Source organism: Phycodurus eques, chromosome 12 (genome assembly GCF_024500275.1).
Source record: "Phycodurus eques isolate BA_2022a chromosome 12, UOR_Pequ_1.1, whole genome shotgun sequence".
In the NCBI taxonomy this organism is placed as follows: domain Eukaryota; kingdom Metazoa; phylum Chordata; class Actinopteri; order Syngnathiformes; family Syngnathidae; genus Phycodurus; species Phycodurus eques.
The window spans coordinates 22,004,927-22,077,015 of NC_084536.1; the positions used below are offsets into that span (position 1 = coordinate 22,004,927).

A 72,089-nucleotide genomic window follows, 5' to 3' on the forward strand; every position below is an offset into this window, starting at 1 on the left:
CATAGAGAGAGGGTTAAAAGAAGCCAAGTCCGGCCATGTGCTCCTACTATGACGCTGGGCCGTGTGTTTGTGAATGGTAGTAAGATTGCGAAAGTGGCGGGCGCGAGTAGAGCGAGAGCGGCTCCAGGTTTGAGCATGTGCTCGTCAATGAAGGGCAGGGCGGCTCCCTCCCACTGGAGGCCACTGCTGGAGCCCGACTCCCTCATTAGCATAAATCAACCACTTCCTCTCCGGCAACGCTACACTACGCTCCATATAAATGCACTTATGTACAATACAGCAAAGGGGGCGGGGGCAGTGGGATGTCGTTTCATCTTCGTGTAAAAAGTGTTTTGTAATTCAGAACCGACAAATATGCCTTTCTAAAATATATGATTCCAACACTAAGAACCTGTAAAGTTATTTAATTACATTGAAAATGTTTGTTGTCTGCTGAAAACGTGCAGCTTTTTATTTCTTAAAATTATTTATTTATTTATTTGACTGAATTGTTGAGTGGCACGGTGAATGACTGCGACCCTAGTGAGGATAGGCGGAACGGAAGATGAATGAATGAATTGTTGAGCGAAGTTATAGCGTAAAACTCTTTTTCAACATTTTGGGCATGGCTAAAACCAAGACAAGTACGCACTTTCTGGCATGAGTCGGTCCTCCCACACTATATAAGTACTGAGCGCCTTCATTCCTTCGATGGCTAATCGGCACAATTGCGAGTTACTACTACAGCTTGCAGCTAGCCATCAAGCTCTGCCTAAAACACAAAAACAAAATACATATTCCCTTAGGTGTTTTGTGTTATTTGGACAACAGTGTCTCTGTTATGTAGATCCACACGCAGCACACAGAACGAGGCGACGGCAAATCGGACGGCTCGGCCGCCGGGCTGCTATCCCGCTTGTAGGTGGTAACCGCTCGTGGGCTCGCGGACCGGCGTTGGCGCTGTCCAAAACGCCACAGCCTCGCTCTGTGCTCCGCACAACAGAGACAATTTAGGGAAAGTTAACTGTTTATTTTGTTCACTAACCCGCAAGCTAATGAGCCGGCGAGCTAACAATAGCTAGCGAGTACACTAAAAAAAACAAAAAAAAAAACTTATTTGTTCCTCAGGATAAACATTTTCCAATCGAAAGCCACAAAACATTTATTTTGATTTAAATTAAAACAAACCACTGCAATACTTTATATAGCAATTTAAGTTTGGGTTACTGGCTTGCATTTTTATTTATTGTTGTATAGTATTTCAAAAATATTTCATGTTGATGTTCACACAGAACTGGAATGACTAATAAAACAACACACTTCTTAAGCAGTCACAGTGACATCTTTTTCAGGCCGTTTTGGCTGTTTTGAATGAATGTAGGTCAAATTTACCAGAGGATAGACATTAAAATAGAACATTCTTCGCTTTCCTTAAATCAAACTAAAATGGTAACGCTATCCAAATAAAAATTACACATTTGTTCCTTGCAATAAAACAATTGCGAATGCCATTTTTTGATCCCACATTTGTATCTTCACCTAAGCTAAAGCAGTCCTTTGATGAGTTGTACTATCGACTTTCCATTTTTAAGTGTTATTTTTATTTATTACATTTCCCCATTCAAAGCATGCAGCAGCATTTGACTGTTCTGCAAGGGAGCCTTGTAAGTGAAATGATGTGTGTTGGATAATGGTATGTATGTACAAAGAAAGTGTGCGTCTTTCATGTCCAACTTCATAAGTAAAGACAACAGCAAATGGGTAGAAATACGCTCTAGTACAATATGATACAACAACAGGAAAGAAAACTGTATAGCTGTATTGCCAAATTGATTTATTTAAGGCTATTTTATTTAGATTGTGGTGTGCTTTTCTTAAATGTGTTGTTCTAAAAAATGTATTGCTCCGAAGAAAAAAGTATTTTTCATCAGATATCAGACAATAATTGATACCTAAATAATTACGAACATTAAAATCATTTTTTTCCTCACTGTTGTCTAGTTTAAAGTACAGCATTATCTGTTTGCAATGAATTTGCTCCCCCACCGCTTGCCCGCTTCGCACACACCCACTCGCTCCACATGCAAAGCTGTTCTGAACAATAATGAGTGATTTGATTGGCTGACTATCCTCAAGTTTGCTCTTGTTAAATTGCAAGTTGGTTAAAATATTTCATTTTGGTCCATATAGAAGGCCTCTGGATTGAGGACTTCACCCTAAAAACTAGGATGAAATAAATAAATTAGGTGATAAAGTTATGTACCGGTAGTTTATTGTGAAGTTTAGTATAAATAAATTTTTATTGGGCATCTTTTTGCTTGAAATGACACAAGAAAGTGGAATCTCCAGCACAACGTTAGAATTCGAGTTGCGTTGGAGATGTTCGGCGTGCAATTCTAAAAACAAATAGAACCTCAGAGAAAAGCTGAAACATACGAATCCACAAGTGCTCGTAATATAGTGTTTGTACAAGATCTTCATCTAACAAAATAAGAAAAATCAATTAAATTCAACTTTTGGGTCGGGTCTGAATGTTTTTTTTTTTTTTTGTGTGTGCAATAATTCTACAGAGGGCTAATAATAACTTTTTTTCGGTTGTTTTAAAATGAATTAAATACGTTTAACTGGTAATATAGTATTATGGAAGTCCCTTTCATGATTGGTGTTCTCCTAATAGCTATAAACGTTTTATAGTTGAATTCGGAATTTAATGTTGTATTTTAATCTATTATGATTAAATGACTGAATAAATTATCCATAGCAAGTGTTGCACAATTTAGGGCCTAACATTTTAGTAAGAAGAGCCTGAAAGTAAAATCAGCAACAAATATCAGTGATGTCTCATGTGGTGTTTTTGTCCATTTTAATGGAAATAAAAAAGTTATATTCAAAGCCAGCTTTTTTTTTGTCAAAACATAAATGAGTAAGAATGATTACAATGTTGTTTTTCAATGACCCATAATATTAAATACAACATTAGCTACATAAGTTAATGTAAATGCCACAAGAGTTCTGAATAGTGTGAAAATGATTATAAAAAATTAAAAGGTAAGTAAAACGGATTGTTATCAGTTGCCTCAGTTTGTAAAGTTTGAATACTGATTTTTTGGTGCTGTACTATCACCAATTCCTCAGCGTAGTAATATGCCCTTAATTCGAATTTAGTATTAGTATGTTTCTAAATACGTTGACATTAAAACCAAACAAGAAAAGTAAACATATCTCAAACTATTGACTTAACATGGTTAACTGTAAACTTCGAAGAATTGAAAATACTTCACAGGCTTAGAAAACACTAAATTTAAAGTATCATATGCAATGTTATTGATTCTATTGCTGGTTCAAGGTGGACTGATAATGAATGAAGATGAAAATAAACGAATTTTTAATCCATTCTGTGTTGTGCGTAGATGGTTTACTTATTTATTTTCATTTGTGCGATTCGTCCAATTAAATTTGGTACTACCTGCTTCCCTTAGGTCACATCGCGCCGTTATGGCCGCCCATACCGGAGGTCATAATGAATTGCTGAGATTTTCAAACGAAGATGTCCGCCAATGCCCATACACTTAAACATTAAGGAAATTATTGTATTGTAGTTTATGACTGCATATAGTTAGCCTATGACCGAAATATGCCACTTGCGTTAGTTTATCTAAGATCACGCTGTTACATGGAACGTTTTCTAAAGTATTATTTTGAAGCTGCATCTTTTTCACGGTTTCCGGTTTAAATCAGTTGCAGCATGGAACGTTAACCTTCTCCACTCTCACCTTAATGGCTTCTTCGTCATCAATACGTCTGTATTTTCGTGTTGACGAGTTAAAGGTGAGTTTTGTGTTCCGAGTGGCTTACTGTAGACGCAATTCGTCCGAAGAGACGCACGTAGAAAAAGCTGGTTGCCGCGGTAATGACAGCTTTACGAAGAGACTACAATATATCCCCAGTCTCTGCATGGTGACTTATATTTTTTCTAAAACTTAAAACTATCTCATTTGCTTAGTCTGTAGTATTATTGTAATGTTGTATCATGACTGACTCTTAAACAAGTATAGGGCAATACGATAGTATTTCGTCTTTATATGAATTCGTTCCTAAAATAAAACAATAACAATGTTTTCTTAATGTTGACTTGTACAAACAGTTTTGCTGTTCTTACATGCATGGTTAAGCAAATGTCTAACCAAATTATGACTACTTTCAAATCATATTATTGCCAATTTATCATAATTGTTTTCAGACGATCTTCAGCATTATTTTCAGACCATCTTCGGCAAAGTGTGGGCTAAAACACATACAGAACTTTGAAAACGTAATTACATTAATTTGGATGACTTTAAACAGAGCCATTAAAAAGTGTATCCTTCCAAGTGTGTCCTAATTATGACAATATTTGTAAATATTTGAATATGATATACATATTACGAGAATAAAGTCCTAGAATATTAAGAAAAAAAAATTAATTTTGAAAAATAGTCGTAATTTAATGAAAATGAAGTCATATAATCGTAAATGTATGGGGACTGTTGAGGATTTTGTCATTAACTTTTATTCTTGTAATAAACTTTTATTCTTGTAATATATTTTGTACAGGTTACAATTTTATTTTTGTAATATTACCGTACAGTAGAATGAATACAACTAAATCTTCGAATAAATTTTTTTTTCAAAATGTGCCTTTTTCGCCTTCATATAGCATTCTGATTGTATTCTTGCTATAACGACCTCTAACTATATTTTCATGTAATTGGTCTTTTCGGTGTAGCCCTAAAACTCCTTTATAGTTTATACTACTATGTTACATTATAATAAAACATAAAAAAAAAAAAAAAAACAGTTACCTATAAATTGTTGCATTTGTCTTTTTTCACCTGGCAGATTCATGGCTGCCTGTGTGCTGTGTTGCTTGAGGCCGAGGCTACGCTACCTTTCAGGTTTGAGAAAGGGTTTTGCTCATCATGTTATTGGCAAAATTGACATTGAGCTGGATGAGCAGGACAGAAGAGCGGATGCGCCGGAACATCTGGATACCTCTCTCCATGAAGGCTACAGGCTCCATTACAGCCCATCGTCATATCATCACCCTGTGGGAAAATCTTTCCTCTCCCACAGTCAAAATGATGTCGATGACGAAGAACTGTGTGTAACTCCTCTCGCTCCTTCCTTCTGGCAGCAGAGCAATCGGTACAGCGTGAGCTCCTCACGTCATCTTTCCAGCTCCAAAAACACTTTGCTCGACTTAGCCTTCAACAGAGGCCCTGAACCCAAAACACAGGTGCCTGTGCACCAAAGACTACCCGTGTCACCTGATGTAAAAGTTGATACTCGTGCCTTTCTCAAGTGCCGGCATGATTATTCATCTGTATCCTTTGATCTCACCCAACGACCTCCCCCCATTAAATGGGAACGGGTGGTGCAGTTACTCCAGAAAGTGGCTGTCCTTAAAGGCACCATGAAACCATCTGACATTTGTTGTTTCTTTGCGGAGCTCAGCCATATTGACTCTGACAAGGTGTCATTAGTGAAGACCGACCAACGCTTCATCATGCTACTTCGGTACTCTGTGGAGAACCTTGGGCTCTTTTCTCTATGTGAGCTCCTGGATGTGCTAAGGTCATTTGTTTGGCTGGAAATGCCAAAAAGCCACACGGTCCTTGGCCTGTACGAAGCCGAGCTGAGTCGCCGGGCCGGTGAGATGACTTTAGATCAGTTGCTGTTTGTGGCCGACTTATGGCGCTGCATTGGGAGGAAGGTGCCTCAGTTCCTAAAGCGTCTTTATAACTTAGTCAATTTGTATCTGGGACAAGTAAGGCTTCCAGAGCTGGTCCAACTGCTGTACATCATGGGAGAAGGAAGGCGGTGCCCCAAAGTCCTGATCCAGCCCATAGAGCAGCTACTCATGCGACACTTAGAACAGTTACACCCAGAAGAGATTGGCGCTGTCTGCTTGGGGCTCTTCAAATCTCAAACGTCCCTTTCAGAGGCCGCAGTGAATCGCTTTGTCGATAAGGCACACTCTGTTGTTGGGGACATGAGGGACTTTGCCATGGTAAATGTACTCAAATACCTGCGTTTCAGCTACTTGTCTCACAGGGTGTGGATGGAGGCCATGACGCACGAGGTGCCACAGCGAGCTCACCGTATGGGTGTTAAGGGGCTGATGCATGTGGCGCTGGCTTGCTCGGCTTTGCATTACCGGAATGACCGCATCCTCATCGCGATCGCTGAGAAAATTCCATCACTGGTGCCACACTGCCGTAGTAAAGACTCCTGCAAGCTGTTGTGGGCCTTTGGCACCTTAGGGTTCCTCCCTTCTCAGAGCCCAAGCTTCTACCAGAGTCTTACCGAGGCTCTGAGACAGAGGAAGGCTGAATTCCTACGATACCCAGAACATCTGCTCACTGGTCTTCTCGGCCTGGCCTTTGTCTCGCAGTTCCCAGAGGACCTGATTGGGTTAGCCTTGAGCCCGGACTTTGTCAGCTTAGCGCTCAAGTCAACACAGTTGGAGCTGAAGAAAGACTTGTTCACCTTGGATGGAGCCGTTGCTCTGGAGTTGCCGCAGTGGACTGGTCCTCGACTGAGCTGCGAACTGAGAGAAGAGGTGAAAGAAATGTTGTGGAAGTTTCTCCAATCGGACGTGTGCCAGAAGCTTGAGGTGAAGGAGGCAGAGGCTGCACTGCAAGAATTGCTGGGAGGAGAAGAATTTGTCTGTAAACGAATGATCCTGCCCCACATGCGATCCATCGACCTTGAAGTGCACCTAGACTATACCGGTCAGCCTGTACCTGTCAACCCAGAATTTCAAACAGCGGTTCAGAACAGTTCCTCCAAAAGTGCTTCAAAGCAGCCTTGGGGGAGAATGAACATAGGAGTGGGTGTGACTGATGATCTCATAGCACAGCTTACAAATGCCAAGAACCATGCCGCTCCAATGAGCCCACCTCCTGAAGTTCAAACTCCTTCTGTAGTGGAGCCTGATGAAGGAGAAATATTGTTTAATACCGGGCTAAACCTGACGAGTGCCATCACCGAAATGGTCACGTCTCCCAGCAGCCGCAGATCGGCCCCTCGAGACGCCGATGCCATTGTTAAGCTCGCCATCCAAGTGTCCAGCAGGAACCACTACTGCCACCAGTCACAGCAGCTCCTGGGCCTTCATGCCATGAAGAGGAGGCAACTGAGGTTGGCGGGTTACAAGGTTGTAGAGCTTTGCTATCATGAGTGGATTTCCATGTTGAGGAAAAGCAGGGCTGAGAAGATGGCTTACCTTCACTGCAAGCTGTACAACAGCCTGGAAGGTTGACTTCACACAGCTGCTGGACTCGAAATGGATGCTTTACAAACTTGTAAAGTGTGTTTTCTAATGAGTATGTGCTAAGCACAGCAAAAAGATGCATTCAATTTTTTTTTTTTTTTTTTTTTGGGTAAATCCATCCACTATGTCAAAATAAACTGTGAGATGTCACAAAGTTTGTATAACAAAATTACCTTGTCCTGGTCTTTGTAGTTTCTCTGTACAAGGTCATGATGAGTGAAATGTACTGGTACTTCGTGAGGTAATTCAATTCAAAAAGTGAAACTCATTTTAGAAATGCACACACAGAGTGAAAGTTCATTATTTCTTTCAATATAAGTGTATAAATATGATGGTTATAGCTTACAGCAGTCGGTGATGTTGTTGTGGTACATTGGCCTGACCTGAGTGCAGGCAGCGTGGGTTCAGTTCGGTGTGAATGTGAGTGGGAGTGGTTCTCCGTGTGTAAATGTGTGTTCCCTGCGACTGACTGGCAGCCAGTTCAGTTTGTAGTCCGTCTTTCGCCCCAAGTCAGTTGAGGTAGGCTCCAGCGCGCCGCACCATGAACAGGATAAGCGCTATTGCGAATGGATGGATGGATAGCTTACTGAAAAGAAAACCCCAGATCCACCATCTAGAAACTAGAATATTATGTAACAATCACAAAACAATGAAAATTTATTTTTGATGTAGAAATTAGGCAGTAATTTGCCCTCTGAAAAGTGTTTATGTAATGTAGCAGTACTAAAATAGGTGGACTTTTCTACCATATTTTAATTTATAGAGCTGTACCTGTATTTGTTACAGCTATGTTATTTACAATATATCTAATTAAAAACTGCCAGTCCTCCATGTTAACATGGATATTTGAAATCAACAGCCGTCAATGGCAGTAAATGAGTACATTTGAATCACAAGATTCAATGTACACCACCAGACTTCTTTAAGAAATAGAGTTTGAATAGTCTTCCCGCGTTTGCATAGGTTTTCTCCAGGTACACCGGCTTCCTCCCACATTTAAAAACGTGCATGTTAGGTCAATTGAAGACTGTAAATTGTCCTTAGGTGTGGAATTGAGTGAGTGTGCATATTTTTCTCTCTCGATATGTGGCCTGTGACTGGCTGGCAACCAGTTCAGGCTGTACTCTGCCTCCTGGCAGATGTCTTTGGAATAGGCTTCAGCACACCGAGAGCCTAAGGAGGATAAGCGCCGGTACAGAAGATGACTCGATGGAGTAAAATAGCCACATAAATGATGAAAAGCAGAAAAAAGAAAAATCGTTTACATCACTTCTTGGTTTCAAGACACGTGGTAATGAAATGGGAGTGCCGCTTCAGCGTTTATTGCCACTAGAGGGCGCTCTCCAACAAGGTACGACATGCACAACCCAGTGAGCTCCAATGAGCTCTGGTATCAAAACTTGATTGACAATACAGCATGTTGACGTTTGCAGTGGTTTTTGGCATTCTTATTTAGCAACATGTGATGTGGACAATATGTTAAAAATACAGCTCTTTGTATGATGGGTTTTTCTCCACCACTGCAAAGTACAACCACAATAAATGTGTAACATATTGTTAAATATTAATACCGCTACAGTTTCGATATACAGTTAAGACGAAAATGAATCATTCCCTTTCCTAATTTTCAACAGAAGTATTGTTTTATTGGGTCAATCTCAGTGTTGGGCAAATTACGAAAAAAAAAAAAAAAGCAATTAATTATACAGTAGAACCTCGATAGAACGGACTAATGGGGAGTGGGGGTTCGTCCGATATAGCCGTTTGTCCATTAAATTGAAGCACTTTATGATGATTTTTTTTTTTTTTTGAGGCCATGCGCACCCATATTACGCTACAGTATAAAATTATTGTTTTGTAGGTTTTTTCATGGCCTAAAACACCCAGTACACTACAAAGTTTTTGTAAATAAATATGAAAAAATCTTTTAAAATTTTTGAACGTTTCATATTTTATCCAAACTTACCATGACACTGTGCTTGGTCATGGTGACATGTTGACATACAGTACTCATCATCGGTGAGTCGCTTTTTGACCCACAAGGAATTAGTGTGCTTCCTAGTTCCAAATCTGTTACCAAAGGCGAATGGCTTGACAATTTGTTTTTATTGTGCCACAAATATGATGTTCTAGACTCCAGAGACTTATGTATTCCTCAGAGTTAACACAGCCTTCATGCCACTGTCTCTCTCTGTCCTCCGCTCTACACACAATAGACAATAGATATAACCATCATGACATAGCTGACATGTCAATGTGCCACTTTTCAACATGGCCGCAATGTACGGACAGAAGGCACGTCTTTTGGAATAGGATCTAGTCATATTGTATATCTGTGACCCGGAAATACATCAGTCCCATTCTCAATCTGCATTGCGTCACAGCGCCAGCAAACAACAGCGGCCAATTCTGGAACTAACAGACTTTGTCAACGGCAGTTTAAGTGACATGTGGTCCTTGGGGGCTGCCTTGTGCCCTCGGGCACCATGGTGGTGACCCCCTGTGCTAGATGTTCACCGGATCCTTTATATAGGGCTGCGTTTCATCATAGTTATTAGATAAGATCAGACATGAAAGAAAAAAAAATACAACAATGACAATGGGAAATATTTTCATTGTCTCTTAACAAAACTTCCATCCACCCATACATCAATTTCCTATAGCACTTGTCCTCATTAGGGTGAGCTGTAGCCTATCCCAGCTGACTGAGGCGAGAGATGGGGTACACCCCGGACTGGTTGCCAGTCAATTGCGAGGTACACATTGACAGACCACCTGATCCCTAATTTGAACCCAGAACCTCTCGACTGTAAGGCATATGTGCTAACCACTACCTCACCGTCTTAATTTATTTACTTTCTGCAGTATTTTTGCTGCTTTCTTGTATCATTCTCAGCCAGAAGATACCCATTCACCACATTAAAAAAAGAAACAATTTCTATAGCATTGGATCATGCTGGTGTACCTAATGCCGAAGCTAATACCTAATGCCAAAAAAGACCTAAAAAGTGCATTTTAATTAGTCAAAAGCAGAGTCAATGGCCTTGAGACACTACTGCAAGAGTGAATTCACATTTGGACCTTTCATGTCCCAAACTCTGGCAGCAAATTTCACACCTCTCTGTGAGCATCCCTTTGAAGTTCACAGACTCCCTTTCTCATTTAGCACCTTTTATTAAATATATATTTGTATATAATCGTAGCTGTCTCCCCGTACCTTCCTTAGTGGAGTGGCTGAGCTAGGTTTGTAGACAGTCTATTGCGACGTTTCGTTGATCACTTGCCGTTCTTTTGACATGCTTAATTAAGCAGCTATCAACACAAGTAGGTAAATTGAGGATAATCATCAGGCTCAGACACTACATTGCAGGCAGTTAGTTGAGGAGCTGTGAATGCTGTTTCAGTAATCCTCGTCTTATTTGCATTTCAATTCTTCTGCTTTTTATCCGGCTGGAGGCTAATCCAGCGGCTGGCTGAATATGTGGCCTCAGCGTGCATCGGCATCTCTTGGCTCATCCCGAGGGAGAAATACTACATTGTGTCTCGTTCTAATGCTTTCATTTACTTCATTGTACGAAACGGACTAATCCTAATGTCTCGTAGAATGCTGATGCAACAGCTAAAATGCAACAGCAGCAGCGGGAATGCGTGAATTGTTTTGTTAGTGCATCTCGTTAGATGTTATTTGCGTGTATATCCTCTTGGCTCGGCTGACCTCTCGGATGCCATGCAGTAATGTGTCTAGCTCTAAGGCATTTAACATTCCTCACACACACATTGTCTACTTATATTGATGGAAGGTGTTTGCGTTCAGCTCTATAGCTACACTTAATAGAGTTCTGAACAGCAATACACTGGAAGCTTAAGAGGTTGAACACGATCTGTTTTGAGATGTAAAAAGAAGCGATGTATATTTTAAAGTTGCAAAACATAAGTGTGTTACGAACTTTGTTCGACATTTACCAACATGGAGGTGTTCGGATTACTATATTCATTGAGGCACATGCCATTTTCGCACCAATTAAAACAGTTCCAAGGCTTCTTAATAAAATGTCAAAATACTCCCCGCATCAAGAATTGCAGCACAGTAACCCTCTCTAAACAGCACTGTTCAGATCAGATGGTTTTTGGGGGAATACAAATGAGTCACTGTTCATCCAGCCTTCTCTACTGCGGGGTGTGCCAACAAGAGTGGCTTTGCGTTACAATGCTGCCTCCTGAGCTTGACTCCCAGACAAAGTACAGTGGTAGTGCCATACGTGATTGAACCAGAGTCAGGAAGGTAATCATCCATGGGGTGAGGTGGGCCTCGTCTCACGCTCTGCAAAAAATATACCCGTATATATTTTTTCAGTCTATCTGTGTGGCCTGGTACCAAATGGCATATGACCCAATACTGGTCCGGGACCACTGGTATATACAAATAACCAGTCAATTATCCATCATATATCCTAATGGGAAGTTTCTTTCTTTGCATTTTTCAAAAGTTTCATGTAAAGACAAGAGCACAGTTTAAAAAAAAATCTGTATTCAAACAGCGCTGGAAAAACACTGAAAGTGCTGTAATATGCATGCTGGGCCAGTAGTTCATAATTTCAATACTGTATAAGTGACTATTATTTGGGCTTGAATAAAGGGCATTTTTTTTTTTTTGTCTTATTGTTTTTTCAACTCTTACTCAAGTCACCAGACAATGGTTACTTGCCCAATAAAGGTCTATCCATAGGCACCAGTTGCAGACTCTCATCAGTAATACGATATACAACCCCAATTCCAATGACGTTGGGGCGTTGCGTTAAACATAAATAAAAACAGAATACAGTGATTTGCAAATCATGTTCGACCTATATTTAATTGAATACACTACAAAGACAAGATATTTAATATTCAAACTGATAAACTTCATTGTTTTTAGCAAATAATCATTCACTTAGAATTTTATGGCTGCAACACGTTCCAAAAAAGCTGGGACAGTTTGCAAAAAAGACAGAAAGTTGAGGAACTATGCAACGCAAAAGCCATTTATCAACAAGACCCAGAAACGCTGCCGGCTTCTCTGGGTCCGAGCTCATCTAAGATGGACTGATGCAAACTGGAACAGTTTTCTGTGGTCCGACGAGTCCACATTTCAAATTGTTTTTGAAAATTGTGGACGTCGTGTCCTCCGGGCCAAAGAGGAAAAGAACCATCCGGACTGTTATGGACGCAAAGTTCAAAAGCCAGCATCTGTGATGGTATGGGGCTGTGTTAGTGCCAACGGCATGGGTAACTTACACATCTGTGAAGGCACAATTAATGCTGAAAGGTACATACAGGTTTTGGAGAAATATATGCTGCCATCCAAGCAACGTCTTTTTCATGGACGCCTCTACTTATTTCAGCAAGACCATGCCAAACCACATTCTGCATGTGTTACAACAGCGTGGCTTCGTAGTAAAAGAGTGCAGGTACTAGACTGGCCTGCCTGCAGTCCAGACCTGTCTCCCATTGAAACTGTGTGGCGCATTATGAAGCTTAAAGTACGAGAACGGAGACCCCGGACTGTGGTTAAATGAAAGTTGATTTACTCTGAGATTTATTATGGCCTAATAAAAACTGCTGCAATTATTATTTTGTATGAGAGATGTGGTCATCCTTCTTTGCCACTGGGTAGGTATGACACAGAGAGGCTAGAATGCTTTTTAATTTCATTGTGGCTCCTCTTGTAAATGAACGGCACAGATGTTGCAGTGCTTTTTATGAGACGGAAATGTTCTCAAACAATTCGCAGCAGTGCACAATGTTTTACAATGTCAAGTCAATGTGAATGTACTGTAAAAAGCATCAATTATTTACAAACAGAACTTGGAACACTGGAAAGATTTTAAATTCTTGCAGCTCCCTCTTCCATCAGACATCTTCCTCAGCACATCTCCCGACAACACAACCCCCCTCCAGGACAAAATTCATGAACAAACACACTGACCGTAATATTTCCCTGTGTTTGCCGGTGTGGCATTTGTATGGTTGGGATGACTTTACACTGCACAGCTCCACACCGTTTTTTCACGTGTTTGAGATAATGTCATGAATAATTGCACAGCACATCACTTTACGTTTGTCGACAGGGTTACCAGGGTCTTCTTACAGACTAAAATATGAATTAGCATGAAGGAGATGAGGAGTTAAAAGCAAATGATGTGGGCAGCTTTAATGTATGCTCAGAGGTTATCAGCGCATCACTGTCTTAAGTTTATGACACCAAATACGAGCCAATGAATTTTCTTTTCATTGCCACAGATATACAGTCACTGGTCATAGCATTAAGTACCTGCACAATCAAAAGAGATCCAATACAAGTGCTGTATACAAAATTCAACATTTACACCATTGGAGAGATACTCATTTAACAATAAATATTATTGTGGTGGTGTTTTTTTTTTTTTATTAGTGTTGTGTCAGCAAAGAAAGAGGTGAGTACAGGTTTTATTGCTTTTATGTTTGAGGAATACAGTGTTTAAATTATTTTTACACTTGTATGATGGTGAAGAATGTTAAAATGTCAACACAGCCAGTGCATTAAATAAATTTTTCATGATGGGTAAATTTGCTCAGATTAATATCCATGTTAATTATCATTATACGTTTTCAAAATAACTGATTAAACATGTTACGTTAGAAAGACTACATACATTATAATTAAGTATTTTAATAATTAATTATATACATTATTTTAATAATGCAAACTATACCCTCAATATTTTAAAATACTAAAATGGACAAACCCACTGTAAACTACAACCACAATAATGCAAATATATTGTTAAATTAACAGTCTTACAATACAAAATCTGAACCGACAATTTTTTGATACAAACATGCTTTCGTCTATCATCAAGAAAACATGAATTGCAAGTGTAGAAATAGAAATGCGAATTTCACTTCACAACAACGGTGTCACTCTGTGGAGCGCATAATGGCTCCAAAGACAGCTGGAAACTTTAGGTGAAGCTTTTCAACCTGCCTGAGGCACCGAAAGATGAGAATGGTACCTCATAGATCCACAGAGAAATGACTGGCACAAATGTTGAAAGGGAACCTGATGGATAAAATAACATACAATATCAGTATCTGAGTATCGGTCAGCCAAGCTGACAATAAAAAAAGTAGACCCTATACAGTATCAAGTAGGTTTTACATCCATTGCCTGTGTGCTTAACATCCTATGCGTTGACATACTGTTCGTGATATACAGAGGTGGCGGAACAACTTGTGGAATTGGAGAGGCACAGTGCTCAGGGGGGGCACTTCCAACAAAGAGGGCAACTAATCAAAAATGAAATACACATCACTTTGCTACATGTAATTTACTACTGATAAAAAAAACATGCAATAGACAGCAGTGCAATAAATATGGGGTGTGAAAACATAAGTGATAAAAGCAGCAAAGGGGCAGAAACAAGGCAAACAAAAGTGGGAGTGGGGCGTGCCCTCAGTCCCCCCACCTCCTGGTTTTGCCGCCTCTGCTGAATAGCCTGAATAAAAGGTAACCGTGCTTGAAACACACCCTCAGTATGATATTGTACAATTCTACAAGATATTGTCAAATCAATACTTTTCAGATAGTGTCAATCAATACTAATTTAGTAAAAGCAGAATTTTTGATACAGCGTACTGGATCTCATCCAACTGTGGAGATGTATCTAATAGCATGTCAAGTTTATCAGTTTGAACATTAAATATCTTGTCTTTGTAGTGTATTCAATTAAATATAGGTTGAACATGATTTGCAAATTATTGTATTCTGATTTTATTTATGTTTAACCCAACGTCCCAACTTCATTGGAATTGGGGTTGTATGAATAATAGGACATAACACCAAGAACCAGATACAGTCAGTAGAGTGTAGCCCTGCGCTGAGGTGGAAAGATTGCGGTCTGCTTGACATGAGGGATTCTTGGCAAAGAAAAGTTATAAAGAATTGTTCACACTATAATATATATAAGGTTGGACTGTGAGGCATGTGGTTCGAGCGTCTGCATCACAGTAGTAAGGTTTTGGGTTAATTTTGTTTGTTATTCCCCTGGTTGCATACGTTTTCTCCAGGCATAAAAAAACCCCCAAAAAAACATGCATCTTCGATTAATAGAACACTCTGAGTGTGAATAGTTGTTCATCTATTTTGAACTGGATAAACTGTAAAGCATTAATGAATGTTACATGCACATGTAAGTATGTACTGTATTCATCTGACAAATTAAGATGAAGAACCTGCCAAGTCTCAAGTGGGATTATGAGATAAGAAAATATTATTCAAAACATTATCTTAAAAACCACAAACTTAAAATGCCTGGAACAGATGCTATAATGTTTGTTGCATATGTTGAGTCTATAGGGGACTATACCAGTTGTAGTTTGGGGGAGAAAGGCCATACTGTGAAATTGTTACAAGTGCAAAAAAAATTATACTATGTGGGCTCACCTTTATGCAGATCCTCCTCAAAATGTCATAATGAATTCTAGAGTCACAAAGTTGCATTATGTCGTGGATGAGACTAACATTTGCATTCAGAGGCAGGAGAGTTGACAGTTCTATTAAATTCCTCTAGCCACATTTTTATTCCAATGTGCACCCAAATTGATTGCTGTGCCTGTGCCACCTATCCACAAACTTTCACTGAAGTCAGTGGTATATATTTTTGGGAATAATCATGCTCAGTACGGCGCTTGGTGGAGGTATTCAAATCGCAGTGAGGATGCTTGTCATTCAGCAGAGGAACACTGGGGCTATTTTAAGGCACCCACCAATGTTACCTCTAGAAAGAAGAAGAAGAAAAACAAAAAAGCACTCCAAAGCTATATTTTGTCTCGCACAAGCACGTTCTTCTGCAATTTTTGGAAAACTAAAATCAGCGACACTGCAATAATGAAGGACATTGGTCTTTTTGTTTTTCTCACCAATTTAGACGCTGCAGCATGGCTGTCATCTTCGCTGATTTAATGGACTTGACTGCAAACCCACAGCGGGTGACCTCATTCCAGAGAAACTAAATCATTCTGAGACCTTCTGATCAAAAACTGTGACTTAACTCTTATCAACCTATTCTGACGCTGATTAGAACCAGTTCCTCCTTTTAATCCGCACAACTTAATTATACAGGAGATGTCCGACTCCCAAGGACGCGCTTATGCCATAAGCACTGAATCCAAGTGTGAATATTTGATGTTGCATGTTTTTGAAAGACATAGAAATGCAGAGAAAGTTATAAAGATATCTATTTTAGAAGTACAGTACGAAGGGTGGAGGACGTATTTGGTCCATATACATTGGCTTTCTATTTACAATGACAACAAAGAACCCTGAAAAGCGAACAACACATAAATGCAGTAGAACCGCAAACTCTAGATATCCCGAATGTTGTCAACTTGGGAAAATGTGTAAATTTGGACCAACATTTTAAGGACACTATGTATCGACACGGAGAAATATGAAGGGCCCCTTGAGGTTCCCCTCCCACAGGTTGTGAGCCTACGGAAAGTTAGGAACCACGTTGTTTTTTCTGGTTTTGCCCAACCGAACCACAGCTCCAGACCTGGCTCCAGAGAAGGCCCCCAGGGTGAGGGAAAACAAGGTCCAAATAATGTATTCTTCATAGGTGTTTCAAAAGCTGTGCTTTGTTTTGTGTCTCATTGGGGACTTATTTTTTATCAGGGGTGACCCTACCCGGGGCATAAAGCCCCCAACAACCTAGTTCCTGCAATCAATGGAACACACAAACTCCACTATGGTAAAGTGACTGCTCAAGGAGGAGGTCTCGCACGTCAATCACCACAATACAGTAGAAATGACAAGCAGCATTGTTTGCAATGGCAATGTAATTACAAGATAAGATAACACCTCTAGCTTCTTTTTTGTTCTTCGTCTACTACTACTACTACACCTTTGTCGTTTCCAGTAGTTTAGATGCCCTGTGGCACTGCAGACTTGCGATTGATTGTCAGTGTGGCTATTGCTGTGTGTGTGATGTGCTGTGTTGGTCATATCTCTTACACCACAGACTATCGGTGTGCTGTGTTGGTCTTATCTAGTACACTACACACTATCAAAGGGGTAAGCACACGTGCAGATTTTTTTCATTGTCATGTGTAAGGTGTCTCACATTTAAAAAATCGGGTGAGATATTAAAAATCTTTGTGTACACCCACTTGCGTTTGACCTGAATCTTAATGGTTCAACTTAAGATATTTGGGAAAATTGAATGCTTCCAACATTGTGGGAAGGATTTTTTTCTGTTCCCAGTCCAATGTTTATTCCATCAAACAACTTTGGGATGAGCTAGAACAGAAATTGTTAGCAAACGTCTGTGACCTCTGATGTCACCAATGTTGGATAAATGGACAAAAATCGCTCCAGAAACTCTCAAAGGTGTTCCAATACATTTGTCTGCATCTTTATCACAATCTTGCAAAACCAACTAACTCGCACCAGTGCGAGCTATTTAATTGTGATTATCTCTGAAACATCTCTAATTAAATGTGATTCGATCGAGAAACCCCGCGGCTGCTCTGATGCTGTACAAGCTGAGCCTTACATTGTTTGATGTTCTTAATATGTTCCTGCGTCGTGCTTGCTGTGTGTACCACAGAAGTGCCATAGGTTGCTATAGCAACAAGCCTTTTCCCCCCACTCAATTGTATTCCTATGAGTGGATGTTGCTTTGATCGGGTAGCCAGCGGCTAGGTGAGCCGTTTAATTGTGCCATAACCACTGGGAGACTCTTCTCTGTGGAGAGATGCAGCCATGCAGTCGATATGTTTTACAAGCGGAAATGAAATATCACTGGTCCAGTCTTTAAAAAGTCTGCATTATTTATCATGGACACTCTAAGCATTGATCTGTTCGACAAGGACTATCTGGGCCACATCCCAAAAATATAAATAGATTCATACTATGATAATAAAGTCAGAAAGTTATGAGAAGTTCTATTTTTTTCATCTCAACTTTTTTCTTTCTGATAAACAGATATTTAAATTTTTCTGTATTTTTTGTTTTTTGTTTCCAAATGTCTGTCTTTTGTCTTGGTGAAGAAGCGTGTGGCTCATCAGCCAAGGTGATTCTCATACATCTTGTTCCCAGTAAGTGGAAACAATTGTACGTTTGTGATCACAAATGTTTTGCACAAGTGGGCCAGCAGCTGCCGTGTTAGCCAGAAGACTTTGTGTAATGCATTGCGTATTTCTGCTCTGTACAATCTCTCCTCTTTCTGGCAAGGAAGAGGCAACTCTTCTTGTTTTGTGGTGTTTATTACAATACTAAAGAAAACATTTCCGCAACATATGACTCGTTACAAGTGGTAATAAATATCCATATCCTGGGAAAGGATATGCATTAAAGTACTTATTTTCTTGTAACATACAATCTTTTTTCATATCATTTTAACATGTTATGTTGCAACATGGGTTTTTTGTCATAGTTTAAAAAACAAAATGGCAAGATTCAAAATAATATACACTAATTACAAGTGGCGATCCATAAACATGTAAACCCCATGTAGTGTTTGAGCAGTAAACCTATTTTCAGATTTTGACGATATGAAAGATATTGCGAATTGGCTTATTTGAATAATTCATCTCACATTCTTGTGGGTTTCACGCTGTAAAGCCACCAGTGAAAAGTGCTGTCAAAGAATTGATTTTAAAATCTAATCTCCATTCGCACGCGTCTGCTTTACAGAGCGCTTCATTTGCAACAAAAAGATATGGAGAAAAATGAAAAATCTCTGAGGATGAGCTCAGCTGTAGCCGGTGGCTGTGCTGGTATTAAATGGATGCAAATATCATTTTTCTTTGCGTGTCTTCAACTAGAATGATCACTCACTTTTCACCTGAGTGCGCTGCCATGAGATTATTTTGCGTTGTTGTGTACCAGTTTTCTTTGGTCTTTTTTATTTTGATCTTAATAACCTTGTTTTCTTTCCATGAACAGACATTCATACGTTCTTCTGCTCAATTAAAACAGTTGTACAATGTTTCTTTTAAGTTTATTTTTTTTTAATTTTAATAAAAAAAAATTATTATTATTATTATTTTTTTTTAAGTGTAGTTTGTTACAGATGACTGATTTGCCAAGTGATCTGTAACGAGTGTGTCAGGCTGGGGGCCATGTGCGGTCATTGCTGTTGTTGATGCTGCAGCAGCAACAAATACAGCGGTGTTCAACACTCCATCAGGGATGGATGACTGATTAACAATTTGCCTGATAGCTTCAGCAACCTTGACCTTTTTGTGACTGAAATCAGCTTTTGGTGGAACATGTTGTCAGAGAAGTACTTTATATACATTCTATTTGTATTATTTCTACTTTCATGTGTGGTTCCACTGTATACCATGTGCAGGCTATTGAGAGCATTACTGGTGTAATTCAGTCCCAGGCACCAGGGGAATTGCTGTTTTTATTCTTCTTCTTTAACAAGCCTGAAAAATCATAAAATTTCATAAGTATTTGTATCTTGGTGAAGATTTTGGTGTTTTGTGGGTATCAAACACGATCCCCCAAAACTTGGTCCATCTTAACATGATGTACGAAAACATCTTGAGGACACTTGCCAAAATTTAATAGAAAGTTAGCCAGTTAAGGCCATATTTCAGGGTTCAAACTCCTGCTAGGGAATTGGTCCAAATGGGCCCCGAATGAAAACAAAGTATCCTGACATAGAAAGATATTCATTTTGAGAATTCCATCGATCCATTTCATGTAGAACTTGTCCTCATTTGGATCCCAGCTGACTTTTGGCGAGAGGCGGTGTATCCCCTGCACCAATCATTCTCACTCATATTCAGACCAATGTACAATTTAGGGTTCGCTCGACTGAAAAGTAGTCAAATAGTGACCTTGCATCCATATTGTGTCACGCCTATCCTCATTAGGAGCGCAGGTGAGCAGGAGTCTATCCCAGCTGACTTTGGGCGTGATGCGGTGAACATCCTAAACTGTTCGCCACGCAATTACCGGGCACATCTAGACAACCATTCACATTCACACTTAACCAATAAACGTAATTAATGAATTAATCTAGCATGCATGTTTTTGGGATGTGGAAGGAAGCCGGAGTACCCAGAAAACACATACAAGCACCGGGAGAACATGCAAACCTTCCACAGGAATGCCAGGGCCAAGAGGAAAAGAGCGGGCCATTCATTGCTGCTTGCAGCTTTAACTTGGGAGAGTCATTGGTTCTGTCAGTTTTATTTATGAAAGTCCCAAACAAAGTTGTGATTTTTGCCTTTCGAAGCCCCAAGTTTGCAAGGTGACTGTGAGGTGCTCAGACTCCTGAGGTAAAGTCTGGTGTTTTGGCATCTGGTATCTTGACACACATCAGTGGAGACTTATTGTTTCTTATAGTGTGGATGCAAGCCAAAAAAACAGCAGCACTGTGACCTGTGTTTGAACTGGACTGATGGGCCACATCTGTTCTCTTCCAGACAAATACTGTACTGATACTATCATGGGCTCTGCCTTAAATGAGATGAGAGATCGATGCTTCAATGACGTGAAATAACCCCATAATGGATCGTGATACCTCACAAATGGACTCCTTGTGTGCCGTTCATTCATTTTTGTTAAGAGCAGGCTAATGTATGCTATAACTTAAGCAGCCTTTTTGTTAAAAAAAAAAAGAAAAAACAGTGGAGTACTACAACTACGAATACATTCCGGGAAACAACGGGGTAGTGCTTTTCTCTTACTAATTTCTTTCCCAACAAGCGATTTGTGAACCATTGTAGTATGGCAATGCAGATCGACAGGTAAAACTCAAATTTATCTTCCTAGTCACATCACACCTTTCCTTGTTTGATTTGTTGTTCTGCAGATTTTGTGGCAAACATTTATACCCTGAAGCCCATTTCGAAATCATTTCTACTTTTTTCGTTTTTTCAGTTCAAAATTGTACAGTGATAAACTTTGAGAAACATACCACATTGAACACATAAGTAAGAACGAGACATTGCTAGCCAATAATCAAAATATTCACTGTTGGACAGGTATGAGTCGAATCTGGAACGAGCTATACCAGTGAGGCTGAAATGCTCAGACAAGCGGTTGTGGAGGATGAAATGGGATAAAGGGTCGAAGCATAATAGCGGTCGAGGAGAATGATCGTCCCCAGTTGGCAGAATGACGAGGTCGTGATTTTTATGAGGGCTGTGTCAATCCTGTTGTGGGGTCTGAAGCCTGATTCAGTTCATGGAGTCTGTGCTTGGACATGCGTTGGTTAAGTTGATTGACAGCTGCTCTTTCTAGGATCTTGCTAAGGAAAGGGAGCTTGGCAAAATTGGTCGGTAGTTATTGGGGGTTTCTGGGTCTGGACCAGGTTTTTTGAGAATGGGTTTATCTTAGGCAGTGTTGAAGGTAGAGATTACAATGACAGATTCAAGGGAGGAGTTGATAATATTGCCCATTGTGTTGCAGAGGACAGACAGGCAGAACTTAACCATGGAAGCAGGCATAATGTAGGTCAAGGGAGCAGGTGGAGGCCTAGTGACAATTACGATGTCTTGATATGATGAGTGACTGGAGTTGAGCTTGTTAGCAGGGCATGAAGCTGTTAGTGAATGGAGAACAAGTTGACCTGGAAAAAATCCAAGAATGTGGCACGTAGGTCAGGGTCATATGAGGAAGAGACCTTGGGGCAAATTGTTGGAGTATTTTTTTATTTTTATTTTTTAAATATTCTTTTAGTTAGAGGGATTCTCTTACACACACACACAAATATGCTCAACTGATGAACAACCAACACGCCTCACCAGGTAATAGAAATATTACTTGTTAGTACTTGTTTTTTCCTATGGAAAATGTAGTGCAGCAAAAACGTTATGAGGCAAGTTTATTTTCAGATAATACACAAATTCCTGCTCTATGTCTAGGACATCCACGGTTTTACGACTGCGTTGTAACCTGAATTGGTACGTAAATCGGACATCAATAAGTGCAGCGCTCACTGAGAATGCCTTCTTGTGTAACACGCTGACTTATTCTTATGCCGCGTGCCGATCGGAACCTTGAAATAATGGCACAGTGCTCGCTTGCGCCTAATGTGAAGCCACGGCTGGGTGGCAGTCTCTCCGAAATTTTTAAGGTTAGTATGAATTTTTACACCATTGTTTGTTAAAAGTAAAGAGTTTGACTGGTATCGCTATGTTAATGAGTTATATTGGTGGAAGTCACTTTCCTCGGTTGATGAGACAAATTAGCCGTAGTGAAATCTTCCAAATCGAGGGATCGCCCTGACATTAATCTAGCAGTTATCGAGAGCGCTGCGGCAGTATATCGAAGCTTGATCGCGATAAACTGAGCGGTCTGCGACGCGTGTTGCGGAGGAGGGTCGTCTTAGTCCGCCAGCTCGTTAGGAGCTGCTGTGCCTGATTCCAAACTGGAAGGAGGCGGCAACTTGAAAGTGCTAGTGTTTTGATGCCCTCGCCACCAGCCGCCGGTACATAGCCTGCAGCACATAATGCTTCCCCGTGCGATTAATGAGCAACGATATGAATGGTCAAACGTGGGGTGCCGCTGTTGCCGCACTGCTCTTTGAAGTGGAGCTTTTTGAATATTAATGACATTCATGACCTATTTGCTACTTTACTTTATGAAAATTCCTGATGGCCGCGTTTTCCCAGTGGATACAGGAGAACGTGAACATGTGAGCAGTGAACAGCAACTGTTTCATTCAAAAGGGATTATGCAGTTCATCATTTGAAAACGCTGTCCTCCACAAGGCTTTGAAATAGAGACAATGAAACTTTTATGCAATACTATATCCTTGACACCAGCTATCTCAAGCATCTTGCTTGCGACATTACTCAAATTAAGTAGGACTCCTGCTTCAACAAAGAGTCATAATCCCTGAAAGTAGAGGACTGATTGAAAATTGTGCCCTGTAGAGGCGATAATTTGCATGTACTGACCTTAAACCCTCACTCCGTCGGCCGTTTTATGTTAGAAATCAATAAGGTCTTTGCTGTGACATTGAGAAACAATTCCTCAAAGAACTGTTACCTCAAACTGCTTGAAAAAACAAGCACTGATTTGACTTTGGACTTCAGTCATCTTTTTTTCCACTTAATACAGTGGAACTTGGTGGGACGCCTTAATGTCTTACAATTCACAAAATTGGACGGATATATATTATATATTATTATATATGTCATATAAAAACAAAACTGCAAATCTCACAAGACCTCAGTTCACTTTATCTATAGAGATGATGGACAGAAGTCATGCATGACATCATCAGTCCAACTAGAGCCTTACCTACAAGAGTTTAGCTTTTTCTTGACCTTATTTACATCCATCCATCCATCCATTTTCTGAGCCGCTTCTCCTCACTCGGGTCGCGGGCGTGCTGGAGCCTATCCCAGCTGTCATCGGGCAGGAGGCGGGGTACACCCTGAACTGGTTGCCAGCCAATCGCAGGGCACATACAAACAAACAACCATTCGCACTCACAGTCACACCTACGGGCAATTTAGAGTCTCCAATTTATGCATGTTTTTTGGATGTGGGAGGAAACCGGAGTGCCCGGAGAAAACCCACGCAGGCACGGGGAGAACATGCAAACTCCACACAGGCGGGGCCGGGGATTGAACCCGGGTCCTCAGAACTGTGAGGCTGAACGCTCTAACCAGTTGACCACCATGCCGCTACCTTATTTACATATTTTCTGAAACAAGTATTGCGAAAGATTAATAGCCATCCTTCATGTGAGATGTCATGATATTTGGAGATCCCAGATTACTACCTAGCGAGTTTAGCTTTTTCTTTGAATTTTTTACATTAAGTATTCCAAAAGATGGATAGTTGTCATGTGAGATATTAGGGCATACCTATTTTGTCCTCACTTTTTCTTTGGCTTTTTGTGGATTTTTGCAGCGGTTCTTTCCAAAAGATTGACAGATGTTCTGTGAATTTTCTGTCTTCTGGCTTAGTTTTACAGATGTTACAGAGGCGGATGACCGCCTGTGTATGGAAGCTGTGACCAGAGTTTGAAATTTAGCACCAGAGACTGGCTGCCCACAGGCCTTAGTGTTCAAAGCAAATGTTGCTGTCCCAGACAACAGGGGCTGACGTCGGCATGCATCTAATCATCTGAATGTGCAAAGGCGAAACGGCTGTGCGAACATGCACTCGCTTCGACAAGTCCTGTTCAAAAGGGACAGGCAAATCTATTTGAGCTGGATGACAGGTGTCCTTCTGATGAAAAGGTGGTAACCTTTTTAGAGACAAAGCAAGCTCCTAATGGTATTTCAAACAAGTTTCTACATCAATGTCTGCTCCCGAAGCAAGGATTCACCATTTTAGGGTGTCAGAACAACTGTAACCATGGCTGTCAAAGCATCGCAACATATTGTGACACATCTAACAGTGGGTGAAGACATTTGTTTGACAGCTTGAGTATGGTCGTGCTCCCAGGGGTTCGGAAGATGGTTACTCAACATACCCACCTCGCCATCTGTCCGACTCCATTGTAGCTGGATGCAAAGCCCACAAGGATGTGGATAGCAAGGGAAGACAGAAATCAGAAAAGAACTGCTGCACACCCTCTTTCTGTCACAAATCTCTTGCATTATAATCATCTGCTTTAAATGTCTGCTAACGTGTTCTCAGAAAATTTGACAGCATTTTGTGCTGAAGTATTCGATTGTCATTTGTGTCAAACACTTTTGTTTCGAGTTTGGAATTATACATCACACAAGACATATGAAGACTAGATACGCAGCCCGGCTAACCGACGTGCCATGTTGGCAGGGGCGATACTCCCATTAAAGGCAATGCATGGACATTAGCTTAGCGTCACCGTAGGTACGCAGCTCAAAAGGGGCGTGTCATATCGACCTGTTCATGTCGATGGATGTTGTTTTCTCGAGCGCTCGTTGTGTCTCGTCTGTTGAACATTCTATACTGATTTGGGAGAGCACACTGTACACCTGCTATCACAGCGCAACCATGGCACTTTTACGGCAGTATTAGACAATCACAGCAATGTTTAAAGGTAAATTGAGATAAACTTTAAAACTTTTCAAACATCAAGCTTTTTTTTTATATTTGTTTACAATCATTTTGTACTTTACTGGGTGTTGTGAAGCCACAAAAGCTTTAAATCGCTCCCCCTCTTAGTCTGTTGAGGCCGTCGAGGTTCCACTGTATAGAAGACAATGTCTCAAGGGCCTACTCTTGCCAACCCCAAACTTTTTTTTTTTTTTTTTTTTTTTTACTAAAAACTGATTAAAACCGTGTCCGTTTGGCCATCGAGCAGCGTCCCAACGTTCCAGGATGTTGAAACAAACCAGATTTGTCTCTATTGTGAGGTATTTTTAAACCCTTTTGACCACTGTGACCATGAATTTCTGAAGGCTCAAAAGTCAGAAAATAATATTACGGTTTCTATGAAAATGCTGAAAACCAAAGATATGGCACGCCCGTTAAAAAATAGCCTTCTAATTTGTAGATGGACAGACAGCGTAGTTACTGTACTTACTCAAATAGTGGCCGTCCCTTCAATAGACGCTGTGCTCCAATTCGTCGGTAAACTACTTAAGATAAACGAACACCTCCCTGGTATTTGTCGTGGGAAAATGTAGTTTACTCTGTTTAATATTATATTAATTATCATTGGATTTATTATTACTTTTAACATGTTTGACTATTAGTGTTGTTCCAACCTCAAGATTCAACATCTGTACACAGTTTTGTGTTCCGGTCCGGTGTTCCAGGCTCGAAACTCACCAAGAGACATCCCCAGGTGTATGAATTATCTGCCCATACTTAGCTTTAAAACACTTTCGTGTATCACACATAGCCTTGACATTTCACCCAAAGATGAATAAATCATTTCCTGGGAATTAGAACGGGGTTCTCACACTAACGAGGACTTGCTGTGTGCCTCCCGCTTATAACTGTAATATTGCGCCGCTTTGCTCCTTGAATAAGGAGAAGGAAAGACAAACTCCGAGCTCAGGAAATTATGTCTCTGTTTCACAAATCCCACACCAGTGAGAACTGTAATTACCTCAATTCATACACAAGGTAGTCAAGGTTTAAAGTGAAGTAATAACTGGTGTTCTGTGCAGTGGGCTGTCTGGTGCAGTGAGTGGCATGTAGTCAAGCAAGATTGCTTTTCATTTATCAAGATGCTATTGTTAACGCGTGTATTCAACTTTTAAATTGTCAGTCTATATTTAGCCCATACAGTTGAGATGACGTACGAAAATGCCCTCATTTTCCTCCTTTGTTGTTGCTTGTATGCGTGCCTATCTCCCGACTAATACGTTTAATGCATATATAATGAGATGAACCGTGATAACGGTGATAATCCAAATAGGTACGGTGCGGTGGAAAAGGGGTGACAGATAACTGCTGAGCCCTGTTGGACTCTGTTGCTAGCCAAAACAGCAGATCCTACTGGAGCACATAGGTATGAAGTCTGACACCATGTTTTAAACTCCTCCAAAGTGTTAAAGATGATCTCACGATATGTCTATGCCGTCTTTAACAAAGATTGGCTTTACAGTAGACGTGATTGATCCTCACAGTTGCGTGCATCCGTTTATGTTCCGATGACCTACGTGACCTGACTTGTTCTGCCAAATCTGCCTCAATTTTTAACCTTTTCCTGCACTTCTCTGTACGTACGTTTTATTTATTATTATTATTTTTTTTTTTAGCTTTGCTTTCCCTTGCTATTGTTATGATTGTACTACTCCAATTTCATTGTTTAAGAATATTCCAAATAATTGTACAAATAAAGGCCAAACACCTAACATGAATCCAAACATAAGCTTATAGCTGCTTTAAAATATGTCAAACTATAACTTATTCAGTATAACATGTCTGCTGTGTGTCTGCTATGTTTGTGGATTGTGTTGCTACAGGACTATTTGCACCCCCTATTTGCAGTGTTGCTGGTAAATGTCTTGTGTTGGTGCGTCGAGTGTACCATTGGCCACAATCGTGATAATGTGATCATAATAGTGATCCTCAAATGTAAAAGAATGGAAAAATAAGAGAGTAGAAAAACATAAATGTCCAGTTTGAATTGCCCGGAAGTGTTGCTATGAAACAGCAAGAGGAGAGCCATGATTTAAACAGACAGTGCCCTGTGTGGCATGTATGTATGTGTTTGCCGTGATGTTAACACACGAGATGCCAAAAGCATGTGTGTGTTTGTGTGGCTATGCGGGTGATTGTATCCCCCAAGTGTCCATTCTCATATAACATTGGCCCAGAGCGAGACTCTGCCCGAGTCCTTATTGGCCCAGCGTCGTTTATGTGACACTGCATTGAGGCAAAACGTACTGCATTCTATTGCCTGGATATAGTGTTTGTTTTAATATTGTATAAAATTGAAAAACTGATACCTTCATTAATAAAGATGTTTTTAAATTATTATTGTAATAATGGAAAAAATGTCAAAGCAAAAAGGTAAACAGAGCTGAACTGAGATTTGTGGGATACACAGATTGGCGTTAGATATCAGTGTTGGCGTGCACATACAGTACTTGATTGTTGGGTGAAGTTGTCAACATGGTGGGAGCGGGGAATATTCGTGTTTGGCGATGTGTTCGCTTCATTCGCCACATGCACGTCTCACTAATTGACAAACGTATGACGCGCTGCTTCCGTCCTTACGGGTACTCCCCTTTTTTTCCCCCCACGCTCTGGGCTTCGCTTTTACAGTCGCTTGCCTCGTTTAACCTCTTAGCTCTGCATTGTGACCAGTTGCTTTTGTTTTCATGAGATAGGACTGTCCTTTCAAAACAGGCTGAATTCCCGGAGGCGCAAGTAATGAGATGCAGAGTATGCTATAACACTTGGTCCTTTGTGTTTTCATGATAACACGTCTAAGACATTCTTAAAAGACACACCAGGAGGTAAAATTAAATGAAACATATCTTACAACCTGCGGCATCATTATTCTTTACTCATACTTTTTCTGACTATTAGTATTGAGTAAAGCATTTTAAGCTCAAGTAGTCATTTAATAATGGATGAAATGTTGTCTCATTAGAGAAAAGGCAAGGGTGAAGTTATGTACACATACAAATATTGAAAATGTCATAATTATCCTAATAAATATTTCCCACTATTGCTCCGTAAGTCTCTTCCACTATGGTCACGAGTGATTAACTGCTGCTCTTCAGGGCCAACTTCATTTATGGCTGAGTGGTCCGCTCCTGTCCGTGGAACGCCGGTTGTTGCAGAGACGCTCAGGAATTGAATTCTCTCAGCCGCAGTCTGCAGTCACACACGTCACAGCGTTAAATTGCGCGGCTGGATCACATTAGTTTTTGGGTGGGTGGAATGATGACATATCTGTAAAAGATCGTAGGGAATAACACACTGTGATGAATTATCGCAGTTAAAAATGTGTCTTTGTAAGGTTGTAAAGAAATCTGCTTCTGTGTAGTTTTAATAGAACTGTCAGTTGTGATCTCAGCCTTATTTTTCCTTTCCTGCTCATTTTTCCCCGAAACATCCTCAGACTCCCATTGGACTGGTGCTCAGCAGCCCAAAAACTAACATGTATTCAGGCAAAATGAACCCCCAATAAACAGACTACAATATGGAATACATTTTTAATGAATCCTAGCCGACAACCAGAATAAACAATGTTTTTCTTCTTTACAATAACACACCAGAAATGCTGTAATATGGATGCCTGGCCAGTAGTTAGTGATGACACTTAGTAAAGAAGAACGACTACATCACTGCTTGCTTGCTTGGCGCATTCCGCTGGCTAGCGTTGTAGTAAATCCTCATTAGGGTCATGTGTAACTGGAGTCTATCCAAGCCGACTTTGGGCGAGAGGCAGTCCGGAGCCTGGACTAGTTGCCAGCCAAATGGTAAGGCACATATAGACAAAGCCTGAACTGAGATTTGAACAGACTTTTTGTAGCCACTGTATTCCCTGCAATTGGCTGGCAACCTGTCCAGGATGTAATCAGCCTCTCACTCACAGTCAGGTGGGATAGGCTCCAATTACCTGCACCCCAAATGCAGGCAAGCACCCGAGAAAATGGATCAATGGTGGATGGCGATACATTATACGTTACAGATCCATTCAGAGACTGAACAAATGGAAGGTCAGCCTCCCGAAGTGGTTTTCCGAGCGTCCACTTGTACTTATTGTGTAGTTCACGTACGTCTGTTGGTTGTCACTATAAATTCCAGGCCAACATTAGCAGTGCGTGGCACTACGGTTTGCCCTTGATGTGCTCCAGAGCTAGGCGGGACTGGGGCCTGATTTGAAGGAGGCGTGGGCAGAGGTTAATGCTCTACGGGGCAGTGTGGATCCGACTGAGCGACGGGGGACAAACATGAGTCATGTTGACACGGGAGGCTGTTATTAATTTGGTTGCGTACAGAGAATTATGTTATGTACGCAGACAGTTTGTAAAGCCTTCTCTAAACATCCACTCGCAATGTTGCCAAATCCCCTTTTCTTTATGTGGAATAGTCTCATGTGTAGTATGTGTTCTCTAAATGGGAGGATGAGGAGGGATTGTGTCACTTTTCTCAGGTTTGGCAGTCATAAGCCCGGATAAGCCCTCATGAATATTAGTGTCTTTTCAACAAAAACAGCTTTGTGTTGTTGCAAATATACTGGCAGTATGCCACTCCTGCCCAAGCCAAAACCCCCATCAACCCCACCTCCCAACCCTGTGTGTTTGCATTTATTGCCTGGCCTCTTGCAGCGTGTCATTTCCCCTCAAATCAGCAGGGAGACATGACGCTGACATAAACAAACGTGACGGACACAGACAAATTGCTGTTTGTGTTCAATATACCCCCCCCCCCAAAAAACAACAACAACAACAACAAAAAACAAACAAACAAAGACGTTCCTTTCTCCTTGTTTTGCCAACAGAGATGTTGAAAGAGGAGAGGACGCAGCAACTCTGCTTGGCTGCAATCCCGAAGGCAAGCATGAATTCACTCTGAGTCAATAATTTATTCACCCACATACACGCACATAAACATAATTTACAACACAACACGTTGCTGAAATGGAGCACTGCCAGGAACCAAAAACACACACATGTCATCTTCCAACTGTTCAATATACAATACTTGTAAATCTCCTTTTCCCAGTTTACATGCACTGATGTAATTAAATTAATTTCCCCCCCAAATTAGTACTTGCTTGGAGCTTGTTGTCAACTTGTTCACTCATTGTGTTACATTATAATAAGGTAGCTGCATGTTGATAGCGCACAGAACCATTTTTAAACAACAACAAAAAAAGATTACAACTGATAAACTCGAAGTGATGGTTTTTGCCTTTTGTTTATATGACATCAGATGGAAAACTCAAACTTTTGAAAACAGATCCAAGAGTGGACGTTTGTAAAAACGATCACGTTATTGTTCCCGTCTAAACACTGAAAAACATTTGATAGCGCTTCTCCAGCGAAGTTTAAATTTACTGTGGCCAACAATGACATATTGCTGTCATCACTCAAATTCTTAAGACAGGATATGCAGTTGGTGTTTTCAATCATTTTTTACAGCTCGGTGTGAGCGGGGATTGTTTGACAACATTGTCGCCTGTACGTGGAAGTTTTCTTAAAGGGAAAGAAAATCCTGCTTTAATGAGATTGTTCTCTTGTAAAGGCTCCCTCAAACGAGTCACCATAGGCTTAAATCCATGTACTTACCATCCCAAAAAGTTTACTGCAAGTTGTAGATTTGGGGTTTAAATGACAACAAGCTTTTAAAAATGTGACTTTGTCTTTTTAAAAAGTTTTATGTATACATTTACAACTGTTTCCTACTAACCATAACTATTCTCACAGTTTGAGTCACTGTCAAGGTACTCGTTCATCCACTAGAGCCATAATGCATTCCTCTGTGAACCGTGAAGTAGGCGGCTAACTGACAAACACAAAGAGAGACCTTGGTGGATGTCTGAGCTCTATGGACCGACGTTCAAATTGTTGATTTAAGAATGTCCTCAAGTAGTGGGCGTCCTTCTAATTGATGCTTTGCCCCAATTACTCGCTAAGTGCGTCATCCAGGAACTATGGAACCCGTTTGCCTCCTTCGCTAACCAAAACCCTGTTGTTTTAGATCTGGGTCTCTAATTGTTACAGTGCTCTAGATCATTATTTTTATTTATTTGTTGCAACTGGTCCCGTAGCCTTTTTACCGTGTCTCCTATGACCTTGTCTTATTAAGTGTTTGCTGAGACTGAATGTGCGTTTGGACCTGAAAGCTGCAAATTAATTGCCAACGTAAAGATCAATAAAGTTGTCTGAATCGGACTTTAAAAAGAGCAGCACCAAAGCAAACAGGCTCTCACATGAATTAAAGCTTGGAGTCCCTGCACAGTATTACAGATGATCTTATATTAACGACAAATAGTGTTCGAGTATTCTCGGATCTCCGCAATGTTGTGTGAGGCCATGTTTTAGTTCCAGGGAACTGTACCGCCTAATCGTTCCGACGTGTCTGCCTCAATTCCTGCTGTTTTTTCCACATTTGTCCATAACAGTTTTGCTTCAAAGGAGACATCTACAGTAAATGTTTTTCCTCCCACAATTTAAAACAGTTCCCAGGTGTGTTATAAAAGGTCTCTGACGGTCTTTGGTCAAAATACACAAACAAAACAAATAGCAGCACAGTTAATATCCTCGTCAGACTCTTTTTCAAGGCACTGGGTTTTTGAGGGCGGTTCCATCTCATGCAAATGCAGAGTACGGCTTACGTTATCGTCACAACCTGGGCGGAGCCAGGGCATGTGACGAAGGGGGCGCCTACTTAGTGTTCCCAACTTTTTAGTGCCCCCAGCAAGCAACAAATCTACTGACTTTTTATTGTGTTGTTAGAGATTTCTGGAGACTCTGAGACTCCATCCAGACCGGATGTTCCACCGATTTGCATCCAGACTGCAAATGAATGGTGCTCTTGCAAAACCAACCGGTGGATGGACTCTGGTAGTCGCTTGAGAATGGCGGCTCTAGCATCCTAGCTACCAAATAATCGATCAATCTGTCAGTCAGTCAGTGAATCAATTAATGCATAAATCAATCAGTCAATCAATCAAACTTTGTTTAGAGAGCACTTTTCATACCAAGGCATGCAACTGAAACTGCTTTACATAGTTAAAATCAATCCCAGTCCCCTCCCGCCACTCATCCACACAGGACACACACACACAGGTAAAAATAGTAATAATAATAATAATGAATTAACGTAATGACCTATTGGTGGGCACAGAATTCAAGTGAGGAAACATCATCTCAGGGAGCTGCCTGCACCAAGAGCAGGCAGCAGACCGCAGCCACAGGACATCGGCATGGAGCCTCAGTGTAGTGGTGTAAGAGGAGCCACATATGGCGACTGAGGACCCCATGAGGCAGGACCATTGCCACGGTCCATTACAGCTCCCAGTGCAGAGGGCTCCCTCTGAGGGAACATTGAAAGATAATAAAATAATCATGAACATACACAAAACATATATACTGTATGTATATCAAACCCAACGTTCAATGACAACTAAAACAAAGACCTAAAACTGTACAAAAAAATCGCTTAAAGGTAAAATAAAAATACTAAAACAATGAAAATAAATGAAGTTAAAAGGAAATAAAACAGTGTCGGCACGGTGACCAACTGGTTTCGCACATCTGCCACCCCGTTCTGAGGACCAGGGTGCCTGTAGGTGTGAATGTGAGTGCGAATGTTTGTTTGTTTGGCTGGCAACCGGTTCAGGGTGTACCCCGGCTCTCGCATGGAGATGGTTGGGATAGGCTCCAGCGACCCGTGTGAGGATAAAGCGGTACAGAAGATGGCTGGATGGATGGATGGAATAAAAATGTAAGTTTAAAGGTCAATTAAATATTAGTTAAAGGCTAAATTACCATTTCTTGTGTATAATACACACTCAAGTATAATGCGCACCCCCAAAATTGGGAAAAACCAAAACCAAAAATAAGGAAAACCCTTCTTTCTATATATGATGCGCACCCATGATTTTCTATCCATAGATATATTTACATGCAATAAATGTTAGTGGTAACCCTCTCCTAAATTGTTTTTCTAATCAATTCTGATCAGTACTATTATTAATACTGAGGTTTACTTATTCATTTATGGATTTAATAAATTAACACTGCGGCTTTGAAACTAATTTATGGCTTTTCTAAAGCTACTCATATACCGCATTTAACTGTGAATGAATTGTCTAACTTTTACTAGACCTATTGAAATTTGAATATAATTTTTGGGGTGAAAAATGCCCAATATACATGAGCAATTACAGTAAAAAGGTGGGTCTTGAGCCTATTCTTAAAAACATGAACGTTCTCTGCAGGCCTGAGGTGCTCCGGCAGGCTGTTCCACAGACGGGGCCCGTGAAACTGGAACGATGCCTCACTGTGAGTGCGTGTCCTGACTTTGCGAACAGCTAAAAGGCCAGAGCCGGAGGATCTCAGGGCCTGTGAGGGTTCATAGGGTAAAAGCCACTCTGAGAGATAAGAAGGCCAAGACCATGAAAGGGGACATATTTTGCCAAACCAAACTTGTGCTAGTATTTGCGCTGTAATGTTGTCTCTATGGTGCCTCAGTAAACGTGTGAAAATGTGAATTAAAATCATCCACGCATTCTTGAGTTCCAGACGTTTTTCTGTCGAGAAGCCTAAAATCAGGTCATTCGAATTTCTCCAGCTTATCTACGATAAGATGTCCGCCTTCCCATTTCGCTCCCGGGCCAGCGCTGTCAGCATAACAAACGCGTGTCCTCTCACAAGTGGGTCGTCTACACTGAGGCAACTAATCAGCGGAAAGGGGGCGGTCTTAGCCAAACATGGACAAAGCGGATACAAAACTGGGTCAAACAGAAGTACAGTAGGTGTCAAAGGGGCCTTTTCTGGACACACGTGACAAAACCAAAGTGTTTTTCTGAAATGAAATTGACCCTTTTATACAAAGTCCATGTTAGAGAGCCACTCTATGGAGGTCTAAATATCCAAAATATGGGACCTTTAAGACACTTAAAAACCAGCAAAAGAATCTGAAAATTGATACTGAAACACAAGGGGAGCCAATGCAGCCATCCATTTTCTTTACCGCTTATCCTCACTAGGGTTGCGGGCTGCTGGAGCTGATCCCAGCTATCTTCGGCTGGGAGGCGTGGTACACCCTGAACCGATCGCCAGCCCATCGCAGGGCGCATAGAAACAAACAACCATTCGCACTCACATTCACACCTACGGGATATTTTAGAGTCTTCAATCAACCTACCACGCATGTTTTGGGGATGTGGGAGGAAACCGGAGTGCCCGGAGAAAACCTGCCCAGGCACGGGGAGAACATGTAAACTCCACACAGGCGGGCCAGGATTTGAACCCCGGTCCGCAGAACTATGAGGCAGATGTGCTAACCAGTCGGCCGGCGGGAACCAATGCAGTGATTTTAAAATTAGTGTAATATGCTCCAGCCTTCCGGTCTTCGTCGGGACACGTGCTGCCGAATTCTGTACTAATTTTAGGGCTGAAATTGGGAAGACTAGAAAGCAGGGAATTACAATAATCAGTATGACTTGCAATCAAAGCATGCGTTAGCGTCTCCGTGTTTGCCTGAGAGAGAATGGGGCGGCTATATTCTTTCAATGATAAATGACAAATAATGAGCATAGAAATTTGAAGTGTGGGATTTTAGGGTTTTCTAAGTAAATGTAAATTAAACAATGAACAGGCTTATTTGGAAAAAAACTTACTCTGTAAAACCAACTTAAGTTAAGCATCACCGGTCTGATGTTTCGGCCTCCAAGCTGCTTATGCATGCAACATCGAACTATGCCGTGGTAGACAGTCTGCTCTCGGCGTGGCTCTATTTTTTGTTTAAATGGCGCTTGTCAGCTTTGTCATCATTCCATATCCCCTTTAACCTCCACTTTCCCTTGGCTTAAATTTTCAAACCGGTACCGGTGTTCAAAAATGCGATAGTACAAATGAAGGCCTCCCGCATAATAGATGCCACCAACATCTGCAGTTAAGTAAATAAATTCCCCCGGCAATGACATGCGCAATTACGGTGATGCCAAGGTGTTCATGTGTATTTTAAACATCTTGTTCCAGTCAGACTAACACAATCAGTCCATTTTCTCAGTCATGTCATGTAAATATAATGACCGAGAAGGCTTGGGGCACGGGGGGCCAGAGACATATGTCTAGGACTATAACAACTGCGAGGCATCATGTCCTGCACCAGATGTGCAGTTGTGTTCTCCACCGTGAAAGGGAAGATGGAAGTATCAAGACGCTTTGAGTCAGCGGCGTTTCTGCCGTGTCCGCTCGCCTGATGTGAGTCGTTGGTAAAGGTTTCTCCCTCGGCAAAGGCTCGCAGTCAAACGTTGTCTTCGCAGCGTTTGACGCGTCTCTTCGAGCTTACATAATGCGGATCTGCCCTAATTTCCCCTCTCCCCAGCGAAACTGCTAAACAACACACTGCCGATCTGACGAGCAGATGAATCTTCGGCCAATCGTGTTAAATAGTTGACGATTTCTACTTTTAAAAAGGGCCAACACATATGTATGTCAAACAGCCCAATAGCGTATTCATCTGCAGTACATAAGAGCCTCTTATTATTTTCCGTGTCAGCCAAGCGGATGTTTCCATGGATACCAGGCCTTAGTTTAACACTGCGTCTGCTGCACTTACAGTTGTTTAGCAAACGTCTGTATGCAAATGTTTGGTTCACTCTGAGACGACATGGTTTTATTTCAGATCTAGCAATCTCAACCCCCCCCCCAAAAAGCGAGAATTTCAATTCGAGCATATTTTGTAGTACGGCCCCGGGCGTGTTCCGCTTGTGTTGTTTGCGAGCACACTCGGAACATCAGATGTCATTTCGTTTACATGGCAGCATTGGTCATTTAAGTCTCTGGGTGATGCGGGTGAGTAAATGCTGAGACGTCCCAAAGTCCAAATCTCAGCATGCCTTATGTAACACATCGTTACAGCCCATTTGTTTGATTGAAACCATGAAACCTGATTTGAAATTCTAAAGTGGCCATTTTAATTTTGGTAATGTCCTGAAAAATGCCAATGGGGATTGGAGGCTACGATGTGCATTATATTCACGGAGCTACCACACACATGCTCGAGGGTGAAAGGAAGAGAGAAGCAATATGAAATGAATGCATATATTTTTATTCATTAACTAGCAGCTAAAGCAGCAGCATATATATAATCGATATAAATCTCTCTTGCCAAGTTTCACCATGTGCCCGCAATCATATTTCAGTCCCTGCAAGTCTGCACAGATAAAGCGAAGACAGAGAATTTCTTTTGTTAACCCAAATAAATGAACTAAATTAATAAGAGTCCATTTGTTCTTTTATAACCAGATATTTTCATATTACGAAGGCGTATGAGGGCCACACTGGAATAAAAAAAAAAAGGTTCTTCAAGAATACAAATGAGAATGAAGTTGTGATTTTCCGACAAAATGGTCACAGTTTTACAACACTAAAGTAAATCGTTTTCTCTACAACTTTATTCTCATAACAATTTTACAACAGTGAAGTGTATATAAAGTAATAATACAAGGGGGAAAAGTTATAATTTAAAGAGAATAAACAAAATATTGTGGAGTAGGTTTGACATCATTAAAATGACTATTCTCCGAAGATTACATCTTTTCACCCCATAATATTACTTCAATCTCATAACAATATTACAAGAATTATGTAATAATAATACAAAACAAGATTATTATATATAATAATATATATAGTACTAATAATATATGACATTATTACTATTTTTTGGAGATTGAACTAAATATTGGAGGCCAGTTTTAACGTCGTTAAAATTGTCACTTTATTGCCAGATAAAATTTTTGCCTTCATACTCAGTAACACAACAACATTACGAAAAATAAACTATATGCAGAATATATAAAGTAATAATTCCGGAAAAAGGTCGTAATTTCAGGAGAATAAAAATTAAATTGGGACTATTCTTGTAATAACATTTTCGTTATATTACGACTTCATTCTCATGACACAATATGTATAAAATATGAATAGAAGTATTCCAAAAATGATCATTTCAGGAGAATAAAGTCATAATATTTTGGGGGAATTTTGCTGTTCAAAATGGCGATTTTATTCTCTTAGATAAAATTATTTTTTTTCCTGTTAATTGGATTATTTTTTTGCTTACTGTGGCCCTTATACTACTTTGTAGTATTTTCTGTATATACACACACTTCAATAAAAACATATTTTCAGACCAGCAGTCCTAAGTTACAATATAAAATATGCTTTAGTCTTTAATTACATACAAAAATGCAATATATATATATATATGAATAAAATATTCATTCTATACAGGAGGTACCATGTCTGTTCACAGAGTTGCTTTTGAGTGATAATCCCAACAACATCAACATAGGGAGTGTGAGTTTCCATTCATTTGGTGATTTTTTTTGTTTTTTTATTTTTATTTTGTAGGTTTACACACTTTGAGGGACTTTTTAAAAATACTTATCAAGAATAATTGCTCCCTTGCTTGATCAGTCGAGTGGTGGTAAAATGTACCACATGACTGCGAACACATTAAAAGTCAACAATCCAATAGCGCATTCAAAAACGTGACTAACATGCATTAAGTCCAACCATGGGGGAGCTAAGTTAAGGTGACAGGTTCAGTGCATATTACTCCAAATCATGTGCATTTACTGTGTGCATTAATGTCTCATGAAGAGAGACTTTCCTCAGTAACACAGTATTGACCCAGACATTAGACTGCATAATTTGCTTTCATGGAACACTGGATGCATATTAAGACACATTTCTATCCGGAAACTTCTTTCGTATTTGTTGTGCTTTTTTAATTCTGTTGAGATGAGACATCGTCAAGTTTAAAATGAATATGCACCCGTAACAATCAAAAAAATATATGCAGTTTTACAAGACGTATCCAAAATGTTGCACAGAAGAGCTTCAGGATAAGTAGCCACGTTGGACTTAATATGGTTAATTACGTAGGAGTATCAGGGCCAATTAAATGAAAGACAGAAGAAAAGAAAAAAAAAAACAACAGATCAAATTACCAGAATAAAGTCATAATATTTCTGATTTTAATATTTCAAGGAAAAATTTGAATGTTCAGAGAAGCACGTTGAAATGTTACAAGAACACATTTGTAAAGATTCCGACCCCAAATATTAAATATCATATTTTATGAGAAAAAGGTGTAATATTACGGGGGGGGGACGTTTTGGGAAAATAAAGTCCTAAAGTTACGAGAATCAAGTCCTGATTTTACTTGAACAGGAAGATAACATTTGAGAAAAAGTTGTTGAGAATAAGATTTGCAATATAACAATAAACTATGTTATATGAGAAAGTATTGAAAAATAATCACAATATTGCGATAATAAAGTTTGGAGAACAGTCATAATATTACTTGAACAGGAGTGTAATCTTCGAGAAAAAGTGGTGAGAATTCTATAATCGCAATATTTCATTATCACTGTGGCCTTCATACTCTTTTGTAGGCGTTCATAAAATGCTTGGCAGTTTGGACAGAATATCGAAGGTTACTCTTTCGACTGTCTTAATGGCTGTACTGTATGAACCCAAACGAATGTACTGCACAATTCAGGAAGTGACATCTTTATTGACTCTCACAAGTCAGCAGTGCATTTTCAAAAGAGGAAAAGCATGTATGTATGTATGCACTAATGTACACATTTTTTTTTTTTTTTTTTTTGCTGTAAAAATACATCTTTTATATGGCTGAGTCCTTAAATGTTTCATTATATGAAGAAAAATCTGACTTGTTGTATTGCATCATAAGAATTCTGTAGTTTTATCTGGACATATGTAACAGTATAAAATCTGCATATATAACATAATATACGCCAGGAAATGAATTCTCGTACATGATTGTGCCACACATGATTCGTAGGTATTGATGGCAAAGATTTATTTTTCCACACATATGAATATAGTTGTGATAAGAATCCTTTACAACATTGCAGAGTAGAGTTACAGTTTGAACCAATTCCAAACAAGTGCGGCAGTTGTGTATAATCCCTTATGGGAAGCTTTGAGGGAACACCACTGATCCCGAGAGATTATCCTATAAACAAGTGGTCGGCTCCCTTTAATTTTTAGGTTCTCTCTCGGGTCGCAATCTGCAGACCAGAGAGAGGCCACGATATGGTATTCTGAGCTCTTCCTCAGCCAATGTCAGTCCTCACCTTGCCAAATTTGTCTGATTTAAGCAACATGACTCATTCCCCGGACCTCACTTTAAACCTACGCGCGTCAAAATGAATGGCCACTTTTTCAAATTAATATCAGTTTTGTACGAAAGCGTTGGTGGTAAATATCCGTGGTAACAACCCGGTTTATTTTGGGATTTGAACATGTGATGTGATCTTTACGGCTGATTTGCACTAATGAAATGCAACCGCTTTGAGAGTAAAAAGCACACATTATTGCAAATGAAATAGCTCCGGGGCATCTATTATGAAAAGATGAGTCATTAGGGGCCTGGCTTTCTGCTTGATTGTTCATATTTACACATGTAATTTCAACTGTTCAACATTACGTACATACGGCGGTACTTGCACTGACTCAAGGCGCAGCTCTCGGGTCATCCTGTCAAAAGTGGATTCTTAGCGTTTTAGCCCTCAAGTGATCTCGCTTTCCCGCGTGATATGCAAACTAGTAAGTCGTGTGTTAGCAAAGAAAAAAGAAATACAATTTAAAATATATATATATATATATATATGTATATATATATATATATATATATATATATATATATATATATATTGATTCAAGCAGGAGTCAGCAAAGAGCAAAATGTGATGGAGATTCAAAGAAAATACAGTTTGTTACTCTTTAGTCTGATCTACATCATATCAGTGTCAAACGTGTGACCATCATGACAAGAACAGAACAAAGCAATGCTTAATCCCAAAGAATTGCTGTTTGGGGCAACAACATCCAACAGCGCAAATGTTTCATTTTGTTGGTTCTTTCGACAGTGACAAGCGTCGGCTTGTTTGCAAGTGCACGTCTCGTGCACGTTAGTCAGGGGCTTAGTTTTGGTCAGAGACTCGACAGGGGAAGGGTCAGTGAAGGTCAAGCTCCGTTAAAATCTTGCTCGCAACTTTAACAGAGTTAACTCCCCTTTTAATACAGGTTGTTCCAAAAAAAAAAAAAAGACATATACCTTTGTAATCTAATAACATAGCCAATATGAAGATGTGTAAAATCTAACAAATTTATCAAACTTACTGTATGCTTAATATATAGGTTGAATTTTGTTTTACAGTTTTTCAGGGTAAAGAAATACAGTCATGAGCAAAGAAAAGCAATTGTGCGTGTAAGAATATGCTCAAACGCAGTCAAACAAGTGTGTGCAACATGCATTTTCAAGGAAATTCACAAAACATACATCAACTGGAAACCAGATTTGGACATGGCACAGAAAAATTCAAAGAGGAAGGTAAAAAGGAAAATGTTTTTTGTGTTGCTTTATGAAATCGCTTCTAAAATCTCTATCCTTTGTTTTTCAACGTGAGGCCTGTTTCATTTTGCTTGTTTGCCTAAGCTACGTCGTTACTCAGATATTCATATTTCAGTTTATGTTAACATTTTTTGGAAGACTCTGTACACTTGACAGAACTTGATTAAAAAACAAAAACAAATTGGTGAGTCCTGCGGCAAAATCCTCCACAAAGATGGTGGACATGCTGCACTGAAAATATTTGACGATATATTGCCACAGTTGTAAGATTTTAAACATCATTTTGCATCAGTTTTGGTGAAGTTTTCAAAGTAGGATTTATTTCACTTCAAAATCAATAGTAGTACATCGATGTGTTCACAATATGAGTTTTTTTTTTTTTTTTTTTTTGCCTCATCTGGGGCGAGCCACGGGGCCTCGAGAGGAGAGGTGGCTGCAGCTTGAGAAAAATAAGACTATTTTTTGTGAACCGACTCAGCAAAGTTCGGAACGGATGGATTGAGTTGATCGTTCCTAGCGAGCGGCAAACTCCACAGAGTATGCTCCAGGAAATCATTTTAAGGAACGCTGTTATTAAAAGGACTATCATCGCATGTGGAGACTGCAATAAAAACAGCAGTATGCACGGTGCACAGTCATGAATCATTTTGCTGTTAGATTCACTGTGGTAAAAGTCGGGGAGGGCCATTTTATGTTCACTGAAGGAGGCTCTTTGTCTCACACTTTGAAACTCCTTAGACTCGAGTTTTAGGGCATATTAACAAATTCATTGGCAAAAATAATGCCCAACGTTTGCCCGTCTTTCTACTAATGACTTTTTTATGAAACCTTACATTTTTGTGATGACTATGGAGGAATGTAAAAGGAAACCCCCCCCCCAAAAAATGCAGAATTATGGGTTTCTCTGTGGTTATGTTGTTGTCCCGTACAAAATACTATTTTTTGACATTTCATCAAATCCAGAAATGACAATAGTATCAGTTCGATTTAAAACAACAAAGTCACGAGGGACTCGAAACTATATAGTCCATATGCATTGTTCAGATGTCAAAGTGTTTTCAATACAAGTAGATGTACTTCTGATTGGATCAGCTGACATATTGATGCGAACAAAAGTTATTGCTCAGTGCTGCAAAGCTTGAGCTTTACACAAATTCAGGCTGCAGCTCATAATCCGTTGTACCAATGAAGATGCCGTCGAATTATTCCTCTGTCTTGAACTCTAAAGTCCTGAATCAACAACGTGTTTGTCAGCCATTCGAGTCACTTAAAACTGTGTAAATGTTGTTCTTTTTTCAAGAACCTCAAGGTAATCCGGATCAATGTGAAGCTTTGCCTTCAGTTCCCAATATTCGCTCCTGTTTGGCTCCACATAAACAGTACTTGGCGTTGTGCAGTACACTACTGTCTGTTGTACTCTGTCAGGATGCACGTACTGTGGCCTTGCCTCAAAGTCTGATGCGTACTGACTGGCTGGACGTGCCGCATGCCTGCAAGGTAGCGTATGGCTGTAGCGGGGCTTCTGCTCGGGATCGAGGACTTCTCTGTAGTACAACGGATCATCTTGTTTCACGCAGGAGGGCTTTTTTAGAGGCTCCGAAGCGGTGGTGCCGTATTGCGAGCCTATTACATTACCCGCTGCTTCTTCATCCGAGTTGCCCAGGAAGGCGCCGCTTAACTCGTCGAAGTCCCGAAATCCCTCGGCGCATTTGCTGTCGGCGGAAGCGTGGCCTGAAGTTCTGCACGTTTGCTCCGAGGGGGATGGAATATACTCATACACGTGTCCGGCTGATGTTCTGACCTTTGGGACGGATCCCTTTTTGTACAGTCCGTACTCCATGTTGAGAGAGCTAATACAAGCATTCATGGAGTTATTCTGCTCGTTTTGACTCTTTAGGTGTCTCTTTCTCATTGTTACAAACAGTCCTGCAGCCACGAACACGCACGTAATGAACATGAGCAGGAGGGCAAGAATCATCACGGATAAAGGGATGGCACCGTACTGTGTGTCGGAGTCCAGTGACGTTTCTATGGTGATGGTGCTGCCAGGGAAGGATTCCTCCGAGGGGGGGATCATGGACGCCAGTACGGCCGAGTTATTAGGGCAGAAATTAGCTGTCTTGATGTATCTCATGTCTTCCCCAGCGAGCCTCTTGGGCGAGCCACAGATGACATTGTTGACGACCGTGCCCGTGCTGAGCTGCTCTAGCCACATCTTTAAGTCGAGAATGCTGCACGAGCAATCCCAGGGGTTCTCGTACAAATCCACCTGCACCAGTGCTGTCAGCTGATCGAGCACGCCGCTGACCGGCAGATATCGCAGGTGGTTGCTGCGAAGATTGAGCCGAGCCAATGTGAGGCTGCGAAACGCTCCCACCGGTAATGTTTTCAAGAGGTTGTTGTTTAAAAACAGGAGCTGCAGTTTAGGGACATGCTGGAATGTGTCTGCGGTGACTTCCTTAATGACGTTGTATTCTAAATATAGGAACTGCAGACTCTCTAGTCCATAGAAGATATCCGCGGTAAGATGGTCTATCAAATTCCCATTAAGGTAGAGTCTCCTGAGATGAGTCAAATCACCAAAAGCTCTGTCATGGATTTGAGCTATGCGATTGTTGCCGAGATGAAGCAAATCTAATCCGGTTGCCTCAATGAAATCCGTTCTCCGCACCACAGGGATATAATTCCCAGTGAGATACATCTTTTTGGGGTTGTAAGGTTTGGGTTCTAAATCGGAAATGTGCTCGATCTTTCGCTCCTGGCAGTTGACGTTGAGGCCGAGGTCTGAAATCTGAAGGTTGCAAGTGCAGGTGGACGGGCAGTCCAAAGGCACAGGAGACTTTGTTTGATATGAAATAATTTGGCCATAATTCTGAGGTTTGTTTGCCGCTAGTCGAGAAGTTGGTCTCGATTTTAATTTACCCGACTGCCGAGGTCCCTTGGTGGGCCTCGACGAGGACCTCGCAATGCCAGATGAGGTTAAGGAGGCCGTAGCAAGGGCCGGCGTGCTCCTGTAGTTGCCGTCTGTGCTCAAATGTGGCTGCGGCGGCATCTCGTATTCAGCGATGGCTCTTCTGGGACACAACTCTTGCTTGGAGACCTCGTCGAGATCCCTCCCGTGGAGGCGGAAGGGGAACTCGCAAACGACATCGCCCACCAACGCCGTGTATGAAATGCTCTCCAGCCATGTTTTAAGGGCAATCAGGTCACAGGAGCAGTTCCACGGGTTTTCCTCCAGCTGCAGCTCCACCACGCTGTTCATGTGCTCCAGCAGACCCGAGTAGGGGAGCACTTTCAGCTGATTTCCCCTCAAGTCCAGATGAGTCAGTGGGACTTGCCGGAAGATGTTCACAGGCAGACTGGATATCAAGTTGTCATTCAGAATCAACACCTCCAGGTGTCGAAGTCGGCCGAGGGCATTGGGGGCCACTTGAGTGATATAATTATAATCAAGCTGCAGATACTCCAGACTTTCAAGGCCCCAGAACATCTCCTCCTTCAAGCCATCAATTTTGTTATTGTTCAGATGTAATCGTTTTAATCCCTGGAGTCCATTAAACGCTCCACCTTCCACCTCGGCTATCTCATTATTTCCCAAATGCAATATGGCGAGTCCTCGATATTCGAAAAAGTCGTTGGTGGTGAGCTTTCTTAAAAAATTCCCAGTGAGCAGCAGATGATACTGCGGGAAGTTCAGTGGGTTTATTTCAGCGATGCTCCCAATTCCTCTGTTTTCACAGCTCACAGTGAGTAGCCCCTCTCTCTCGTCACATGCACATAGTTGTTCACAAATCCCATCATCAGACATCCCTGCTCTACATACAGAGATGGCGCTCAGCAAAACACAAGCGATCCAAAGATGCATTTTCCTACGCACGACGTCCGCGCTCAGTGTCCCGCTAAAGTATCCCCAATGTCATCTGGAAGGAAACAAGAAACACAAACGATCATGAAGCATGATGATGTGAGGCAGGCGGGTAACTTCCCACTCAACCAGCTGGAGCCGACACGAGTCAAAAGCCTCATTTGTCGCTACCCAGAGGTAACTTCTGGCCGCGTGACGCCTGATTTAAAACGGCTCAAACAAAAGCAGCAGTGAGCGAGAGAGAGAGAGAGAGAGAAAGAGAGAGAAGGCGTGAGAACGAGAGAGGGAGGACTCCCTCAAGCAATGTAAATAACAAACAAACAAACAAACAAAACAAAATCAAGGTCAAAGGCAGACTTGAGCCCAAAACAGCACAATCCCATCTCGTTATATTTCAACAACATTGCCGCCTGAGAATCGGACACGTGGTCGACTGAAAGCCCGATTTGAGTGCATCTTCTACTTCCTGGCAGAAACAACCTACCTCACACCCATGGGTTGAAACGCAGGCTCGACGGGTAATGTCAGTGCTTTCTCTTATGTTTCATCCGTCAGGACAAAACCAAGCGGGGCTTTATTCAGCACACTTCCCCGATGCCCTGAAGAGGATGGGGGGGGGGGGGGGGGAGGGGAAAAAAAAAAAAAAAAAGGAAAACCATAAATGCTTCTCCTCTGCCTCGCTGTGCAGGCGGGGATGCTGCTGCGCCTGGTAACAAAGTTCCTTATTCTCTCTCTCTCTCTCTCTCTCTCTCCCTCCCTCTCCCTCCCCCCCACTCTTTCTCTCCCCCTCTTTCTCTCCCTTACTCGGTGGTCGGGAAGATGTCCAGTCATTTCATTTCACGCAGAAAGAATCAGCTCACTTGCGCATCGTGCCGAGATGTGTAAAAGGCAAAAAAAGCAAAGATGCATTCTGACCTACCTTCGGAAAGATCCCTCCAAATATCAATAATTCAGCCAAGCGGAGCGCTCGAGACGCGCTCAAACGGTTTGTTTTAAAAAACCGCTTATGGCGTTATTCATCCTGAAAACAAAACCGTCCACCAGGATGTCACGTTACATCATTGTTTCGTCTAATCTGTCAATCCTTTATTTGTAGCTCAGGTTTAAAACATTCACGGTAGCTCCACCTAACGAAAGCAGCTGATGTTATTGGACAGCTAACCCTCTGTGCGGGGGGGGGGAGAAAAAAATTAATAAAATAAAATAGATACCTGACGCCTTCCCGTCATTTGTGCCAGTCTTGGGTTGGAGTTCACTAGCTTTTCATGTTGCATCTCAATCACTTTCGAGGAGAAAAACTGTCACTGCCATCCAAAAGCAGCACGGAAGTGCTGAGGGAAGGTACAGAAGAGCCTTAATCATCACAGCACTTTCTGCATTATGTATGAGCACACTGGGACTCACCAGTGGGTCTATTGATCAGTCGCCCGACCACCAAGCTCGGAAATTAGAACTAATGACCCACAGTGGCGCAGTGTTTTATTTCTTTATTTACATTTTTTGTGTGTGTCCAGTTGCTTTTTAACTGTATTGAATGAGTCAAACAGAGAATGACTCATTGCCCTCATTTGAATGTTTCACCTGGTCCGACTGTTCTGGCACGAGGAGTGCAATTGGTGTGAAATATTCATCCATCCATCCATTTTCTGAGCCGCTTCTCCTCACTAGGGTCGCGGGCGTGCTGGAGCCTATCCCAGCTGTCATCGGGCAACACCCTGAACTGGTTGCCAGCCAATCGCAGGGCACATACAAACAAACAACCATTCGCACTCACAGTCACACCTACGGGCAATTTAGAGTCTCCAATTTATGCATGTTTTTGGGATGTGGGAGGAAACCGCAGTGCCCGGAGAAAACCCACGCAGGCACGGGGAGAACATGCAAACTCCTCAGAACTGTGAGGCTGACGCGCTAACCAGTCGTCCACCGTGCCGCTGTGTGAAATATTCATTCGTCCCATTTAAAAACAAAAAAAAAATCTCATACACCGCAGATTGGCAATGCTTGAGTTATTGCGCTCCCTGTTTTTTTTTTTTTTTTTTGTTTGTTTGCCAGCCAGCAAAATGCATTTCGATGTCATTTTCTTCAATGTCGTTGCTTCGAACAGAGTAAAATGCATGTTTAAAAATACCTGCGTAGATGTAGTGGAGTCATAGGTGCCATGTTGGTTTAGCTTTGGGAAGTAAAAGAGAGACACCTGTCATGCCCTTGTCAAGATGAGGCCGTGCCGCTCACGTGAAAGCCTGTCAAGTGTTATACATCGCTCTAAACCATTGCCCTCTGCATCCCTCCATCCTTCCCATGGAGAAGAGGAAAGAGGGATGCAGCCCCGAGACAACATTCGGCATGCATGCCATTCGTCTGTTTACTCTGCCTCCAGCGCATCATCCGGCCTAACGGGCCAGACCCAAACGCCATGATTCCACTGGGATGTAAAAAAAAAAAAAAAAAAAAAAAACATTTCATGATTGTGTGTTGTTGGTGTACAGTCTCAGAAGCGTTATTTTAAAAACGGGGCATATTCGACAAAATCGTTCTTTTTATTTGATTGTATTGAAACAGTTGGATCTCCGGAGTGCCTGCTCACCTGTCAAGTATGAAATTTAACAACAATTGTTATCTGCCTATTTCTGAAAATGTCCATGAGTGAGCTTTTCTGTACTTTTGCCCAAATGTGACCTAAAGCAGTGGGCTTAATTTACACACAGTGCTGTGAAAAAGTGTTTGCCCCTTTCTCAAATTCTTTATTTTTTTTGCATTGCCTAACCACTTTAATGGTTGGGATCATCAGACAAATATAATATAACCCAAGTGAACATAAAATGCAGTTTTAAAATGATTTTATTTATTAAGGGAAATCATCTATTCAAAGCAAAGCCTCACTCTGACAGTTTTAACAAATATGACAAACTAATTTTGTTTTAAGTTACAAACCTCCCCTTTAAGAATATATATATTTTCAAAACATCCTTAAAACCTGTACGGTATAAAGGTTTGTATTTTTTTGCCCATGGGAGAAACTGAGTCCACTGTCCCCGGAACAGATTGTTTTAGACCTCCACTGAGCTCCAAGAGCAGAACTATGACGAGATATCGTATTTAAAAAAACCCCAAAAAAAACATAATTGTCAAAAGGAGTCCTTGCTCAGTGTTAACTCTTAAAAATTAAAGAAGAAAAACAGTGCCATCTGGTTGGGGTACGGCACGCCCCCCCCCTACGGTTCCCCCTTGGCCTTTAAACCACAGTTCCTCTTCCCTTGCTAGACAGACGGGAAATACATGATTACGTCCTTGTTTAGTGTCTCTCAGTGGCTTCCCTGCCACAGAGCATAATCCTCAGCAACATGGCGTAAAAGCTCTGCGCGCACACACACACACACACACACACACACAACATATTCAACATGTTCAACATATGCAAATAAGTGAGAATAACAAATGCGGAGAAGACAATATGGTGACTAACTGTTACGCTGGATGGTCAGAAATAAAGTACGCCAAGCTGGAGTGGCGCCGCCGCACATCAATGCGCTCTCCTTCTGATGGACGCTTCTTACAGATGGCACTTTGTCTCATTTGCGTCCACCTGGAACAAACAAGAGCGTTTGGCAAGAAAGATCTGTTCTGCTGCTGCCTGGCAACATCTTTAGTGGCCCGCTCTAACAAGCCGTCCTCATGTCCCGCAATATGTGCTCAACCTGGGCTTTGAAAAGTGCTGATATTGCTTTTTTTATTTTTTGTAATGGGACTACATTGGATTCAGTCTTCTTAGTAAGCAAAGGTTTCTTCTTGAGTGTGGTTGTTTATTCAAAGAAAGAACGCTATTGCGTTTCAATATCTGATCCAGGTGGCTGAGGTTAAATGTTATTTTTTTTGTTCCACATATCGTTTAGGATTCTTATTCTCTGGCTGGATTTACACTGTCCAACTGTTCCAATTTTAATGCCTACAGTATATAGATTTCAGGTGAAACAAATCCAATAACTGTCTTTACAACACTGAAAGAAACCATGAAACGACCAAATTGCACGTAAATAACTTCACATGCGTCAACACCTGACAGTGACAACACGGAAGTAAACAGTAATACTTAAATAATACAAATATTAAATGTTACATAGCAAGTAGTTGGCCTGGGCCGATCTTCCCCATTGATTTAAATGAGTTCAACCTTCCTTCACGTTTCTCCGATGGCCGCTAAATGGCTTCAATTTATTTTGGGAGAAAATCTTAATGGTTGAACAATCCAATGCTTGGTGAATTATGCTTCACGGCGATAGTAAAACGCCCCCACATCGAATGAAAAATGAAAAAAAATCCAAAGTCTTCACCCAGTGTTCTCTGAGGCATGACGATATATATGATCAAAATGGCTTTGTTGATTACATCTCAGGTCTAGAAGCCTGTTGATTTTGAAGGGCCTGGCACAGGATGGCTTGGTAGTTGGGGTCAAATGTCTCTTGTTCCTTGTCTTTTTTCCATGTGACCTTCACAGCAAAGAATGAAGAAAAGAGGTTTAGATCACTAGGAAGCTTGTGATTGCTCTGGCAACAACCATTTTCTAGGGCGATCAGATATAGAGAACTATTGATTTTGAAGGATGTCCGCAAAATGGGGTTCAGGTCAAAAGTTACCCCAAAAGAACCCCGAAACTATCCAACCATCAATTTTCTCTTCAGGGTTGTAGAACGTTGCCGTCGGGCAGAAGGCTAACTGCAGCCTGCACTGGTGGTTATTTTGAGACAAACAACCATTCACACACATTAAAACACAGTCACTGAATGGGAAATGAACCGACGATGCCTTCACTGAAGTCAGGCAGGCGTGTGTACCACTACACCATGGACATTGAACCGATTAGTGAGCTACTCGACAAGTTGACTTGACGACTTGACATTTAATGGACCGCGGACTTTAGGCTCGTCTTTTTGCTGCCGTCACTGGACTTCAACGCGTGGAGCAGCAACATGTCCGGCCATAAAGGCGACACATTCTTCGTACGTCTTCACGGGTCCGAGAGTACAAAAATAAACTGCTGGTGGATGAAAATTTGCGATTACCCTCACTAGCTTTGACTGTTCGGACCACTAGTCTCAAAATATTCATATTCATTCGTCCGCTGGACTGGCGGCGAGGAACAAGGGCAGCGGTGCAAAGTGAAGCTGCGTCTTCGCCGGCAAATTGTTGTGCCCTATAATGCCTGGGGGGGGAAACATGATTCATATCACAACATCGCAACACTGTGTCATAAGACGGCCATACTATGAAACAAGCATGTGGACATATTTGACCAAAATATGTTGCAAAATATGCAAGTTTATCTTCAAATACAATAAAAGCACGAGTGAGATAAAAACAGAGAAAAAGCAAAATGCAGAATTTTGAGGGGAGCTTTGCTACAATGGTTGTGGAACGCAAGATGAAAATGGCCGGCTCGTTGAAGCGAAAAACACGTGTATGGCTCCCACTGATTACAGCAACTACATTCAGCATATTTGGCGAGTTGCATGTTTAATCGTTTGATTGTATTTGTTTCTACGACTGTTCGTCGTAATATGCCAGTGGTGCCAAAAAGGTGGAGGACGGCTGGAATGTGCTGAAAAAAATATCGACGACGTCATTGATTCATCGACTTAGACTCGACTTTCGGCACGTTATAGTCAACTACAAAAACATCTTCAGTTGTTCTGCACAATCGGTGACCCACGCAAAAAAGCAATTCCACCTCATCTTCTTCAAGAACCCCCCCCACCCCCTCAAAAAAAATTGAAAGCAAAGATCTTAATTTCAAAGGACATTTTACCTATCTGACCCGGACGTTGAGGTAGCTGAGACTAACACGTTACTTGTCATCGCTTAGCCAGGAGCCACCATCAAACATTCAAGGATTAGGTACCCGTAAGAGGAACCGTATTGATTTTGAAGCAGCCGGTACACGATGGCGAAGGTTGCAGAGGTCAAAGCGAGAAGTACGGCATGTTCCTTGTTCTGCCCCATTTTTTTTCCCCAACAGAAAGTGGCTGCTGAAGTTAAGGGCTCTCATTAAAAAAGTAGTGTAAAGATAGCAGTGGGGAGGAGGTAGAGGAGGAGGATAAAGTTTTTCCAAGCATGAAAAGCATCTTCCTGTACAAGTAAACTAACAGCAGGCAGCCCCAAGAACATGCCTACTGAATTATTTGTTATTTCCATGTAGAAGAAATGAAGATTGCATTACTTGACTGTCACGTACGTCATCTTTGACCCTCCGTATGGATCCATATGCTCCGGACTTCTTCATCTCTATATCGGGCAGATGCTGGAATTGAAGTCGACCGTGGCCTTTCTTGCCTTGGCTCTCCGCTGCAGAACAAACCATAACACTTAAACATATTTATCGTCCTCGAACAATCGAGTTATGATTCCAACCCCGAGCCCTTTCTATTCCTGCATTCAAAACCTGATGTGGAAAGCACCACATCGAGCTATTTTATTTATCTTCGTAATTCCCGTTGCTCATTTACACTGAATATTTGTCACACAGTTGAAGTTGACAGTAGCCTCGAGGTCTTCTAAATGTTTTCTCCGGGTGGAGGGTCTTTACTTGCTGTGCTTCTTCCTCGACAGCTGAGCAGCAACTTAGTCATGACAGGGTAAAGAGTAGCATTGCCGCTCCACATAGCAGTGTACTGCTCGTGTTTATTTCAGTCTGAACTCTTTATAAATACACTCATTCACTTCTGCATATATAGTATCTATTTATTGATGTATAGTTTCCACATACTCTGCGACGACAGTATTGCTGATGTTAATTGAATTCTCAATTGCTTAAATACACAGTACATGTGTTTTTTTGTGTTTTTTTTTTTTGCAACACAGCATGCCGCCAACTAATCTTGCTGCTGTTCACAGTCATTGCTGTGGTATGTATTCATTCATGCACAGTATATTGAGACAGGTATATTTTCTTCCTACGAACAATGCTGCTGGCAATCGCGTCATTTCTGTCGTCCCAGCGCGGCGGCACAAATGTGGGTATAAAAAGGTGAATTCCATTGGGAAAAAAAATAAATAATCCTCATTCCTGTTCAAAAGGCTAAACTGTTGAGGGCTCGCTAAAATTGATAGAGGCCGCATTAAAATACAACACGATGACGGGTGGTGTTTGGGACATGTCTCAGAAGTGGTCTAACTATCGAGTGAAGCACTGTTATAGCTTCATTAATGCGCAGTCTGCCGTTCGCATCTGCATATACAGTATTTCGGAGTTATGCACAGTCGCCACGTGCACTGCTGCTCTCATTCTGCGCTCTCTCATTGCCTGAGCTTGTAAATGTGTCCATCGATATTTGGAGGTGAGAGTGTTTTCTTCAAAGTCATTAGGGGACGTACGTATTTGCATTGTTTCGGTGGATTGCTCCAATATACTGCGATGGATGTCATGTATTTGCTTCTCTTTCAGTTCCAGCTCGACGGCAGCTTCTTTTTACCCTCACCTGAATGGACACTGCAATTGATCCTATTCCTGGAAGTAACGTTTTGTATTTCTCATTAAGCATTGGCGTACTACATACACAAGTTATTTGTGGAACCTCTTTCGATGCGCTCAAGGATAAATTGACAGATAATCCTCCCATTTTCTATAGCGTTTGCCCTTGTAGGGTCGTAGGTCAGCTGGAGTCTTTCCCAGCAGGCTTTGTGTGAACGGCACATATTGAGACAGACTCCCATTCACGCTTAAATTCACATTCACACGTCGACGGGCAATTCAGAGTCTTCAGCGGACCTACCATGCATGTTTTTAGAATGTGGGAGGAAGGTGGACTGCGCGGAGAAAGGCACCCCACACCCTGGACTGGTCTCCAGGCACTCAGTCGGTCAGTCAGACTGCTCATAAGGTGGAAAGACGATGATTTCCAGCTACTATGACGCCCTCTGCTGAGAAAATGAGAAAATAAAGGGCATACAGATCCTACATTGTGCATGACCTTGCAGCCAAACAGGACAGGTTTAAAAAAACATTGATAATAATAATAATCATTTCATTCATTTTTAGCAATACATAAATTATTCTACTAAAAAAAATGTCCTTCCTGGGTCATTTATTTAACTCATGTTAAAGATAAAAAAATCTTTTTTTCACAGCCATAATGTGTCTCAAGTCATAAAAGGGCCATGGAAGGTGAAAGAAAAATCATGTGATGTGGCGTAGGAGCCACAAAGAAGTCATTACGGAAACAATTACACAATAACACATGTTCAATTCTAAATGCACTCTATTTATTACCTGTGTGTCTAGACCTGCATGTCTTGGGCTATGACTCGCCCAAGACATGCAGTTGTACCATCCACCTGAAGATGTCACTGTTGACCTATAAAACGCATAAAACCCTCATTACAATTGCAGCCTTCCTCCTATTGCCACCATTTTAACGGGCACACATAAATCAAGATGCACAGCCAAATTGGATGTAAATCTAATTTTGACAATTGCCAGATTGATGGCAAACGCCTTAGTGCCTCAATCTGATCAACATCATTTCATTTGAAGGTTAATTTGGGTTGCAAAGTAGCCCAATAATTTTTTTTATTTGTATTTTTATAAGTAGGAAACATAGCTTTTAGTTGTGTCACAACAACTTTGGCAAGCTTGTCACAGCAGCTTGCTGAGAAGCAATTTGCCGGTGCCAAAGCGGGACCTGATGTGCATTCATTATTCATATATTTTAGGAACATGATTACACATAGCAAGCGACAAATGACACTTGCCTGAATGGAAAGTAATAACAAAGAACATTAAAAAAAGATAATAATAACCTGTCTGCTGTAAATAGCCAAGATTGGGGGGTATCAAGGGTCTCTCGGAGAGCTGTTGACTGTCTCTCAGCTCGGTGATGGGAGCAAGATGATAAGCAGACATGCTCACTGAGGTTTATTGCCGTGTGCTATCTGCCTGTGTTTGTGTGAAGCCAGATCCTACCCTCTTACTTAAACACCACGTTGGGCTTATCTGCCCTTCTCATGCTGACAAGCAAACTAAAGACACTTACTTCTGACTGCTCTTGAATAAATAACGCAAATGAACGCCCAGGTCCCAAATGGGCGAGGAGCCGCTGGAGACGACTGCGGAAAAAAACCGCACAGTGCTGATGTGATGCGGGGAGATCTCTGCGGGTTTTATCTTTTGACTTGGGTGACTCAAGAGCTCAGGTAATTACCGGGGTCAGAGGGGTCGTAGTGACTTAGTGTGTCGGGAGTTGAAGTTGGTCACATTTAACCAGAGCGCAGAATGGCGTCGTCACATGCAATGCCGTGTTTCGACAGCAAAATGTGGCGGGGTGCCAATGACTCCATACCAGGATAACCACAATACTATGTTTAAGAAAACCAAACAAAAAACAATACCGGTAATGGGCAGCACAAATAATCTGTTATATCACTTAAAAAGGACATACTAGCAAAAGTTTACGTTTTACTTGCTTGTCTACAAATAGTTGGAACTCTGCAGTGATAAATATTTTTGATCTGCCTAATTCGTCACTGTGCCGTCTCTCTACTCCACTGTTACGAAAGAGTTGAGCTCATTTACATAATAACCAGCCCACACCAAGTTCCTCCGCCCATGACTTGGAGGTAAGGCTCGGTGAAGATCCGAAGGCACTGTCCGAAACACGACATCAACACTAAAATCTGCAAAGGTTGCATCGAGGCGACTGTACTTTTCTTGTTTGTTGAAGACGTTTCACCGTTAATCCAAAAGACTGACTGGCGCAGGACTGTCCAGCGCACCAACTGGGCGCTCGCTCGCCTGGTGGCACAACTGCTCGTTAGGGCCACTGAGACAATCTTTAGGGGAGGGACGTCATCAAAGCCAAAAGTTCAGCGGAACTGCTTTGAGTTTTGTTGGATCAAACATTAGTGTTAGCTAACAGCATTCGTTTTTGAAGAGCAACAATTTCTTGATTGCTCTGCGACGTTGTGGACCCGGTGGGAGTGTGCGGGTATTTGGGTTTGGATTTGGCCATAAACACGCAGAACTGCACACAAATTGACAAGCAGTGTACGAAGTGCTGCCTCCACGAGTGAAAATGAATATACCGTATTGTCTTTACAGGGGGTTTGCTTTCCCCTCCGCCCGTCTCACTGTCAGCTCTGCTTCTGCAAGTATAACGCTCACCTAGTCGCAACACCCTAGCTCTCCAGATTCTGGGGGAGGATGGGGGCTGTCTCAGGCCGCCCTGGCAAACTGACTAGTTTCAGCGAGACATAAAATATGCTCTATGCGTGTATAATTCTGTATAAAAAGTCTACACACCCCTGTTCAAATGCCAGGTTTTTGGGATCTAAAAATGTGAGTCCAAGATAAATAAATTCAACCCGCCCCATTAATGTGATCTATAACCTTAATTAAAAATGGTTTGAAGGACGGAAGTAAAAATAAACTGAGATAATGTGGGTGCACAAGTATGCACACCCTCTTATAGTTGGAGCTGTGGCTGTGTTCAGAATGAACCAATCACATTCAAGCTCATGTTAAACGGGAGTCAGCACACACCATTTAAAGTCCCTCTGATTAATCGCAAATAAAGTGAAGATGTTTTAATATGCTTTTTCCTGACATTTTTCTTGGCACATTATGCAGCACAAGCCATGGTCAGCAAAGAGCTGACCATGGCAGTGTCAGTTCAACGTATCAGATAAGAGAGGAGTACAAAAGAATTACAAAGGCATTAAATATATCACGGAACACAGTGATGATCAAGTGGAGAAAATATGGCACAACAGTGACATTACCAAGGAATGGACCTCCCTTCAAAATTGATGAAAAGACGAGAAAAAAAAAAGGTCAGCGAGGGTGACAGGAACCGGAATTTCTGGCAAGTACTGGCTGTAAAGTTCATGTAACAACAATCTCCCATTTTGATCGTAATTGCGTTTGGCGCAAAGACAACGCTGCTCATCGCCAATATGAACACTGTACCTACAGTGAAGCACAGTGGTGGCAGCATCATGGTTTGAAGATTTTTGTGTGTTTGTTTCTTCGCCTGGAACTGGGACCTCAGGCAAGGTGGAGGGATGAAGAGTTCCAAAGAGCAGAATTTGTACACGAGTGCCTTACAGCTATAAAAAAAAAAAAGCCATTCAGTCCATAAAACCAAAACAATCATTCATTAATTTAACTCAAAGTCAGAGGGCAGTTAAATAACTTTCAGTGGTCATATGCACAGCTAAATAGAACTGTTTTCACCATGGATTTGAACATTGTCAGAGTGGAGGCCTGTCTCTCATCTTCTGGAACACTGTTCCAGATTTGAGCACAAAACCTTCAGGTTTCTGATCGAAAAGCAAAACATTGGCAGGAAATGCCTACTGGAACAGCTGAAGTTGCAGAACTTTATTTGGGGTTATCAGAGGCACTTTAAATGGTGGCAGGTTTAACATGAGCTTGAATGTGATTGGTTCATTCTGGACGCAGCCCCACCCCCCCAAAAGAGATTGAAGTTATTTTTTCTTTCGGTTGTGTTGTACAGGTTATAGGTCACATTAAGTAGACGATAACGATGGGAAAAGTTTTGAAATAATTTAGCTTGGTCTCACTGTTTTGTATCACAAAAAGCAGGCATTTGAACAGGAGTGTGTGGAATTTTTATATCCACTGAATATACATAACATATACACACACGCAGAAATGATCACCAGTCAATTGAAGGGCACATTTACAAAAACACCATTAACGCGCACATTCACACACCTGGACAACAATGGACAATTTGTATTTATTTCATCAATATGGATGGGTATGCACAATGAAAACAGATGATTATTATTTTTATTTTTTTGTGATACAAGACAAAGATAAACAATTATGCAGAAGATGAGTAGAAGCCCAAGGGCTTAAATGAAATCCTCCCCTTGAAAATAATAATAATAATAATTAATAATAAAAAACTCTAATCGCTCATCTAAATGGAAAATGAAAAGCTAAGGAGAGGAAGCCAAAAAAAAGACAATGATTCATATAATTTTGATTTACGATTTTGTCTCAATGTCACGTGGCACGATTGTTTTTCTTGGAGTGAACAGAAGATAGCTCATCAAAGCAGACTTGAACATTTTGTAGGTGGATAAAAGCCTAAGAGAGATGTCGAGGGAGTTTTTATTTGATTTTATTTAACCTTTACATCGACAGGAAAAAACTTATTGAGATCAAATTTTTTACAACAGTGTCCTGGTCAAATGACAATAAACCCAACGTGCACATTTTTGGAATGCTGTGAGGAAGTCAGAGTACATGGAGAAAATCCACACCAGCACGGGGAGAAGATGTAGACTCCACACAGAAAATCAATAGTGAGATTTGAACTCAGAACGCACAAAATGTGATGCAGACGTGCTAACCACTCGTCCACCGTGCTGCCATATCACATATATTTCGAAAAAAAAGGTAGCGCCTGGTGGGTAATGGCCTTTCCTGCTGTTAAGGCAGCGTCACCACTGCTCTAATTTTGCTTCAAACCGCTGCTCTGTATTAAATATAACTTTCATTTGGTTAAAAAAAAGAGAGGGAAAAAAAAAGCTTCTTCTTGTGAGTAATGGCCCTGTCCCTGCTGTTAATGCAGCGTCACTACTGCTCACAAGTGTCAAACCAAAGAGAACAATGCGATGTCACGTGATAGCTCCAGGCTGCAGCTCCGTGTCGCCCAATTACGGTGACCTGTCAAAATGTGACACTTGTGTCGTTACGTGTCCTAGTAATTGTTCTGCAATTAAGATTCTCAGCGCCGCTTTGATTGTGGAGTGCTGCGGCAGAAAGGGCCTGCTCCGCGCGATTCCCCGCAGAGAGGAGACAAACATGAACTGTCAAAGTGTGTCGACAGGATACTTGAGCTTTATTTAGCGACGTGACTTTAATCCACCAGGGGATCGGGTGCAACTTTTGATTGTTCACAAGCCTAAAAAAAAGAAAAAAATGGACTCTCTGATGTTGTCACGGTAACACACATCATGCCTTTAATAGGCAGTCTGCGTGTGCTCTCCTGGTTAGTGGTGATTATTTGCAGCTCTGCTCTGCATCTTTACACCTTTTCGCCATCAGGCATACATTTTGCATGCTAAACCCATTTGTTTTAGGCGTGATAATTAACTCGCGCTCTGATGTATGACAGCTTGCATGTTTGCATGCATGTATCAACATAACTCTTGTATGTCCTCGTTCCACACCAGTGATGATCCTTTACCGTACTCCCCCAGTCAAATTGGACTTAAATAAACGTGGACATTTCTCTCCTGTTTATCAGACCTTCCACCAGCCAAGCACTTATTGGGATGCCTTCATTTTCCTGCTCCGTCTTGTTGTACAGCCGAGGCAGACTAATGCCCAGTGGCTGGCGAGCAGGGCTCAGGTAATAGGTGTACATCGTCAACATATTAATGTCTCCACTCAATTAAGCTGAAGGTACATGCTGGCCAAATATCATCAAGCGAACAGCTCAGGTTTCTTCCAGGGACGCCTGATCGATATTTCATCTAGATTATGCACAGGGAATATAGGAACATATGCTATTTTATATGAGTGCTACCTGAATCTCCGTGCTGCATATTGGCAATTTCATTTAGGGTATTACAACCTGCAATACTGAAATACTGGGAGAAATAATGACATGATTCCTTGTGCTGTGGTTTATTGGAATGTGGGATGAGCATTTCACAACTGACTGCGATTGGCTGTTGACCAGTTCAGGGTGTATCCCACGTCTTGGCCGAAGATAGCTGGGATAGGCTCAAGCGGGATAAGCGCTACGGAAAATGGATGGATGGCATTTCACAACTGATGATTATTATTACTGTTTCCGTACCTGTGTCACATTGGAAAGAATAATGCGGCTCGTAGGAGTTGCGCCATCACTTGGATGTACAGGAGCTCAAATTCCCACATGAAATATAAATACAGGACATGCCTCTGAATATCCTCATTCATTCAGGTCATTGCAATCTCAGGGCATTGAATCGCAAACAAACTGTTCTGCTTGTCTTAGATGATGTTTCACTTCCCATTTGAGCAGACTTCATCACTTCATGCACATAGACAAAATACAACAGCTCTAGCCTTGTCTTGGTTCTGATGTCTAAATCCGGTTCTTTATCTTCTAAATTAGAGGCTTGCCCGAACCAAGAATGGCTTAATCTCTTTCGGAATGCTCAAGAAATTCAGTTATTAAGATGCACTGGGGAGAGGCCTCAACCAGCCAATGATAGTCATTTGAGTGGATTCACCCTCGTTAACATTCCATTCAGCTGTAACAATGATCACGGAGGCACCTGAAGGCCGAAAGTGGCTGTGTTTTTGGTTTATTTGTTCGAAGCGCAATCCTTTAGTCTCTAAGAAATAACAATCAAATTCAGTGCCCTGAGAAACAGTAAGTAGCTAAAACAATGAATTAATTAATCCACTCATAAAACCTTTCTTAAGACTAGAGCCGATTTTGTAAACAATATTTTAACATTCTTAACTTTCATACACGTTTAAAACAACGGCTGCAGAATCAAACTATAATACAATGATAATCAACAGGAAACATTTTTGTTAATTTTCATGCCAGTCATAGCCGTTATGCTTTCAGCAGCATATTTCCATCTCCTTGATAGAATTCATTTTATTGTTTTATCAATCCAATGCCCTCATCAGGGTCATCATATGTGTGAGCTGGAGTCTATCCCTGCAGTCGCGGGGCACACTAGACAAACGAGCATTGTCACTCACATTCAAAATTAAGAGTCTTCAATGAACCTAACATGGGTGTTTTTGGAATGAAGCCGGCGCACCCGGATGATATGATTATTTGAAGTAATTTAATAGAGATTTCTCCCTGTGTTGCCTTTAAGTTACATTTCCGGTTCTGTGGTAATCGTCAGATTTTTGTTTTGTTTTTGTTTTTGTTTTTTTGTTACGAATCCTTGGCTGGTCTCTAGCGGCTTGGCAAATAACCTTCTGACCTTCTGAAGATTTGACTTGCGGGGTATTTGGCTTTGGAGTTTCCACTATAGTTTAAATAAATTTACATTTGCATAGTGGAACGTGAGCTGCGGCCACAAACTAAAGCCGGACAGGGCTCAACGTGCTCGACAAGCAACACCATGGGTAACGTTGGTGATTAAAAACAACAACAACAAAAGAACACGAAAGACACGTAAATTAATATTCACCCCAAAACGTCTTGCACTGCAAGCAATCTGTAGCCGACTAACTGATCAGAACAAGCGGAGTAATGTCAGGAATACGTAACATACAGTAAGCATCTTTTTTTTTTCTCCTTTTGTATTTTTTTCTAAGAAAAATGCATTTAAAAAAAAGTACAATTATGTCTCATATGCACTTTACCTCATATTGTACATCTGTAGTGCAAATGATAAATGATTCAATTATTTCCACCTTTTACAAGTACGCATGGGCTTCCAATGGGTGAAAGTCTGCATCGAGCAATGCACTTCAAGGTCTCCCCACAGAGACAAATTTTCATTTGAACACATTATCGTCCCCATTAAATCTTTTGGGAAATTGGGAGCGAGGCGGAGACTTTATTTACGGTTACCTCGGGGCGTCTGTGTGCTTGTGTGGTCTCTTAAATTCTGCAACTCGAAAAGTTCACAGTTAGCGACACTGAAGTTATGCATGCATTGCTTTGTCTCTTCAGGATAATCTTTAGACCTTCTTGAATGCACCCTTGCTCGATGAAAATGCACGTGTTGCCTGTTAGCCCCTGGATATGAGACAATTCTTGTTGATGCATAAAACAATGTCATTTGAGGTTATTCCACAGTGGAGAAGCTTAAAGGCTTACTGTATCCAAATGTTCTGAGATTAGTTGGGCCATAAAAACTTGAAAGAAAGATGGACTCGTCACCATCAGATGAAAAGGAAAAAAATAGACATTTCTCCTGCGTGACTGATAGGAGCGAGGCAGTAATGAGCGTTCATAACAATAAATAACACGCTCTCAAATCTGCCATTGCTATTATCAACACTGATGTTGCAGTCTTGTATTTTACAGTTCGGTCCTGCTGTAAATCAGTTATTTTCCCCCCCCCGTTCCTTCTTAACAGCTGTTGCAAGCAGGGCTGATAACAACACGCCCACGCTGATTAAATTGCAATCGATTGCTGCAAAATGTCAGGAAATGCAGGGATCTGCTGCCATTCGATGCGCATCGGCGAAAAGTTGAAGGTGAGGGTGTGTGTGTGTGTGTGTATACGTGTGCTATGTCACGCAGTGTGAAGAATGACAGGAGGCTTCTGGCTGTTTAATTGGTGTTAACACTTGGGGTGCACAGTGTGCAGGCGCCTTCTCCTCGGCCGCGACCAGTCAATGAGAGTCAAGAGGGTTGAAGGCCTTTATAGGGCACAGAACCGTATTTGGCAACGGAAGGCAAATCCAACACCGCACATCTCACTAGCAGACAGAAGAACCGTGTGGTTTCTCCCAGCCAACCGCAAGAAAGGTAATGTAGTAGAACCATCCATCCATCCATCCATTTTCTGAGCCGCTTCTCCTCAGTAGGGTCGCGGGCGTGCTGGAGCCTATCCCAGCTGTCATCGGGCAGGAGGCGGGGTCCACCCTGAACTGGTTGCCAGCCAATCGCAGGGCACATAGAAACAAACAACCATTCGCACTCACAGTCACGCCTACGGGCAATTTAGAGTCTCCAACGAATGCATGTTTTTGGGATGTGGGAGGAAACCGGAGTGCCCGGAAAAAAACCCACGCAGGCACGGGGAGAACATGCAAACTCCACACAGGCGGGACCTGGGATTGAACCCGGGTCCTCAGAACTGTGAGGCTGACGCTCTAACCAGTCGGCCACCGTGCCGCCCGTAGTAGAACCAGCTGAGGTGAATTATTAATATCATAACTTATGTCGTGAAGTGAATGAACTTTTTACAGGCTCAATTAAAACTGTTCTAAATGTATAGGCAACGTTTTAAGGGATATTTGAAAATTTTTATTAGGATCTAAGACTAGCGGTTAGCCTCTCGTTTTGGGTCTCTGCTCTGGCCTTCCGGTGTGGAGTGTCCATCTTCTGAAGACAAAATTGTCCTTCGGCGTGAATGTGAGTGTGATTGTTTGTTTGTCTATTTGTGCACTGTGATTGGCTGGCGACGAGCCCAGGATGTACCCCACCTTTCGCCCAGAGTCAATTACAGGGCACATGGAGCCCCAAAAAAAAGAAAAAGAAAACATTCACACCTACAGACAATTTAGAGTCTTTGATTAATCTAACATGCAGGGTTTTATAACGTGAGAGACGGCCGGAGTACCTGCAGAAAATCCACGCAGGCAAAGAAAATTATGCAAAATCCACAAAGGTTGCCGGAGCCGAGATTCAAACCCAAAACCTCAGAATTGAAGGCAGATGTTGTTAAATTAGGTATATCGGTACTTTGTCGGGTCACCCTTATTTGTAATGTGGTACCTAATGAAACAAAAGTGTGACATTATTATAAATATAATGGTAAATGTTTTTGCCAAAGTTTCTGGAGTGAAAAAGAAAACCTGTTTATTTTTTTATTTTGTAGGAGAGTTTTCTGAAAACCTGACAGCAGCCTTGAGAGGGATGCAAGCCTGCATTTGAATAGAAACACAAAACAATAAGTAAACTGACATGCCAGATGGTGCTTTTTTTTTTTTTTTTGCTGTTGTTGTTTTTTTATTTTTGGATGTAAAAATAGTGGATTCTTAACTCATGCTCTCTGGAAAGAGCTAGTGCAATTCCTTTGAGAAAAAAGTAGCCCAAGTTTACACAAATGAGGCCCAGTAACCCCAGAGGTTTACCTGGGCAAATGCAATCCTTTGCTGGTAAAAAGTGACTAATAACACAGCGCCTCACTGCGATCGATATTCCGATGAAGCACTTTTTCTTCTGGATGAGTCATGGATATAACTCGATAAATATAATCATGCAAAATACCCTCTCTGGATCTATTCTTTTTTTTTTTTTTTTTTTTTTCTATAACAGACTCACAGTGTTTTGTAAATGCGCAAACAGGAAGCCCAAATCGAAATAGTTATCGCTGATGACACTTAGTCATGGTCAACCTGCTTACTTTTAAAGACAAGAGAAGACTTTTCCTTGGGGATTTTCTGGGAGGCGTCACACGGGGGAGAAAGCCATAAATCAAAGGCACCCTCCGGTCACAAAAGAGCCTCGTGGAAAATATCCACAACCTTCTCATTTCGGCTGCTAGATTTCTTAGCAAAGCCTTAAAAGTGCCATGTCATGAGTGGCTGGCCTCCCTCCAAAGCCATTAATGATGCCTGTGATTGAACCCCTCGTTCGTGCAATCACCCCGCCACGTTCAAAATGTCATATCAGGTTTGTCAGGAAAGATTATTCTGAAGGTCACATTGCGCTCCCGATATTGACTCTTCGGAGCTTGAAAAGCCGCTGTGCTTTCAAGTAGACTCCTGAATCTTTTTTTTTTTTTTTTGGAGGAGGGGTGTTGAACATAATCATTTTTCTGAGCGCATGAAATCGTCCAGAAAACAACAGCTGACGGATACATTATGTTACACATGTTCATTAGTCACTGTCACAGCAAATATATAAAACACTCAATTCAAGCATGATAAAGCTCGGCCGGCGTCGCTCACACAACAAACAATGTATTTCCGTGAAGAATTTGATGTCATAATTTTCACGGCCACGTGCACTTCCTGATAACTCCCCCCCGCCCCCACTTCCCCACCCACCCACCACATCATCGGCCTCACTGCTGCAGTTGAAGCCATGTGGAACGCTTTTACTCCGACAAGGGGGTGGAATCTACAAAATCTTTGCATGAGAGATGGCCAGTACGAGGGCATTTTTATACATAAAAACCGGCAACAAGACTCGCTCTTCCAGTATGGTGTGCTATTTTTTTTATTGTAATTTCTCCTCCTACAGCAGTGTTATGAATCATACAGACAACAAAAATAATTTGCGGTTTGCTGTAAAACTTAACAACTGCAATAACATTTTAACTATCTTGGAGATGCAACAATGTCCATCAACTGAATTGCTCGCATTATTTTTTTCCAGTTACTTTTGCGTGGCCACTTGTTGCGAGACAGTTCATAGAGCTGAAGCATAACCTGCCAATACAGTAACAAAATGCACAAAAATGTTCGCTTTCAGCCAGGTATAACGTAAGGAAATTTCAGGGGTTCCTCAGTTCCTCCTCGTTTTTTCTTTTTTTTTTTTTTATTAAAAACATAAATACCGCAATTGAGTCCCTCCTCTGTATGAAATATAAAACCATTGGAATAATAAAAATGTGCTCTTATTCCCATGGCAACTTATGCAGTGTAGTCACTGGCCAATGAATACAATTGAGTTCAACCAGAACAGCAAATAATGATTGTCTTTTGAGGAAATTCAGCCCATCTCTATGACAAGAGAATGTAGGTTTCCCGTGGGAGCTCATTTGTTTCGTGAAAGAAGATATACATGTTGTACAGCTACATCTTAGAGTCTTCAATGAACCTAACATGGATGTTTTTTTTTTTTTTTTTTAACACGGGACGACCTGGAAAAATGGATGCAGACTTTGTCTACCATCTTTCTTATGCCGACACATAACTACTTTTGAAAATATACTGTAGTCCACCGGCTGTTGTGGGTCTTTTCCACGGCGCGACAATGAGGCACTCTAAAGTGGCCTCACCAGCGTAAAGCCTCTACCACACGCTGATTGTCAAGTCAGTCAAAATATCCACCCTCCTCTCTATTCTGCCTTTCTCTGCAAGACGTGCATGTACTCACGAGGCTCTCTAAAACAATCCTTTTTCGGTCTGAATGGCGAAAGCCTGATGGCATGAACGATTAGGGATGTGGAGATGGATACATGAGGTCCGCGGACATATTTGAGTCGCCCGCGGTTATTTCCATCTTATATTGTATTTAATCAAGTTGTCTTGTGCCACAACAGACATGACATAACGTTCCAGTCACACATGGATTGCTCTCTCCATGCAAGATCGTCATTGAACCTCACTTGAACGAAATAAACCGCTTTGGTTGGTGGCAAATAAAAGCGGCTGTGTTTACGCCCACTGGCACATCTGCGAAATTACAACAACCCCGGTCTAGCCAGCCCCCTCACAGAGTTATGCCACGCGCCGCGGATGATTTGCACTAGTCAAGAAAATAGAGCCGTCCTTGAGCCGTCACATTGTCAGGTGGAGGGGTTTGTGTGTCCCAGTGATCCTAGGAGCTAAGTTGTCTGGGGCTTTATGCCCCTGGCAGGGTCACCCATGACAAACAGGTCCTAGGTGAGGGACCAGACAAAGCACGGCTCAAAGACCCCTAATGATGACGACAAACAATGGACTTCGTTTTCCCTTCCCCGGACGCGGGTCACCGGGGCCCCCCACTGGAGCCAGGCCTGGTGGTGGGGCTCGAAGGCGAGCGCTTGGTGGCCGGGCCTGCACCCATGGGGCCTGGCCGGGTACAGCCCGAAAGGGTAACGTGGGTCCCCCTTCCCATGGGCTCACCACCTGTGGGAGGGGCCATAGGGGTCGGGTGCAGTGTGAGCTGGGCGGTGGCCGAAGGCGGGGACCTTGGCGATCCGATTCCCGGCTACAGAAGCTGGCTCTAGGGACATGGCATGTCACCTCTCTGGCAGGGAAGGAGCCCGAGCTGGTGTGTGAGGTCGAGAAGTTCCGACTAGATATAGTCGGACTCGCCTCCACACACAGCTTGGGCTCTGGTACCAGTCTTCTCGAGAGGGGTTGGACTCTCTTCCACTCTGGAGTTGCCCACGGTGAGAGGCACCGAGCAGGTGTGGGTATACTTATTGCCCCCGTCTCGGCGCCTGTACGTTGGGGTTCACCCCGGTGGACGAGCCTCCCTCCGCCTTCGGGTGGGGGGACGGGTCCTGACTGTTGTTTGTGCCTATGTCCTTGGAGGGGGTGCTGGAGAGCGCTCCCGCTGGGGACTCCATTGTTCTGTTGGGGGACTTCAATGCTCACGTGGGCAATGACAGTGAGACCTGGAAGGGCGTGATTGGGAGGAACGGCCCCCCCGATCAGAACCCGAGCGGTGTTCTGTTATTGGACTTCTGTGCTCGTCACGGATTGTCCATAACGAACACCATGTTCAAGCATAAGGGTGTCCACACGTGCACTTGGCACGAGGACACCCTAGGTCGCAATTCGATGATCGACTTTGTGGTCGTGTCATCGGACTTGCGTCCGCATGTCTTGGACACTCGGGTGAAGAGAGGGGCGGAGCTGTCAACTGATCACCACCTGGTGGTGAGTTGGCTCCGATGGTGGGGGAAGATGCCGGTCCGACGTGGCAGGCCCAAACGTATTGTGAGGGAATCCCCGTCAGAAGGAGTTTCAACTCCCACCTCCGACAGAACTTTGCTCATGTTCCGGGGGAGGCTGGGGACATCGAGTCTGAGTGGACCATGCTGAGGCGGCCGACCGGAGCTGTGGCCGTAAGGTGGTCGGTCCCTGTCATGGCGGCAATCCCCGAACCCGTTGGTGGACACCAACGGTGAGGGATGCCGTCAAGCTGAAGAAGGAGTCCTATTGGGCCTTTTTGGCCTGTGGGACTCCTGAGGCAGCTGATGGGTACCGGCTGGCCAAGCGGAATGCAGCTCTGGTGGTCGCTGAACCAAAAACTCGGGTATGGGAGGAGTTCGGTGAGGCCATGGAGAAAGACTTCCGGACGGCTTCGAGGAAATTCTGGTCCACCATCCGATGTCTCAGGAGAGGAAAGCAGTGCACCACCAACACTGTGTATAGTGGGGATGGGGCGCTGCTGACCTCGACTCGGGACGTTGTGAGTCAGTGGGGAGAATACTTCGAAGACCTCCTCAATTCCACCGACACGCCTTCCCATGAGGAAGCAGAGTGTGGGTTCTCTGAGGCGGGCTCTCCTATCTCTAGGTTTGAGGTCACCGAGGTAGTTAAAAAGCTCCTCGGTGGCAGGGCCCCGGGGGTGGATGAGATTCGCCCGGAGTTCCTAAAGGCTCTGGATGTTGTGGGGCTGTCCTGGTTGAGCTGTTCGCAGCCGAGTGTGAAGCGGCTGGGATGAGAATCAGCACCTCCAAATCTGAGACCATGGTCCTCAGTCAGAAAAGGGTGGCATGTCCTCTCCAGGTCGGGGATGAGATCCTGCCCCAAGTGGAGGAGTATCTTGGGGTCTTGTTCACGAGTGAGGGAAGAATGGAACGGGAGATCGACAGGCGGATCGGTGAAGCGTCTGCAGTGATGCGGACTTTGTATCGGTCTGTTGTGGTAAAGAAGGAGCTAAGCCGAAAGGCTTCCTACCCTCACCTATGGTCACGAGCTGTGGGTCGTGACCGAAAGAACGAGATCCCGGATACAAGTGACTTTCCGAAATGAGTTTCCTCCGCAGGGTGTCCGGGCTCTCCCTTAGAGATAGGGTGAGAAGCTCGGTCATCCTGGAGGATCTCAGAGTAGAGCCACTGCTCCTCCGCATTGAGAGGAGCCAGATGAGGTGGCTGGGGCATCTGATTCGGATGCCTCCCGGACGCCTCCCTGGTGAGGTGTTCTGGGCACGTCCCACCGGGAGGAGACCCCGGGGACGACCCAGGACACGCTGGAGAGACTACGTCCTTCGGCTGGCCTGGGAATGCCTCGGGATCCCCCCGGAAGAGCTGGATGAAGTGGCTGGGGAGAGGGAAGTCTGGGCGTCCCTGCTAAAGCTACTGCCCCCGCGACCTGACCCGGATAAGCGGTAGGAAATGGATGGATGGATGCAAGAAAATAGAGCCCAATAGCTACACAATTGAGTACTACGCAATTAGTCTTTACTCATTTTCAGCAACATGAATAATTTATTTAGAAAACAAACCACCAAATTCACTTTAGAGGGTCTTTAAAAGTTTTCCCTCTATGTTATGTGCTCAGTAACATTCAAATTATGAAACTGCAAAACAAATACAACATTCATCATGGCAGTAAACATCAAACCATGTTTCATATTTACTGAGGCGAGCATTAGTTGCTGCAAAATCTTTGTGTTCTTTTACACATTTTGCAGGGTGACCTTTGCTCAAGGGCATTGGCACAGCCTCATACCATGTCAGTCACTGTGGCCTCTGGCATTGTTTTCTTTTTTCTTGCCTACCACTGACAGTCTGGATGATCTTTTTTTTTTTTTTGACTGGCATTGCTCCACAGCACACATCATCCTTTTCACAAGGAAAAAAAAAAGAGGAGATGAGATGAAACATTGCGGGGCTGCGCTTCTTTCATAATTTGACATGAGCATCCTGCTCTCTACAGTACAAACATGGTGGACATGCCATAGACAACCTGCAACTCCTTGAGTTTACAGGGCAACAACAACAGCCAACAACCGAGCACAAAGTCAAATATTCTTCTTTTCTTCAACATTGTCAAAACAGTCTCTGTTCACATGGACTGGAAATGAGTGAAAATGCTGTTATATGCATGCCAGGCCTGTAGATGGGGATGTCACGTTTTTAAGTAATTAAAAAGTACACATAATTAAAGTACATACATTTCTCCAGGCCCAGAACCTTTAAATTACCATTTCCTTACGTTTAACTGTCCTACTGGTATAAGGAAACCGTAACTACTCTATAATAATAATAGAATGAAGTAAAGCTATTCGAAAATGGCCGGCGCAGTGGACGACTGGTTAGATTATCTGTCTCACAGTTCTGACGACCGGGGCTCAATCCCCGGCCCCGCCTGTGTGGAGTTTGCATGTTCTCCCCGTGCCTGCGTGGGTTTTCTCCGGGCACTCCGGTTTCCTCCCACATCCTAAAAACATGCATGGTAGGTTGATTGACAACTCTAAATTGCCCCGTAGGTGTGAATGTGAGTGCGAATGGTTGTTTGTCTCTATGCGCCCTGCGATTGGCTGGCGACCGGTTCGGGGTGTACCCCGCCTCCCGCCCGAAGATAGTTGGGAGAGGCTCCAGCAGCCCGCGACCCTAGTGAGGATAAGCGGTAAAGAAAATGGATGGCCAGAGTTAATCTTTTGATGCTCACTGAGCTCAAACGTAATGATGGTTTGAATGTCAAGTCCTGCTTGACATTTTAATCCCAACTGCACAACTTTTGTGGCGTTCGACTAGAGAGGTTCCACTGGATTTTGAATATTGAACATAAAAGGGTGAGGTTTTCAGCCAATAGCGGCAGATAGGTTAAAAAAAATCCGCTAATATATGAATTCACGAGTAAAATTACATTTGTTTATGCAGACATGCAAGTTTTAGAAGAAAAACAAAGGAATTCATTTGCTCTGTCTCGATATGTCTGTACACAATTAATCAATTGTGAATCCAATTTTTTTTTACTATTAATTGGCATGGCTCATTGATTTTTTAAATTTTTTAATTTAATTAATTTTTTTTTTATACCCGGCTTTTGTCTTGTTTGCGAAATGAGCTCTTCGGATATCAGTGTTTGCATGGATTCCACTACAAGATGCGATTTCAGGCAACAGAGCATTGTTATCATGTAAACAAAAGGCCAAGACGACACAGATTTGATTCATTCATCCATCCATCCATTTTCTTGACTGCTTATCCTCACTCGGGTCGCGTGCTGTCGTTGTATATTTTCTGCTGCCAACGAGGTTATAGATGTAGAGAAGACCGGAGAAAACTTACGCAAGCAAGGGGAGGGGGGCATCCAAACTTCACACAGACGAGATTCAAACCTGTGTGTGAGGCAGACATGCTAACAACTAGTTCACTGTGCTGCCCACCCCTTTACTCCCTTATTGCCATTTTAATCTCACTCGTTGATTAAACAAGTGAAGCTTTGCCGGAGGTCTGCCCTTTGCGAGTGCTGCTTGATAGTGCTCATTAGTTTGAAGTGTTTCCTACTCTTGATTGAACCAAAGCACATTTTTATATTATCAAAAAATCTCACATCACCCCACCAAACAAAGAAAATGTCACAAAAAGTAGTGAAATAATTAGGATGTATGGTGGTAGCAGAAGTGCATTTCATTATTTTGCCTGTCACTATACGTCGCTGGCATAGATAGATGAACAAAGGTAGATTATTTACCGCAACTAAATAATAATTTTGGCACCAACTATGTGAAATCGGATAATTTCCTTGGTAGGGAATCCCCGAGGTACATAACATTCATTGAAAACCCAAATCTCAAAGTAACCCAAAGAATATGAATGTTCTCTGCAAAATTCGGTGTGCTTTTTGTACCAAGGCTACTAGACTGGGGCGAGATCAGGCAGCATGGGCCCAAGGCTTTCTCAGCCGTAGAAGAGTGACAGGTCGAGAGTGAGCGGTAATCACAGGTCACGGGTGGTTCAGCTCAGTTTTTAGGTGTACTTATCGATGACGGCGGTTGTTTGGGGCCGACAAAGGCACCTGTCTTCTCCTTTTGTTAAAAGAGATTATGCGATGGAGAGGCGGTGAGAGGCGAGGTTGTAAATTTGATGGAGGATACTGGAAAGAGAAACTCTTATCGTGTAACTGCTTTTCACAAAGATCGTAAAAGACACCCCGCAGGTATGAAAGTGCTGTGGAAGCTCTGGCCAGCAGAAGAGGACTTGTTTGCACTTGCTAACATGTGCATTTTACGCAAAAGTGCCTAGACAAAATGGTCTTAAATTGTGTGCGTGTGTGTGTGTGTGCGTGTGTGTGTGCGCTTGCATGCACGTCTGTGTGTGGGATTGTGTGAGATCCTGCACACAAGCCAATAGTACAACAATCATACATAATGTCTTTCAGCGCTACATTTGATTTCCCCTCAGCCAGGGTGGAAGCGAATATTGCTGTCCCCACACGAACCCTCACCAGACTTGATGACACTCCATTCAGATATCTCGTCCTGTAAATGTCATTTCTGTGTTTTTTGCTACCCTTGTTGTTTATTTTTCACGCATCCATGGTGGTAGCTCACTTATTGTTAGTAAATAACAGTTATGGACAGAGAATATTATTTTATAAACTTGTTGTAATTGGGCTCACTTTGGCTTTGAAAATTACAAAGAAAGGTACAGTGGCGGCGGCACGGTGAGCGACTGGTTAGAGCATCTGCCTCACAGTTCTGAGGACCCGGGTTCAATCCCCGGCCCCGAGTGTGTGGAGTTTGGATGTTCTCCCCGTGCCTGCGTGGGTTTTCTCCGCGCACTCCGGTTTCCTCCCACATCCCAAAAACATGCATGGTAGGTTAATTGAAGACTCTAAATTGCCCGTAGGTGTGAAAGTGAGTGCGAATGTTTGTTTGTTTATGTGTGCCCTGCGATTGGCTGGCAACCGGTTAAGGGTGTATGATAGCTGGGATAGGCTCCAGCACACCCGCGACCCTTGTGAGGATAAGTGGCTCAGAAAATGGATGGTACGGTGGCCTTAAAAAGTGGAAAAAAATAATCCAACAATTTAGTAGAAACGTTACTTTTCTTGCCCCTGGTAGACCAGCAAGATCATGGTGTATGCAGCATTTTTTTTTTTTCATACATCATACTAAATTAATTGGATCCATTTCAATGGATCATATAATATGCATCTCATTAGTAAAATAAATACATTCAAATATAAACCATAATGCGAAATTTAAAAACAAACAAACAAACAAACAAAAAAAACATTCCCACGAGCTGTTTGCTGTGCTGGCAGTTTGTCACTGCTTAGATTGTTTCGTGACATCATAGGTCAACCGGCAAAAAGGCCAATACTGAGAGGCTTAAAGAGGGAAATATGGCCGCCTGTCGTAGTGGGCAGGCAAAAAGAGTTTGACTAATAAATTGAAATTTCCTTTATACAACCCCAATTCCAATGAAGTTGGGACGTTGTGTTAAACATACATAAAAATAGAATACACTGATTTGCAAATCATGTTCGACCTATATTTAATTGAGTACACGACAAAACCATAAAGTTGACCAGTTTGAACATTAAATATCTTTGTAGTGTATTCAATTAAATATAGGTTGCACATGATTTACAAATCATTGTATTCTGTTTTTATTTATGTTTAACACAACGTCCCAAATTCATTGGAATTGGGGTTGTAGATATATTGGGACAACATATGAGTTAACCACCTAACCTTAACCAATTTAATGTCTTAGTAGAGCTCCACAACTTCTGTTCCTAGTACACTAATTTAATATATATAAAGCATATAGACAAACAACCTTTCACACTGTAGAGTCTTCAGTGAACCTAACATGCATGTTTTTGGAATGTGGGAGGAAACCCGGAGTACCCGGAGAAAACCCTCGCAAGCTTGGGAAGAACGTGCAAACTCTTCTCCGACTCAGGCAGCCAGATACGAACACTGACCTCAGAACTGTGAAGCCGATGTACTGTAAAGATGGATAGAGAGACTTTAAACTGCCCAGTAACAAAGGTGTATTTTTATTTATTTACATTTCAATGGGCAATTACGCCGTTTTGA

At 42.0% G+C, this 72,089-nt stretch overlaps 2 protein-coding genes across 3 annotated transcripts; one reads left to right on the plus strand and one right to left on the minus strand.

The window, feature by feature from the left end:
• Positions 1-3,717: 3,717 nt before the first annotated feature.
• On the plus strand, positions 3,718-7,415 carry LOC133410691 (FAST kinase domain-containing protein 5, mitochondrial). The gene is made up of 2 exons (XM_061692137.1): positions 3,718-3,807; positions 4,858-7,415. Exon 2 carries the CDS (start codon positions 4,862-4,864, stop codon positions 7,280-7,282), a length of 2,421 nt encoding a protein of 806 aa, XP_061548121.1. The 5' UTR covers positions 3,718-3,807; positions 4,858-4,861; the 3' UTR covers positions 7,283-7,415.
• Positions 7,416-40,115: 32,700 nt separating this feature from the next.
• Positions 40,116-45,744, minus strand: slitrk5b (SLIT and NTRK-like family, member 5b). 2 transcript variants are annotated; one of them, XM_061692815.1, is made up of 3 exons: positions 45,611-45,744; positions 45,176-45,290; positions 40,116-44,746 (listed from the first exon to the last, which is right to left on the minus strand). In XM_061692815.1, exon 3 carries the CDS (start codon positions 44,689-44,691, stop codon positions 42,094-42,096), a length of 2,598 nt encoding a protein of 865 aa, XP_061548799.1. In that variant the 5' UTR covers positions 44,692-44,746; positions 45,176-45,290; positions 45,611-45,744; the 3' UTR covers positions 40,116-42,093. The 2 variants fall into 2 exon arrangements, with proteins under 2 accessions (XP_061548799.1, XP_061548800.1); XM_061692816.1 differs by lacking the exon at positions 45,176-45,290.
• Between the last annotated feature and the right edge of the window lie 26,345 nt (positions 45,745-72,089).

Bases quoted from the DNA above. Each gene is read 5' to 3' on its own strand.
- slitrk5b (XM_061692816.1), bottom strand. From the start codon at position 44,691: ATGCATCTTTGGATCGCTTGTGTTTTGCTGAGCGCCATCTCTGTATGT.
- LOC133410691 (XM_061692137.1), top strand. From the start codon at position 4,862: ATGGCTGCCTGTGTGCTGTGTTGCTTGAGGCCGAGGCTACGCTACCTT.